The sequence below is a fragment of the Coregonus clupeaformis genome, chromosome 23 (assembly GCF_020615455.1).
Source record: "Coregonus clupeaformis isolate EN_2021a chromosome 23, ASM2061545v1, whole genome shotgun sequence".
Classification (NCBI taxonomy): Eukaryota; Metazoa; Chordata; class Actinopteri; order Salmoniformes; family Salmonidae; genus Coregonus; species Coregonus clupeaformis.
Window position 1 is genome coordinate 40128711 of NC_059214.1, and position 67747 is coordinate 40196457.

Sequence of the window (67747 nt, forward strand, 5' to 3'; positions counted from 1 at the left end):
CGCTATCCTCAGAACAGCCTCAATTGATCGGGGCATGTACAAGGTGTCGAAAGCATTCCACAGGGATGCTGGCCCATGTTGACTCCAATGCTTCCCATAGTTGTGTCAAGTTGGCTTGATGTCCTTTGGGTGGTGGCCCATTCTTGATACTCATGACAAACTGATATGCCTGGCACCTACTACCATACCCCGTTTAAAGGCTCTTAAATATTTTGTCTTGCCATTCACCCTCTGAATGGCACACATACACAATCCATGCCTCAATTGTCTCAAGGCTTAAAAATCGTTCTTTAACCTATCTCCTCCCCTTCATCTACACTGATTGAAATTGATTTAACTAGTAACATCAATAGTGGATCATAGCTTTCACCTGGATTCACCTGGTCAGTCTATGTCATGGAAAGAGCAGGTGTTCATAATGTTTTGTACACTCAGTGCATATTCATTGTTTAGCTGGAATGGAATGTTCATATCATATATATTTGACTGTGATATGGGGTTGTCTCACCTAGCAATCTTAGGATGAATGCACTTACTGTATGTCGCTCTGGATAAGAGCATCTGCTAAATTTCAAATGTAAATGTTTTACATACAGATCTCATATTACTGTATTGAATTATTTTATTTTATTTTATTTTTTATATTGAGGTAACTAGCAGTACTACTTATTTATCTGAAAGTGAAGCAGATATACACATATAGCATTTAGCAAAAAAAAACTTGATTATTTGTTTCTCTGAAATTAAACCATCAAAATTTCAAACAAATACATGTCTGACATTGAACAACCCCATGCCATGATTAGATAGTGAAAAAACATACCAATCTCTTTCAGAATTTCTTTAAACAATGAAAGCTAATTTACCAACATTTCTGAAAATGGATATATACCGTTTTGGATTGAAACTCTTCATGTGTGCTATCATCGAACAGAGGAGCAATGAGTTCTGTGTCGTGAACACTTGCGTCAATGCAACACTCAATAGTCATGCAGTGTCAAGCATATGCAAATGTTTTAATCATCGTACAGTGTGATTGCCCTGAAAATAACAGCAACAGCAAAAACAGGAATCTAGTGATGAAGAGGCCGTTTGAGAGAGATGGTGTCCCTCTTTAGACTCTTCAGACCCTGAGGCAGTCTCAGCGCTGCACATACAAAACAAGGTTCACCCTTGATGGGGAATATGAGCATAGGCTATCAGTTGGCTGCACTCTCTCTCTTTCCACCTCTCTCCTTTTTGGCATTTCTTTCTCTGCATCTCCCCCTCTATCACTCTCATGTGAGGTTTTAGCTTTATGTGTGGCATCTCTCTGGAGTTTCCTGTTGGAACAGTGGGAGCCATTAACACAGTTGAACAGGAAAGGTTCCTGTTGATGACTAGCAGTGATTAGAATCGGTTGGACTAATTATTTCAATGCAGGGGGCAGATCAATGCCGAGGGTCAAGTCATCTCAGAAGGTACACCCCTTTCTGTTTGTGCATTAATGTGTTTGCTTGAGTGTATGCTATTTTGTTTGTATGTCAGTCTGTGTGTGTGGCTGTGGGGTGATTGGGGGGATGATTGCTGTCTCAAAAGCTTTTGTGTGACGTATGTTGTTTTACTAGTGTGGTGGTGATTGGGAAAGCATCTGATTGTTGATTGCAAGTTTCCATGAGGGAACACAAGAACACCAAATATTCCTCCACAACGAATGTCATTTAAATAAAAAAACGGAGGAATGATAGTCACACACACAAAACACACACAAGGGTGTCCATCATGTCTCTGGGTTGGCTGTAGTTGGTCCCTCAGTCCAGATGAAAGTGCTGGCAAATCGATACAATGGCTTATTAACGGTATAAATCCAGCCCACCTGTCTGTGACGCTCGTCTCTAAAATGAACTGAAGAGTCCTTTCCAATATGGTTGATATAACATACAATCACCGCTCAGGGGACCTATAACAAAGACAAACATACAGTAAGGACCCTTTCTAAATGCAATAATCAATGAGTTGAGCTGAAGTGTAACTGCAAAAGCTCTTGTTTTTCATTTGAAGTTCCATCATAGAGCGCAGTGACTATAGGATTTCATAAGCGTTCACAACAATGTTTTATGCAACCGTAACTACTAATTAACACAAACTGAACTAACACAGAATGGAGATGTTATATATGATTGTTTCACATGTTCGAGGGTGGGGTCTGGGTCTCCTCCTTGAGTGTTCTGCGCTATTTTCCATCCATGGTCCACTGGACAGGTACTGCTTATCCACAGACTCTCTGGAATATTGTTTCCAGATTAATCCAGGAGAAACTCGACCCACCGACCCACACATTCAGCTTTCATGCTTACACAGGGAAACCGGGCCCCAGCAGTCACAGTAAGTCTCTGTAGTCAATCTAATGAAAAATTCACATTTATCAGTAAATGTACACAACACTGATAAATTGATGTAGCTTCAGTTAGGTGAGATTAGATGAGACAAATGAGATGATAATAAATGGAGACATTTCAACTCTGTGTCACTTCCTCAAGATCACAGAGTTAAAAGCTTGTTTACACACAAACAGTTAGGCCCTACATAATACATTTATTTGGTAACCTACTTCATGGTTTAGACTGACTGAACAATTGCATCATCAGGTCATCCAACAATAATTTCCTTTAATCAAGGGCACTGGGAAAAAATTGGACACCAATTGTATAACTTCCATTTTGATTTTATATTAAGTGACATCCTGTTTTTGATGAATTTCTTTTATTTAGTTTCCTATCTAAATGTATCTAAAAACCATTATCAAAATTGACTTACACAAGTTGTTATTGTCCGACAGGCGAGAGAGAGGGCACTTGCGCACTAAGACTCAGATGATGATCAAGGAGACCAGTGGGACGTTGATTGGTCACCTCTGCGTAGGAGATGATGCTTCTCCCATCAAAGTTATAGCCTATATAATTCTCTCGGTTGAGAAAGTCATTAGTGTTCAGTTCTGGGATCTGACGTTGCGATATAACAAGACTTACTCCTGCAGCACCAAATCACACACAGAGAAGCTATACCACAGAGAAGCTATACCCTCACCAAAGCGCATGAGAATCTGATAGCTCGAGATGAGCGCAACTTATCTACGACAACTTTGCCTCCTTCATTTGGTCTGGTGCCTTGGATATTGGAAGGTGACAGGTGAGAGAATATTATTTATATAATTTAAGTTAACATCAATATTTCAATATAACTTAGTTTAAACTAATCATATAATTGTAAGTCTTCTAAAAATGGTTCTCAACATTCAATTGACTTCTCTGTTGATTTAGCTATTAATTGATATTGTTGATAATAGTTGACAATTACATGCATTTTGTTAATGTAGATTAATAACATTATAAATATATATATATATACTTTGTAAACTGACAATTTTTATCTATCTTTAGAGGCTTATCCCAGCAAAGAGTGTGAACATGGAATTGCTTTGATGAAGGTATGGGACAAAGGCTGCATTTACACAGGCAGCCCGATTCAGATTTTTTCCCCTCTAACTGGTCTTTTAAACCAATCAGATCAGCTGAGAAAAAGATCTGATGTGAAAAGATCGAATGTGCCAATAAAAGGCAGTTGTGAAATTAGTTTTTAAAACAAATAGGTTATTGTGAAATTAGTTTTCAAACAAATAATTATAAATCGATTACCATTACATTCCCTTATTTGATACCAGAGTCAAAGGCTGTGTCAACATTTTGAAGGTGTACTAGACATAAAACAATCAATATGTGCCTTGAATGTGTATCACTCTGACTGCATTTAGACAGGCAGACCAATTAAGATCTTTTTTTCACTAATTGGTATTTTGATCAATCAACTCTGAAAAAGATGTGAAAAGATCTGTGATTGGTCAAAAGACCAATTAGTGGAAAAACATCAGAAATGGGCCTCCATGTCTATAAGCAGCCTTAAAGGCCACGCATTGTCAATCCGACGTCTGCATTGGCCGTGAAGCATTTATGGTGATACAGCCTCTACAGAAGTCAGGGCATTCATTATTTTTGCGCTTCGCGAAGCAGCGCAGAGCTGTTGAGTAGAGCTGTGAAGGAAGTTGTCAAGGAAGTGAGTTTGTGTTTATACAGGACCTCCCGCCCCCACCTACCGTCAACCAATCATGTCAATTTCGGAGCTATACGGAGCACACTGCATTGTTATAACATTTGGGAGGCGCACGGCCATGCGGTACGGATCTCAATTTGGCTATGTAATTGCGTCACACCCTCCATACGGAGCCTCCGACAACATTTTCGGATCAAGCTTAGGTTGGCTTTTAGTCTGTATCTTTGGCTGTCTTTACACAGGCAGTCCAATTCTGACCTTTTGCCACTAATTGGTCTTTTGACCAATCAGATCAGATATTTTTGCTAATATTTATTTTGTCAATAATTAGGCAAAAAATCAGAATTGGGCTACCTGTGTAAACACAGCCTCTGTGTGTCAGTCTCTCACCATTTAAACATCATGGGCTGCGTTTACACTGGCAGCCCAATTCTGTTATTTTGCCCAATTGGTCAAAATATAATTTATTTGCAAAAGATTAGAATTGGTCTTCCCCTTTGTAAATGCAGCCTCAGTCCTCTACTGCATTCATCAGAGAGTTCTGGTCACAAAAGGCATTAATGTTATCTGTTTTATTTGCACACCTCTGGAAAAATCCAATCTGTGACTGAATAGGTGGTCTGCAGGTAATTACATCCAAATTAAATGGTTTACTTGTGGTGGCTGGGGTAGGGTAGATGTGTTGAAGGGGTGGGGAACACAGAAGTGAGTCACACTGTAACTTGAATTAGACTGGTGGGGGATGAGAGGGACATGAGGGGCATAAGAACATTTATGACTTCAGCCTACTCTCATCAGCTGGACACACAGGTTACAGAGACATGATTATTACTTTGCAACAGGTATCGTATAGTACACAATGGATGTCATGTCCAACAGCTTTAAGGTTTTCTTGGGTTTAGTGATGTCTTACAGACTTGTTTTTGATCACTGACCATTGGTTTGTCTGCTGCAGGGTCCTGGGATCCAGACTGATGTGGGAGATATGATGTGGAGAGATCAGAATGAGGTAAGGCTAAGTAACTGCACAACTCAATCTTATCACAGATATTATATAATATCAGGATGCTTACTCTCCCCCTGTCCCTCTCCCCTCACAGCAGCAAGTTCAGAATGTATTCAAAAGAGTAAGTTCCTCAACAATATAAATGTTTTATTCCTACCCTATGCACATGTACATATAGACCTTATCCTTCAAAAAGGCAATACACTCTTTGGAACAGAGTGTTTACTTAGTATGTTCTCTTTTTGTCAGTTCCTGTTTCACTATTCAAAGGCTAACTCGGTAGGCTCTATACAGCATGCGGTAAGTAAAGGAAGACTCCTCAGTGTACAAATTGGTAACGTACAATGCATTCGGAAAGTATTCAGACCCCTTTACTTTTTCCACATTTTGTTACATTACAGCCTTATTCTAAAATTGATTATATTAATTTTTTTGCTCATCAATCTACACACAATACCCCATAATGACAAAGCGAAAACAGGTTTTTAGATTTTTTTGCAAATGTATATAAAAAAATATATATACATTATTTACATAAGTATTCAGACCCTTTACTATTAGACTCAAAATTGAGCTCAGGTGCATCCTGTTTCCATTGATCATCCTTGAGATGTTTCTACAACTTGATTGGAGTCCACCTGTGGTAAATTCAATTGATTGGACATGATTTGGAAAGGCACACACCTGTCTATATAAGGTCCCACAGAGCAAAAACCAAGCCATGAGGTCGAAGGAATTGTCTGTAGAGCTCCGAGACAGGATTGTGTAGAGGCAGAGATCTGGGGAAAGGTACCATTTCTCCAGCATTGAAAGTCCCCAAGAACACAGTGGCCTCCATCATTCTTAAATGGAAGAAGTTTGGAACCACCAAGACTCATCCTGGAGCTCCCCGCTTGGCCAAACTGAGCAATCGGGAGAGAAGGGCCTTGGTCAGGGAGGTGACCAAGAACCTGATAGTCACTCTGACAGAGCTCCAGAGTTCCTCTGTGGAGATGGGAGAACCTTCCAGAAGGACAACTATCTCTGCAGCACTCCACCAATCAGGCCTTTATGGTAGTGGCATGACGGAAGCCACTCCTCAGTAAAACTGAGTCTCCCGAGTGGCGCAGTGGTCTAAAGCTGTGCCACTAGAGATCCTGGTTCGAATCCAGGCTCTGTCGTAGCCGGCCGTGACCGGGAGACCCATGGGGCGGCGCACAATTGGCCCAGCGTCGTCCAGGGTAGGGGAGGGAATGGCCGGCAGGGATGTTGGTAGAGCATGGCGTTTGCAACGCCAGGGTTGTGGGTTCGATTCCCGCGGGGGGCCAGTATGAAAAAGAAAAAAAAAGATGTATGCACTCACTAACTGTAGGTCGCTCTGGATAAGAGCGTCTGCTAAATGACTAAAATGTAAATGTAAAAGGCACATAACAACCCGCTTGGAGTTTGCCAAAAGGCACCTAAAGGACTCTGACCATGAGAAACAAGATTCTCTGGTCTGATGAAATCAAGATTGAATTATTTGGCCTGAATGCCAAGCGTCACGTCTGGAGGAAACCTGGCACTATCCCTACGATGAAGCATGGTGGTGGCAGCATCATGCTGTGGGGATGTTTTTCAGCTGCAGGGACTGGGAGACTAGTCATGATCAAGGGAAAGATGAACGGTGCAAAGTACAGAGAGATCCTTGATGAAAACCTGCTCCAGAGCACTCAGGACCTCAGACTGGGGCGAAGGTTCACCTTCCAACAGGACAACAACCCTAAGCACACAGCCAAGACAACTTAGGAGTGGCTTCGGGACAAGTCTCTGAATGTCATTGAGTAGCCAGAGCCCGGACTTGAACCCGATCGATCATCTCTGAGAGACCTGGAAATAGCTGTGCAGCGATGTTCCCCATCCAACCTGACAGAGCTTGAGAGGATCTGCAGAGAAGAATGGGAGAAACTCACCAAATACAGGTGTGCCAAGCTTGTAGCGTCATTTCCAAGAAGACTCGAGGCTGTAATCGCTGCCAAAGGTGCTTCAACAAAGTACTGAATAAAGGGTCTGAATACTTATGTAAATGTAATATTTTTGTTTTTTATTTTTTATAAATTTGCAAACATTTCTAAAAACCTGTTTTTGCTTTGTCATTATGGGGTATTGTGTGTAGAATGATGAGGGGAAAAAACAATGTATTCAATTTTAGAATAAGACTAACGTAACGAAATGTGGAGGAAGTCAAGGGGTCTGAATACTTTCCGAATGCACTGTATCTTTAGATGATAATATTGCAACATTATGTAATTGCTTGATCTAATGTGATTGGTCTAACAGGCCTTTTCCCTCTCTAGTCCCATTCAGTGCACCCGTTGATGCGCCTGACACCAAAACTGAGGAGAAAGAAGCAGCTCCTGCTTTTGGTAAGAATCCTGTCCCTTTTCAACTCAAATGGTTAGCAGAGTCATGTCATTGAAGCTCAAGTTTAGGAAACTGAAAAAGCTCCTTTGAGACAGTGTTATTCCCTATCTTTCTATTAGCGATGCAGAGGACCACAGCCTGCCCACAGGGCAAAGACGTCAGTTCAACGTCTAGTTTTTATTTACATTTGGTGGCGTTATCAACTAAGGTGAAATCAACAAAACATTTCACTGGATTTAGGTTAAAAGTTGGGTGAAAAAAAGACCAAATTCCCTTACGTTGAGTACTTTGTGCAAATCCAATCAGTTTTCCCACATTGATTCAACGTCAAATTGTTTTGTTGAAATGACATGGAAACAACTTTGATTCAACCAGTTTTTGCCCAGTGGGTGTGGCCAGTCAGCAAGGCTCAATCAAGGTATAAATTCCATGTATTTTAGACATACAGTATATAGAACCTCAGGCCATATAGCATCCCCGGACTGGTGTTAGGACCATTACAACAACTACATCCTTTTAAAGCTAGGACAGAAAGGTAGACAAATCAAAGAATGTCACAAAAACTGTAACTGAGTCTTTCGTTCTTCCCTGTTACACAGAAGCTCCGGGATCTCCCTGAAGGTGTGATGTAAAAATCTGACTGTGGAATAACTGGAAGGCAGACACCAGCAAGCTGCATCCCCCTGAACATTGAGCACAAAATGGTGGACAGACAGAAGCAGCATTCTCTGGCAATGGACTTGATATTGAGAAATAAATGGAGATAAATGTGACTGCATTGCAGATTGTAGTGTCTTCCTGATTACTATTGGTGAATTTAAATGTTGTGATTTAAAATGAGGTGGCAGTTGCACAAATACAGGCATTAAGTACATTGCTATCTGTGAACAGTGAACATACACTAGAGTCAAATACACCAAAGGAGTCCTTTATGTGATGGTTACACAGATCACAGCGAACACTTTATTAAAAAACTGTCAACCGTGATTATGGCATGGGTGAATGGCTACTTACATTTAATTTAACAATTAGAATTGTATATATTTATATTGTCATATTATAAAACGCATATGCAAAATAAAAAATGACAATCTTCAACCAAAGGTTCTGTAGAAACACTGTTGAAGAGTCCGATCTGATTTAGGAGAATGATCACTTAACACGAGATCCTTCAACCGGGAAGGCATAGTACTCTGATGGAGCCTCTCTGCGGTAAGCCTAGGAAGAGGTGTGCATTTTAACGCATCACCACAGTAGAGAGCCATCCCCACTCCGTGATAGTGGAGCATTAGATTAATGTTATTTGGCAGTTAGGGGGCTAGTTCTCTTCTTCTGAGTCACTGTCTTTCCGTGTGGGGAGAGTGGATCGAATCGACGACATTAGCTTGTCTTCAATCTGCTTCTTGGGGTTTTCTTCCAGGTCTGTCTTGACAGCGCCAGATTCCGATAACCTCCACTCCAGCTCTGAGGATGATAGGATAAAGGATAGTTTAATATCTAAAAGGATTGACACCCATAAAATATTAACAAACAAAACTGAGGGTGTTATGTTAGGATGCTATTAGTTACATGAAATGAAATCTCTAACTTAGTATAAATAAACAAAAAGTCCTTCTTGAGAGTATAGCTAAGGAGATTGTCTATTACCTTCAACTTTGAGGTTCATGCCTCCGAAGACCAGAGGCCCGATGTACTGTGCTTTCATCTCTCCCTCGTGGTAGACAAAGATGGTGGGCAGGTTGCGGTCGGGGTAGTTGGGGATGCAGGTGGTGGAGATGGACTTGAGGAACTTGGTCTGGGGGAACTTCCTGGCCAGCTCTGATAGATGCTGGTTTATCAGGGTACACAGAGGTACTCTGGGAGGACAGCAGATTAGTGCAGGACATGTTAGCGAGAACAGATGTCACAATTAGTAAATTAGTTAAATCAGATACTTTGGCAGATAGGTCTATTCAGAGCACTGTGTAAAATCAGGCTTAGGCTAAATGAAAACCTTGTATCATGATTTTCAAATAAGGTCTTGGTTGTCAATGTTTTCATCAGATCTTGTCAAAAATCCAACATCACTTTTTGGGAGCATGAATCAGTGTGCTCAACTGCTATTGCAATCCTTAGAGAGAGAGAGGGTAGAGAATGGCAGAAGACTCACCCCTGTTTGTAGAGATGGAGCACGACCCAGATTCCCTCTCCAGCTTTGTTCACCTCCTTGATGTAGTCCTGCCCAGAGATCTCCACTACTTCACCGAAGCAATTCTTTATCTGGGTGGCTTTCCATTCCGCAAGCCTCTTCTGTCTAGTAAGAGGGAAATGCAGAGTGTGTAAAGAAAGGTAGGCTAATCAGAAAGACCCGTTTTAGGATACTGAAAAACACCTGCCCAATGGGGCAAACAATCACAGTACAGGCTCAACTTGCCCGATTGCTCAGCTCACATGCCCCAGGCAATAGGACAGCCGTTCATTCATATCAACCCCTGTTGTATGTACCATCTAAGTGATGCTTTAAAGAGATCACTGACCTGTACATCTCGATGGCGGCCTCGTCCTCTTCACTGAAGTCATCCTCGTTCTCATCCAGCTCGTCCAGAGTCATGCTCTCATAGGTTTTCACTGGTCACAAAACACCAGAGGCATCGCAATTCAGAAAAAGTACCATTTAAGCTATTAAAACAACTAACAGATGTTGCTCTTAAATGTTGGCCAAGAATCAGCCTTCCCAAACTATGTCCTGTTAGTTATGAATAACATATTTTTCCCCCCCTAGATCAGTTCAGTAGAAACTTAGTCCCATAGAGGTAGCCAACTATAACTAGCCATCTCTTACCAACAGATTCCTGCTGAAGAAGTATCTGCTTCTCTAGAGCTTCCTCCTCAACCTCATCCTGAGTTTTCTCCTTGGGAGGAAGGACCCCCTTCTTTCTCAGGATGTCATTCCACTCAGTATCTGCATTAGGGTCCTGAGAAATAAGAGATCGTGTTGGAGTTTTATTGTAACTTCACGGATTGCCATTCAGTACTACCACAGTTTTTTTTTTTTTTTAACCATCTATATAGCTGGCCTCTGGTATTACTGCTAGCGAACATTACCTAATGTTTAGCCATCTAGTTTGCTAACATTTAGCTCTCAAACTCTAGGCATTCTGCCTTCTCCCTACAGTTTTTAGTCATTAGCTTCGCCGCCGACTGGCTCATGTCAACTACAATCCCGACACTATGTTTTAACTTTTAGAAACGTAAATCATCACTGGCGATATGGCTTTCGAAACATTGCCCTTATCTTTCATCAGCGAGAAAAAAATCATTCAAATAAAAATTATTCACTTTTACTGTAGCAGTTTTGCACAGATCCATATAGCTAGCTATAGCTGCCTCCAGACGAAACTACACTTCCCGAGTTATGCTTACACACAGGTGGTCGAGCATGCTAGATCGCTAATTATCACAGGTGGTCGACCCTTGTCTTCCATAAACAAGCGCTGCAACATGGCCATGTGGGAACACTAACAAGGTGTGTATTCATGTAACCTTTAGTTTTTTGAAAATTACTTATTGCTGATATGAAACATAAGGTCTTTATGCTTCCAAAACCGTACCGCAAGCGACGCGTGTTAATGTTCAGATTGAGCGTTGGGGCTCTTAACAAAACGTCCCTGTACCTTCCTCCAATGATTTATGTATAATGGAACTGAGAGTCATGATCAAGGGCTAGATAACGTTATGTGCCAATCAAGGTGGCGTGCGAACAGATAATCCTATGACTCGAAACATCGGCTATGTCCTTTATTACTACGATCAGAAAGATGAGTTATAGCTAGAAAAATGTATATAAGTTTACAAACCTGCATTTTTTTAACCGTTCAAGACAGACGCTGAAAACACACCACTGCTCTTTCCCAGATACGGAAATAGAAGGACCTCACCCACATTTCTTCCGGAGTAAAACAAGATCTTTAATGTGACAAAACGTAAATACTTGTCAGATATCTCAAATATAAAAATATGTTAGAATCATTACAAAATAATGTTTTTTTCTGGGTACAAATCTATTCTATCAGCTGTTTTATATGTATTATTATTATAAAACTGGCTAGGGCAAGATATTCAAGGGACAATAATAAAGGTTGCACCAATATCCGGTTTGGGTCCTATATGTCCATATTAGGAGTGGGAACGCTACACTACATTCCATGTGTGGCAGCTGATTGAGACAACAGCTGCACCTGAAAATCACACTGCTGTGCTGTCAGTCTCTGGGTTGACCATAGATTTATGGGGATGGCATAGAGGTCCAAAACATCTCTGAACATTGTTGGCCTGTTTTTTGGTGTGTAGATGTGCTTCAATATAATATCCTTATACTGTATTTGTTTATTTTCAATGTAGTTATGAGTATAGAAAGTATAGGCTATGAATTTTTTTATAATATACTTAGGATAATTTTCTACTGTGCAAAGATATTTTGAAATCCTTTATTATGGGTATGGTCATAAATCTCTATGTCAGTATTGATCTTGTGACGCTCAATGACATTGCTGCTCTAAAATATGATTATTTTCTTAATTTCACTGTTAGTCTACACCTGTTGTTTACGAAGCATGTGACGAATAAAATGTGATTTGATTTGAATAGAGTATCTTATGATAGGGGCCTTTGACAACTCTGACCACGTGTGTGTTTATTCTAATCAAATCAACCATAGTTTAAAACAGACATCATCTATAAATTCTGTATTTGTTGATGTCCAGCATGCATGTTGCAACCTCTGTTTTACCACAGAAGTAGGCCATAGGGATGGGTATATACTTCCATATAGAACATTCTGTAAATTGTTATATTGTCTAGACTCTATGGGTCTACACAAAGCAAAGAGACCATGTTACCGACATGGCATTGATATATCATTAAATTAATATGTGGTATGATCAAAGACTATGACATTTAAAAAAATATAAGATAAAGAGAATGCAAAAAAACAATTCTGTCATTGTAAGCATAATGCAGATTTGATATAATAGATACTGTATATCATCTTCTGACATTTTTTTGCACACACCAGACAGCATATGGCACATGACTAAACCCCTTTACTATGGACAAACAATTTGTTTACAATCCAATTAAATTCCCAAATTTCGTTTTGTATGATGTTTCAATGAATAGGCTACTACTGCATAATAACTATTCACAAAGCAAAGAGCTAGTGAAATTAAACTTCCTCGCTTTCGCCGGAACTATGGGAAGGATGTTGGGAAGGAAAGGTTGGGTTAAATGCGGAAATAAGACGCTCGCTGTGTAGGCTATAGTTGCAACCGGGGTGAGAGAAAATATGAGCACAAAACGCCTGCTATCTCGGGCGGCGCTTGAGTTCAGTCATGGATGATTCTGAAAATCACCTCATTTTCTCCGGCGCGTGGAACTGCTGAAGAAGTGTGCATTCTACCAATAGCGCAACAAAAAGGACAATCGGCTTTGTTTTGTTTTCGTCCCATTCTCTTTGTCAATCTATTGTTTTGAAAGAATGTGGTTGAATCCAGAGGAAGTTTTGCTGAAAAATGCACTGAAGCTTTGGGTTACCGAAAAATCTAACGATTTCTTCATTTTGCAGCGCAGAAGAGGGCATGGGGATTCAGGGGGGAAATTTACAGGTAATACGCCCCCTCCCATCTTCATCTCACTGTCTGTCGTCTGATTTCAGCAGCTTTGGCAGCCTATATGGATACACCAGTCTACGGGATACACTTACAACACAGTAACAACTAATTTATAAACGATGTTGCAACTTGCCATAACCGGGGCTACAATGTATCACTTTAAATAGGCTCAGGATTTTTACACAGCACTACTTGGGAAACAAGTGTTTTCTCCATATTTGGGGTCGTCAACACATGTGCCATGAAGCCTTGGCGCAGTAACGGGCAACTTTTTAATATATAGTATTTAGACTGTTTATTTTGTTTCAGGTCTTCTTTGATTTCTTTAATTTCGATACAATGTTTGTCTGATGATGAACCATGATAAGGTGCCACTTGGTCTTGTTTTTGTTTAATCATCATACATAACTGAACACATCAAGGACAGGAGGATAGAGAGTAGACATCTCATAAAAGGAACAATATAAAAACTTCCTGGCAATTGGTTATGGTTTACAGTATTTGCTTGTTTGTGGCCATGGTGAATGGTCAGATGGGGGTGAAAGGTCAGAAGAAGCCCTAGTTGTAATGGGGTTGGCGCTTCTTACAAAACCACACCATAGTATGTTTTGTTATATGAAGAGAAAAACAAGTACAATATCAAGTGGAAGAAGAAATCCATGATTCGATTAAGATAAAACATAAAAGCATCTGCAACCTCTATCACTCTGTGTCACTAGCTAAAATAACTTCTGCTTCCTATTTCACAAAGAGCACTTTGCTACAAGGAAATTGTTATTTATTTATATATATATAGGGTTTATTTTCTCTCAACGAGCACACTGTACATGTCCATTGTCCACAGCCATACAAACTCATTGAACCATATAAGCAGAACAAAATACATGATTTACAGTAGTTTAAGTTGGGACTTACAATGTAAGCACAGTGAAGTAAGCGGTTTGGTGACAAATACGTTTGTATTGCCAGGGTGTCATGGTTCAGAGCAGCAGATGGGCAGAGCTTATAGATGTGGTGTGGTTGGAATGGGCAGTGCTCCAGGAGAGGGTTATTTGTCAGGAGTTCTGTTTGTCTTCCATCCCTCTCCTCTTTTGTGGCGGGCGGTTGGGTGGGGGTGGGAATGCCAAACACTAGATAGTGATCTCATACCGACCAGACTGTAGCCTATTGAACGTAGTAAGCCTTGTCTTGCCTGCTGTGTGCTGATTACACATTTGACTGGCCAAATCATTAACAGACTGTTCTTGCTAACGTAATTTTTTATTGTAGTTGAGGGGCGCCGTGTTGCTGTTAGGACTGTTTTTACTAGCGCTCCTTAAATGCTCCATTCTGTTGAAAGGCCAGAATTAAAACTAGACAAGAGGGACTAGTGTTTGTAGAGAAGCATGACGGTGAATAGCAGTGGAGTTAAAGAGGGACTATGATGATGAGTGTAGGCTCTGTTACCTCAGGGTATTAGTGAGCATATCTGATGACTGGTGGGGATTACTGGATGTGTAAATTCTCCCTAAACACTAGTTCCAGGGTTCATTTAGCCTTCTAAACGCCTAGTAGATACAAATTAGTTAGGTCTGGATGGAAATTAAAAGCTTGGGGTAGAGTAGTGCAGCTTCTTTTGAACGTCAACTGGGGTGTCACTGTCAACCATATTGGATGGGATGTTAGGGTCTCTCTCTTAAGTTTGTAGTTTTTAGGCCATGGCTTTGGGGCTTCATATGTGAGGATTTGTGGGGAGGGGGTTTCCAATACAATACTATTAGCCATTGGTTCTAGTGGACCAATATAGTGACAAAGAGAAGAACAATACTTGTGTTGAGTCTCTCAATAGCTTGTAAGCCTATGTTATGCTCTCACATAATGTGGCCATTATGAGACCGTTAGCGACCGTAAGTGATACCAGTTTATGTCCTATATCAAGTCTGGCATCCAGTGCCAATCTTCTTCTGCTTGGCACCTCACTGTGGAATGTCTGGGTCTGTTATAGACATGGTAATGACTTTAGCCTTCTGGCATTATGTGGAATAGGTACCTTTGTGTCCCATCTGCTTAAAGGCACAATCTGTAAAACTTCCTGCTGTTCAACAGTCATTCCACTAATGATAACCATTGATTTTTGTAGAATATAACTTATTAATGCCTTATGAGCTTAGTACAACTGTCTTACCCTATGAAAATGTGATTTCAGTTTAAATGGGTTGGTATAATGTGGCCTCTCTCTCCCATACAGTGGGGGAAAAAAGTATTTAGTCAGCCACCAATTGTGCAAGTTCTCCCACTTAAAAAGATGAGAGAGGCCTGTAATTTTCATCATAGGCACACGTCAACTATGACAGACAAAATGAAAAAATAAATTCCAGAAAATCACATTGTAGGATTTTTAATGATTTTTTTGCAAATTATGGTGGAAAATAAGTATTTGGTCAATAACAAAAGTTTCTCAATACTTTGTTATATACCCTTTGTTGCCAATGACACAGGTCAAACGTTTTCTGTAAGTCTTCACAAAGTTTTCACACACTGTTGCTGGTATTTTGGCCCATTCCTCCATGCAGATCTCCTCTAGAGCAGTGATGTTTTGGGGCTGTCGCTGGGCAACACGGACTTTCAACTCCCTCCAAAGATTTTCTATGGGGTTGAGATCTGGAGACTGGCTAGGCCACTCCAGGACCTTGAAATGCTTCTTAGGAAGCCACTCCTTCATTGCCCGGGCGGTGTGTTTGGGATCATTGTCATGCTGAAAGACCCAGCCACGTTTCATCTTCAATGCCCTTGCTGATGGAAGGAGGTTTTCACTCAAAATCTCACGAGACATGGCCCCATTCATTCTTTCCTTTACACGGATCAGTCGTCCTGGTCCCTTTACAGAAAAACAGCCCCAAAGCATGATGTTTCCACCCCCATGTTTCACAGTAGGTATGGTGTTCTTTGGATGCAACTCAGCATTCTTTGTCCTCCAAACACGACGAGTTGAGTTTTTACCAAAAAGTTCTATTTTGTTCATCTGACCATATGACATTCTCCCAATCCTCTTCTGGATCATCCAAATGCACTCTAGCAAACTTCAGAGGGGCCTGGACATGTACTGGCTTAAGCAGGGGGACACGTCTGGCACTGCAGGATTTGAGTCCCTGGCGGCGTAGTGTGTTACTGATGGTAGGCTTTGTTACTTTGGTCCCAGCTCTCTGTAGGTCATTCACTAGGTCCCCCCGTGTGGTTCTGGGACTTCTGCTCACCGTTCTTGTGATCATTTTGACCCCACGGGGTGAGATCTTGCGTGGAGCCCCAGATCGAGGGAGATTATCAGTGGTCTTGTATGTCTTCCATTTCCTAATAATTGCTCCCACAGTTGATTTCTTCAAACCAAGCTGCTTACCTATTGCAGATTCAGTCTTCCCAGCCTGGTGCAGGTCTACAATTTTGTTTCTGGTGTCCTTTGACAGCTCTTTGGTCTTGGCCAAAGTGGAGTTTGGAGTGTGACTGTTTGAGGTTGTGGACAGGTGTCTTTTATACTGATAACAAGTTCAAACAGGTGCCATTAATAAAGGTAACGAGTGGAGGACAGAGGAGCCTCTTAAAGAAGAAGTTACAGGTCTGTGAGAGCCAGAAATCTTGCTTGTTTGTAGGTGACCAAATACTTATTTTCCACCATAATTTGCAAATAAATTCATTAAAAATCCTACAATGTGATTTTCTGGAAAAAATATTCTCAATTTGTCTGTCATAGTTGACGTGTACCTATGATGAAAATTACAGGCCTCTCTCATCTTTTTAAGTGGGAGAACTTGCACAATTAGTGGCTGACTAAATACTTTTTTTCCCCACTGTATGTCAAAGAGCTCATTGACATGTATGTGTTGTCAGATGGTATTTCTCAGTAATTTCCGGTCTCTTTCTGCTCTGGTCTGTCCAGGTCTTCTAGTGGGAGCTCTGGACTCAGTGCTGGACTCCAACGCCCGGGTCACACCGTTCCGTATCCTGCTACAGGTGCCTGGGTCACAGGTCAGCTGGACCATAGCTTGTGGTAAGCTCTCTGACATTTCTCTCCTTTACTTTCTATCTCTCTGATTCTCATATTTGTCTGTCTCTCTCTCTAGCTCTCTCTCTCTTTGTATCTATCTCTCTGACAGGTGTTGTATGTGTGTGTGTCTATGTGTTGTTATACAGGTGCTGCTGTCGGAGAGATGAACAGACATTGGGACTGGCTGGTCCAGAACCTACTCCACTCTCTCTCAGTGTTTGAGAACAAGGAGGATGTCGCTAGCTTCGTCAAAGGGAAAGTCAAGGTACTGTACTATTAGAATAAAACCTAATATAGACCTGTGATACACTGTAAATACTTTGTAGGCCAACTGTCAAAAACCACTGTATTCAACCTAATCTGACTCTCAACTGTTGCTCTCTCTCCTCCTGACTTTCTTTTCTATTTCTGTGTTTCTTGCTCTCTTTTTATTTTCTCTTCCTCTTTTCTCTTTCTCTCGTTACCCATTTATTTATCCTCCTCCCCCAGGGTCTGATAGCGGAGGAGGTAAGGGGGAAACAGGCGGCTCAGGAGGAGGAGCCTGAGAAGTTCCGGGAGGCGCTGCTGAAGTTTGAGCTATGTTTCGGCCTGCCCTCCTCAGAGAAGCTGGTCACCACCTACTCTTGCTGCTGCTGGAAGGGGCGGGTCCCCCGGCAGGGCTGGCTCTACCTCAGCATCAACCACATGGCCTTCTACTCCTTCCTGTTGGGAAAGGAAGGTCAGTCCCCTTAAATGCTCCCCCTTTCATTAGCACACAGAATAGCCCCAAGTCTGACTGATTGTGAACTGGTTGTGAACTTTGAACTGTTGTCCGCTTCTCTCTCCCTCAGTGAAGTTTGTGATCCCGTGGGCGGAGGTGACGAGGCTGGAGCGGGTCTCCACGGGCCTCATGACAGACATGGTGCGTGTGACAACGCGACGGTGCCAGCGAGACTTCTCCATGTTCCTGAGCCTGGATGAGGCGTTCGGGGTCATTGGTCAGCTGGCTGACATTGCCCTGCGACGCCTGCTGGACAGCGAAGGCCTGGAGCTGGACCGAGTCCTCCAGCAGTCCTCCAACATCACCAAGAGGTCAGAGGGCAATGCAGAAAAAGTTAAATAAAGTTGTATCGTATTGTAGTGTAAAGGAGGGCAGGGTATTTTGTGTGGTTGTATCATTCGCTTTGTTCAGATTCAAATAATCTGAGAGGATTGTATTGGATCAGTTGCTTGCCTGATTAATCAGTTTGATAAACAGTAATTTAATAAGGTTATCTCATTCTTATCTGTTTTGGTCAAAAGAGACCTCATCAAGCGCTTCCTGAAAACCCCTGATATCTTAACTAATTTACTTCCCTCTAGTTTCTGACCATCCTCTATAACCATAGCATCATAGTGCAACTGATCTTCCTTTGAGCCGAGAGGGACGTTCAGTCATGTTCTTCAGACAGACATTATATGACGCTGATGAGCTCAGAAAGACTTGTAAATAGCTAGACTTTGCCCCTAGGTGTTTCAGCCGTAACAGGAATACAGCATATCGTGTTACAGTCTATGGGGAAAATAAACATATTTTTTTACAATGTTCCTTCCTTCTACTGCCTGTATTTTGGGTTCCGGCTGGTCTCAGAACAGTTGTGTAGTGATTGATGGGCCGTGTTCCACTACACAGCACTGTTTACCATACGCTATAAATCAATGTTTGTCTCAGTGTGACTGGAAGGCCCTTCAGCTCTATCCTGTGGGAAATTATACCTTCGCTTGGAGAGGTAGCTCATAAATACACCCCTTTTCTTCTGTCAGTCTTAGTTCTGTGTGTGCGTGTGTATGTGTACGTAGTGCATTCACCATAACATTAACCACCATAACTACCCCGTACCCCTGCACATTGACTCGGTACTGGTAACCCTTGTATATAGCCTCGTTATTGTTAATTTATTGCGTTACTATTTTTCCTTTAGTTTAATTAGCAAATAATAATTATTATAATATTTATTTTTCGCCCCAATTTTGTGATATCCAATTGCGATCTTGTCTCATCGCTGCAACTCCCCAACGGGCTCGGGAGAGGCGAAGGTCGAGTCATGTGTCCTCCGAAACATGACCTGCCAAACCGCGCTCCTTAACACCCACACGCTTAACGCGGAAGCCAGCTGCACCAATGTGTCGGAGGAAACACTGTTCAACTGACGACCGAAGTCAGCCTGCAGGCACCCGGCCCGCAACAAGAAGTCGCTAGGGCACGATGAACCAAGTAAAGCCCCCCCGGGCAAACCCTCCCCTAACCCAGACGATGCTGGGCCAATTGTGCGCCGCCCTATGGGACTTCCGGTCACAGCCGGATGTGACACAGCCTGGGATCGAACCCGGGTCTGTAGTGACGCCTCAAGCACTGCGATGCAGTGCCTTAGACCTCTGTGCCACTCGGGAGGCCCCAATTTCTTTCTTAATTACTTAAAAAATCAAAATCTGAATTATTGGTTAAGGGCTAGTAAGTAAGCATTTCATGGTAAGGTCTGCGCCTCTTGTATTTGGCGCATGTGACAAATAAGATTTGATTTGAAAACAGCGAGTTTCTATCGCCGTTTTTTAAATGTTTAAACTTTTGATGATGTCATTGAGTAGAACTAAATGTAGAAATACGCCATTTTCACATATGTAGATAATGAAAATGAGGTTGACAAGTGGTGGAATTGCCTTTTAGTGTTTCTTATCCTGTCTCTCAGTCAGAAATGTCTGGGTCACCAAAGGCAACAAGGCCATGAGGATTCACCCTCAATCTCTCTTTTACTCTCTCCCTCTCTCTATCCTGGAAGGGAATTCCTAGCTGTCACTCATTTACAACAGAACGTTTCACTGTTTGGGTCATACTCTACCTCTTCCCCCCTGCCAGCTAAGTATCTCTTTCTGAGTGTCCCTCCAACTCTTCCCCCTCAGGGTTCTGGAGGAGCAGGCGTTGAGGGCGTATGTCCTGGCTCTATTTCGGCTACCGCGGGGCGAACGTCTTCAGGAGGTGGCGCTGTGTTCAGTGTGGACGCCCCATGCCCGCTGTCACACGGCAGGAACGCTCTACACCACCGACAGCTACCTATGCTTCGCCAGCCGAGAGGAGGGCCAATGCAGCCTGCTTATCTCTCTCTCAGAGGTACCCCTAGTACCATACTGCAGTGCCTCCCTATTTGATTTATAGAAAGGTCTCACACAAAAAGCCCTCACAAGTTCCCCTAGCCTAGCTCTTACAGTTAATCCAGCCTTCCCAAAGGAGAGCCTTTATCAGTGTACAGTCGTGGTCAAAAGTATTGGTCTTCACAAAGTTTGCTGCTTCAGTGTTTTTAGATATTTTTGTCAGATGTTACTATGGTATACTGAAGTATAATTACAAGCATTCCATAAGTGTCAAAGGCTTTTATTGACAATTACATTAAGTTTATGCAAAGAGTCAATATTTGCAGTGTTGACCCTTCTTTTTCAAGACCTCTGCAATCCGCCCTGGCATGCTGTCAATTAACTTCTGGGCCACACCCTGACTGATGGCAGCCCATTCTTGCATAATCAATGCTTGGAGTTTGTCAGAATTTGTGGGTTTTTGTTTGTCCACCCACCTCTTGAGGATTGACCACAAGTTCTCAATGGCATTAAGGTCTGGGGAGTTTCCTGGCCATGGACCCAAAATGTCGATGTTTTGTTCCCCGAGCTACTTAGTTATCACTTTTGCCTTATGGCAAGGTGCTCCATCATGCTGGAAAAGGCATTGTTCGTCACCAAACTGTTCTTGGATGGTTGGAAGAAGTTGCTCTCGGAGGATGTGTTAGTACCATTCTTTATTCATGGCTGTGTTCTTAGGCAAAATTGTGAGTGAGCCCACTCCCTTGGCTGAGAAGCAACCCCACACGTGAATGGTCTCAGGATGCTTTACTGTTGGCATGACACAGGACTGATGGTAGCGCTCACCTTGTCTTCTCCGGACAAGGTGTTTTCCGGATGCCCCAAACAATCGGAAAGGGGATTCATCAGAGAAAATTACTGTACCCCAGTCCTCAGCAGTCCAATCCCTTTACCTTTTGCAGAATATCAGTCTGTCCCTGATGTTTTTCCTGGAGAGAAGTGGCTTCCTCTCTGCCCTTCTTGACACCAGGCCATCCTCCAAAAGTATTTGCCTCACTGTGCATGCAGATGCACTCACACCTGCCTGCTGCCATTCCTGAGCAAGCTCTGCACTGGTGGTGCCCCGATCCCGCAGCTGAATCAACTTTAGGAGACGGTCCTGACACTTGCTGGACTTTCTTGGGCGCCCTGAAGCCTTCTTCACAACAATTGAACCTCTCTCCTTGAAGTTCTTGATGATCCGGAAATTGTTGATTTAGGTGCAATCTTACTAGCAGCAATATCCTTGCCTGTGAAGCCCTTTTTGTGCAAAGCAATGATGACGGCACGTGTTTCCTTGCAGGTAACCATGCTTAACAGAGGAAGAACAATGATTTCAAGCACCACCCTCCTTTTAAAACTTCCAGTCTGTTATTCTAACTCAATGAGCATGACAGAGTGATCTCCATCCTTGTCCTCGTCTACACTCTCACCTGTGTTAACGAGAGAATCACTGACATGATGTCAGCTGGTCCTTTTGTGGCAGGGCTGAAATGCAGTGGAAATGTTTTTTTGGGAATAAGTTCATTTTCATGGCAAATAGGGACTTTGCAATTAATTGCAATTCTTCTGATCACTCTTCATAACATTCTGGAGTATGTGCAAATTGCCATCATAAAAATTGAGGCAGCAGACTTTGTGAAAATTAATATTTGTGTCATTCTCAAAACTTTTGACCACGACTGTAGTGCAGTGTATTTTGTGCTAGAGGTGGTGTATTTTGGAGGGGTGGTGTATTTTGGCTTCTCAAACAGACTATGTTGACGCTGCTTCTCTACTGGTTAAAGTGTAACGCTGGTGGAATGTAGCGACTGCTGTTTACACTGTACACGTGTTGTTGGAAGTGTTAGAGTTTACACCTTTAGCTTTACCATGGTTATCTACATTATATACCAGTCAGTCATATATCAAGCTATATATAGATGTATGTATGGCTCTGCTATACATAAAAGCTATTCATAGTTTATTACTGTGTTATTACTGTTTTACAAGTAAATAGCGCTACAGTAATTTCTTTGGCTGTTCACCTCTGACCCCTGTCTCCTCCTGTTTTATTGTCAGGTGATCTCCATAGAGAAGGCGGAGAGCACCAGCCTGCTGCCCAACCCAGTGATCGTCAGCGTGAGGAGTAAGAAGGCCTTCCAGCTGATGGAGCTGCAGGACAGAGACAGCCTGGTGGACAGCCTGACATCACGCCTCAGATCCCTGCAGTGGAAACACTCCATGTTCCGCAGCAAGAAATCTCTGGTATGCTACAGCTACACTACCAACCGCTAAATGTCTGTTGTCAATTACACACATCATATCTCATGGTGATGCCCAACAGGCCTAGTCCACGAAGTAGAATTACTTCATTGTGTATATTTGACTAATTCTGGTGTTTGGCTGCTCCAGACCTCTTCGTCTCCCTACTACACCTTCTACTATGACACCATGTACTGTGACGGGGAGGAGATCGAGGAGAGACCACTACGTCAAACAGTGAACACAGAGGCTCTGATGGCATGCTACCATCACTCTCAACCTGACCCCAACAACAGCACGGCTGTGAGTATGGAAACTAGCGCACCATTGGCTGTAGCCCTAATATGAATAGGGCCTCTATTATTATGGTGTTTAGATAGCAGATACAGTGGGGAAAAAAAGTATTTAGTCAGCCACCAATTGTGCAAGTTCTCCCACAAAAAGATGAGAGAGGCCTGTAATTTTCATCATAGGTACACGTCAACTATGACAGACAAATTGAGGGAAAAAAATCCAGAAAACCACATTGTAGGATTTCTAATGAATTTATTTGCAAATTATGGTGGAAAATAAGTATTTGGTCACCTACAAACAAGCAAGATTTCTGGCTCTCACAGACCTGTAACTTCTTCTTTAAGAGGCTCCTCTGTCCTCCACTCGTTACCTGTATTAATGGCACCTGTTTGAACTTGTTATCAGTATAAAAGACACCTGTCCACAACCTCAAACAGTCACACTCCAAACTCCACTATGGCCAAGACCAAAGAGCTGTCAAAGGACACCAGAAACAAAATTGTAGACCTGCACCAGGCTGGGAAGACTGAATCTGCAATAGGTAAGCAGCTTGGTTTGAAGAAATCAACTGTGGGAGCAATTATTAGGAAATGGAAGACATACAAGACCACTGATAATCTCCCTCGATCTGGGGCTCCACGCAAGATCTCACCCCGTGGGGTCAAAATGATCACAAGAACGGTGAGCAAAATCCCAGAACCACACGGGGGACCTAGTGAATGACCTGCAGAGAGCTGGGACCAAAGTAACAAAGCCTACCATCAGTAACACACTACGCCGCCAGGGACTCAAATCCTGCAGTGCCAGACGTGTCCCCCTGCTTAAGCCAGTACATGTCCAGGCCCGTCTGAAGTTTGCTAGAGTGCATTTGGATGATCCAGAAGAGGATTGGGAGAATGTCATATGGTCAGATGAAACCAAAATATAACTTTTTGGTAAAAACTCAACTCGTCGTGTTTGGAGGACAAAGAATGCTGAGTTGCATCCAAAGAACACCATACCTACTGTGAAGCATGGGGGTGGAAACATCATGCTTTGGGGCTGTTTTTCTGCAAACGGACCAGGACGACTGATGCGTGTAAAGGAAAGAATGAATGGGGCCATGTATTGTGAGATTTTGAGTGAAAACCTCCTTCCATCAGCAAGGGCATTGAAGATGAAACGTGGCTGGGTCTTTCAGCATGACAATGATCCCAAACACACCGCCCGGGCAACGAAGGAGTGGCTTCGTAAGAAGCATTTCAAGGTCCTGGAGTGGCCTAGCCAGTCTCCAGATCTCAACCCCATAGAAAATCTTTGGAGGGAGTTGAAAGTCTGTGTTGCCCAGCGACAGCCCCAAAACATCACTGCTCTAGAGGAGATCTGCATGGAGGAATGGGCCAAAATACCAGCAACAGTGTGTGAAAACCTTGTGAAGACTTACAGAAAACGTTTGACCTGTGCCATTGCCAACAAAGGGTATATAACAAAATATTGAGAAACTTTTGTTATTGACCAAATACTTATTTTCCACCATAATTTGCAAATAAATTCATTAAAAATCCTACAATGTGATTTTCTGGATTTTCTTTCCTCATTTTGTCTGTCATAGTTGACGTGTACCTATGATGAAAATTACAGGCCTCTCTCATCTTTTTAAGTGGGAGAACTTGCACAATTGGTGGCTAACTAAATACTTTTTTCCCCCACTGTACCATAATAATGGTGGCTGCAGCAATATGAGGACTACATTAGCCAATGTGTTTTCAGTCTAGGCTTGATGTTTAGCATTGCGAATTAGGACTGTTTTAGGGTTTAGCTTGGTTGCCAGTTTCTAGTTGAAGCAGGGTGATTCTTGAGCATTCTCTCCAGTGGATCTATATTAAATACAATTATTAGCTAATCACACCATTTTAGTATGTCATAAATTTGAGGATTCCATAGAAAATTTGGTGTATCTAAATCTAATTTAGTGTCTAAGCATTTCGCTGCACCTGCTATAACATCTGCTAAACCGTGTACATGACCAATAAACTTTGATTTATTTGATCCAAAGTGTATTGGTTTTAGTCAATTTAAATGAAGGTAAATAACATTGTGAGCAAAATGATTAATCATATCAGTTTAGTAAATTATTTTTAAAGGTTTGAGGATCTTAGATTTGAGCATTTATGGCCTCCATTTCAGAAAATACTAATTTACCTAAATTGTCTAATTGGTGTTACCATAATTCATGTTACTACTCCTACTGGTCGCACAATGTTATCATAATATAACAAAAATATTTAAAGTTATTAAGCTACCATATTCGTTGATTTAGGGTGGGAGGATGTACCCGCATACATAAAAAACAAATGCCACTGTAATTCAGGAATGACACAGCAACTCCTTTGTTGTTGTCATACCAAAAATGTAGTAGACTGAATCAGAAACAGACTGGAAACCAGGGTATGCTAAATGTGATATAGTGGCAGGTCTGGGATGAGGTTGTGACTCTGTACATCTCTTCTATTATTTACACATATTGATCTCTGTTCTCCCCCTGGCTGGCACCCTGGGTAACTTGACCTCCTAATACAGGCCACGGCTATTGTGGTTAATAGTGCTGAGAATGTGCTTACAGTACTATACTCGGTTTGCTGAAGGTTGTGTGTGTGTGTCCTGTAGACCATGGAGCAGGTGAAAGAGCGTCTGTGGGATGACCACTTCTCGGAGTACGGTCGAGGCGTCCACATGTTCCGCACAGAGAAGATCCAGAAGCTGGTTGCCATGGGGATACCAGAGTCGCTACGGGGAGAGCTATGGATGACCTTCTCTGGTGAGGGGCGGTGGAGTCTGAGGTCATTGGTTACTATAACAACAGGCCAAATACACTACATGACCAAAATCATGGGCATTAATATGGAGTTGGTCCACCCCTTTGCTGCTATAACAGCCTCCACTCTTCTGGGAAGGCTTTCCACTAGATGTTGGAACATTGCTGCGAGGACTTGCTTCCATTCAGCCACGAGCATTAGTGAGGTCGGGCACTGATGTTGGGCGATTATGCCTGGCTCGCAGTCGACGTTCCAATTCATCCCAAAGGTGTTCGATGGCGTAGAGGTCAGGGCTCTGTGCAGGCCAGTCAAGTTTTTCCACACCGATCTCGACAAACCATTTCTGTATGGACCTCGCATTGTCATGCTGAAACAGGAAAGGGCCTTCCCAAACTGTTGCCAAAAAGTTGGAAGCACAGAATTGTCTAGAATGTCATTGTATGCTGTAGCGTTAAGATTTCCCTTCACTGGAACTAAGGGGCCTAGCCCAAACCATTGAAAAACAGCCCCAGACCATTATTCCTCCTCCACCAAACTTTACAGTTGGCACTATGCATTCGGGCAGGTAGCGTTCTCCTGGAATCCGCCAAACCCAGATTCGTCCATCGGACCGCCAGATGGTGAAGCGTGATTCATCACTCCGGAGAACGCGTTTCCACTGCTCCAGAGTTCAATGGCTGCAAACTTTACACCACTCCAGCCGACGCTTGGCATTGTGCATGATGTTCTTAGGCTTGTGTGCGGCTGCTCGGCCATGGAAACCCATTTCATGAAGCTCCCGACGAACAGTTATTGTGCTGACGTTGCTTCCAGAGGTAGTTTGGAACTCGGTAGTGAGTGTTGCAACCGAGGACAGATGATTTTTACACGCTACGTACTTCAGCACTTGGCTGTCTCGTTCTATGAGCTTGTGTGGCCTACCACTTCGGGGCTGAGTTGTTGTTGCTCCTAGACGTTTCCACTTCACAATAACACTTACAGTTGACTGGGGCAGCTCTGACCTGCTGACTTGTTGGAAAGGTGGCATCCTATGACGGTGCCACGTTGAAAGTCACTGAGCTCTTCAGTAAGGCCATTCTACTGTCAATGGTTGTCTATGGAGATTGCATGGCTGTGTGCTCGATTTTATACACCTGTCAGCAACGGGTGTGGCTGAAATAGCCGAATCCACTCATTTGAAGGGTTGTCCAAATACTTTTGTATATATAGTGGATATTTAATGGTGGGGTTATGGTTAGGGTAGATATTTATATATCCCCAAAGGAGGGAGAGAGAGTGCTGTTTTGTGCTCTGCTCGACTGCCTACTTTTAGTTTCCTTCCTGTGTACTGTACCATGCCTAGCAATTCTAGTATGTGCCATTTTATATTTTAGAGTTTGTGGAGTGGCTTTTACCTTTTTTAGAATCAGAAGTCTCGATGCAACATTGTAGAGTCGATTCTCGGGGACCCTACTTTGCCATAACTGTTAGCATCAGAGTTAATGTAATATGGAATCCAGAGCAGCAGGATTTAGTGGGCATACAAATAACTCCAATGAAAACAAGCAATTAGGCCTGTGAGCACCCTGCACCAGAAACAGACAGGCAACCGATTGTGGCTTCACCACTCACTGGGATAGAACTGTTTTCTTTGGCCCCATATCAAACTGTCCTAGGTCCATGTTTACTCCCTCTCAATTGTCTGAAAGCATCCTTTCACATCCTAGAGGGGGAGTCAACAAAGGGAAAGAGCTAGTAAAAAATAAAAAAGCCTTGTCCCAAATCAATCTCAGTTAACCCAGAACTAAAGTCTTGCATAATTGGTCAGATGCTTGTAGTCTGTCCATGAGAGATTAGTCCCAAAGTAACCCCTACCTTTTTGGTGTTTGCAGATCTGAAGGAACCGGATAGGTGATTTATCCATTCCTTTTAGATCGAAAGGAAAGGGATAGGGGATGTTGTCTGACCAGGCCTTCATGTAAGTGGTTATATGCTGTTGCTGTGTAACACTGACACCATTCCCCTTGGAAACGCAGATGCCTCGTCAGAGTTGTCATCCCACCCAGACTACTACTCGGGGCTAGTGACGGAGTCTATGGGGCAAAGCAGTCTGGCCACGGAGGAGATCGAGAGAGACCTGCACCGCTCGCTGCCCGACCACCCTGCCTTCCAGAACGTCACGGGCATCGCGGCGCTGCGCCGCGTCCTCACCGCATATGCCCACCGCAACCCCAAGATTGGCTACTGCCAGGTAAGGTACCCACCACCATACAGTATGTCACAATGTGTGCACACGTGTACATTCTACTGTATAGTGTGTCCAGTGTCCATAACCATAACCATACAGTTACAGACAGTATAACTGACTGCCTGTCTGTCTTTCTAGTCAATGAATATCCTGGCATCTGTGCTGCTGCTGTACACTAAAGAGGAGGAGGCCTTCTCACTGCTAGTGGCTGTGTGTGAGAGGATGCTACCTGACTACTTCAACCGCAGAGTCATAGGTGAGAGGTCAAACTGACCTGTATAGGTTTACCACTGCTACTGCTATTGTTACTACAGTACTTTTACTACAGCGATGGTTTGTTTACTTCAGCTAGTACTGTACATTAGAGAAGTACTATCAAAGACACAGCAGAGAGACTCTATCAGTACACATACATTTTCCTGTAGTGCTGTTCTGGTGTTTAGGTGATTTGAATGTGGTTTCGTTGTGGCATGTTTATTCTGTCAGGCCAATGGAGCCAACAATAACCAAAGGCTTTCTTTAGCCACCATGAAGCGTGTGCTGAAACACAAGCTAATTTCCTCTGCTTTGTTTTGCTATTTATTTATGCCGCATATGAAATGCCTTGAAATGAAATGCCTTCAAAGTAATTTCCTCTTCCTTTACCTGTTCTGTCTGAATGAGTGTCTGGCCTGTTCTGCTTTGAAATGACAGTTGTTTACTTATTCGCCTTAGAAAATAGATTGTTAATCTCCAGGCAACTTCCTGGTTCAAATAGTCTTTAAAATAGAATTTATCTGGGATAATTCACAATGAGTATACATCATGAGTATGCACTCACAGTATATCCATACGACCAAAATCCATTTCCCTTTGTGGGATAAAAAATATATAGAATTTTATACTTCTATATGTGTGTTTATCTATAATATAGATTTTCACGTGTGTTTGCAGGTGCTCAGGTGGACCAGTCAGTGTTTGAGGAGCTGATCCGGGATCGTCTTCCCGAGCTGGCCGAGCACATTCCCGACCTCTCCCCCCTCTCTTCCATCTCCCTGTCCTGGTTTCTCACCCTGTTCCTCAGCGTGCTTCCCTTCCGCAGCGCTGTCTGTGTGGTAGACTGCTTCTTCTTTCACGGCATCAAAGCCATCTTCCAGCTGGGGCTAGCTGTGCTGGATGCTAACGCTACGGCGCTGTGTGCTAGTGCAGATGACGGCCAGGCCCTCATGATCCTCACTGGGTAATGCTAGACAAGATTGGCCAACCCTAATGTGTGGGATGTTTATAGTTAATCAGGCCTTTTATTTTCACTCTTGGCTCTGTCTGCAGTTTTCTGGACCAGGTGAAGTACGATGAAGATCCGTCTCCCCCTGCCACTCACCCTCTCTCGTCTCAGAGTGGGGAGGAGGAGGGCAGCCTGCCTGTAGAACAACATACCCTGATCACTGACCTCATTGCTGACTCCTATGAGGTAAGACAGCACTGCAATACTCCCTCCACACCACCAGAGGGTTGTGGTGACAGTGTGGAGCTGATGTTTGTTCTCGTTGTGTGTTCTGTCTTGTCAGAAATTTGGAGACCTGACGGTGAGACAAATAGAGAAGTTGCGATGCAGACACCGGATCCAGGTTCTCCAAGCACACGAGGACACCACCAAGGAGAATGCGGTGGTTCTCTCATTTCACATAAACGGTCACACGCATGCATGAAATACACCATGACCAAAGGTTGAAACCTTACACTTTTCCTCTCCAAAATGCTCTGACCCTTCCCCTCTCTCTCTGTGTATTTAGCTCAGGGTGGTGACCCCAGATGTCTCTCTCTCCCCTGAAAACCTGGCTGATGTCTACGACCTCTTCAGGGTACTTCAGCTCAATTCAACACACCTTCATTTATCTCCCCAGGACCGCTAAGAAAGCCATTGCCAGAATACAATAATAACATCCTCCACTTATAGTCCAACTGTACAACAATACTTCTGTTTCTGTTTGTCTTATAGACAGAGCACTTCATCAACCTGTACTGGGGCGATGGGGGCACCACAGTGGCCCTCCAGCACCATGACCCAGGCCGGCCCTATGTGGAGCAGTACAGAGTGGACCGGGCCCAGTTTAAGAGCCTGTACATGCTGCTGGTTCCCTGGCTTTGTGGCCTCCATACTGACACTGTGGCCCACCGGACCTTCACACTACTGGACCAGGACAGAGACTCACTCATCACCTTCAGAGAGTTCGCTGGGTGGCTGGGTATGTGAACGAGTGTTTGTGTGTGAGAGAGAAAGTAAGAGAGGGAGGGGGTGTGTATTTAAAAGAGGGAGAGTGAGTGAGTGTGCGTATGCCTGAAGAGAGACTTTGTGGGAAATATGAGTTTGTGTGCGTGACTGTGTGCCTGCAAGTGTATACAAATACCAAGAAAACATACACCATGCTATCTCACATCCAAGTCCCCTTGTAAGGCATATCATTCATGAACATTGGAAACCTGCCCACTATGCTTTTATGGGCATTTGGAATTCAGCCCACAAAGCTTTTATGGGAATCAATATCCAGCCAAGGCTTTTAGGAGATGTTGTGTACAGTACAGTGGAGGACTGAAGTAGAGGAAGATTAAGATTATGTAAATTCACCTCTTAAATTCACACACATCTGAAGGGCTCCCTCTGTGGTCCTCTATCATTCAGTATAAACACTAACCTATAATTTACTGACAGTATAAGCACTAACCTTTCATTATTGACACACATTGTGATTTAAGGCCAATGACAATTCTGTGTGTGTGTGTCTCTCTGTTTCAGATACGCTATACTGTGTGGAACTGAATGAGAAGGTCAGACTACTGTATCGTTTGCACATACCTCCAGGTGGGTCACATAGCTTTCCTATGGTGTTTTTGCTTCTTTCATGTACTTTAGTTGGACATGCAATTATCTTTAAATAACATGTGCACTTTGTGACAACTGCTGATGTAAAAAGGACTTTATAAAATAGATTTGATTGATGAATTAACTAGAGATTAACATTCTTCATAATGCGACTGTTTCCTGTAGCTCTGACTGAGAGTGAGGATGACCCGTCTCCACTGAAGAGCCCTCTGCTGTCAACTACCAGACCACTCCATGTAGAGCTGCCCAATGGTAAGTATTCACACACTGTTCTAGGTTCACATTTACAGCACATGTCTGTTTAGATTATCACATTGATGTAGCTCCTGATGTGTGTGTTCGTGTTGAAGGGGAGATAAGAGACTTTCAGGAGCAGTTGAAGCAGATGCTGAAAGACCTGGCTAAAGAGAAGGAGAAGGATGTGGAGCAACCTTTACCTCCAATGAACCAGGTACATACAATTAAAAAAGGAATTCAATTAGGAATCTATTAAACAAAGAGTAATTGAAAGGTACTAAGTAGGCCTCCCGAGTGGCGCAGCGGTCTAAGGCACTGCTTGAGGCGTCACTACAGACCCGGGTTCGATCCCAGGCTGTGTCACAACCGGCCATGACTGGGAGTCCCATAGGGCAGCACACAATTGGCCCAGCGTCGTCCGGGTTAGGGGAGGGTTTGGCCAGGGGGGCTTTACTTGGCTTATCGCGCTCTAGCGACTCCTTGTGGCAGGCCAGGCGCCTGCAGGCGGACTTCGGTAGTCCTTTGAATGGTGTTTCCTCCGACACATTGGTGCAGGCGGGTGTTAAGAAGCGCGGTTAGGCGGGTCATGCTTCAGAGGACGCATGACTCTAACTTCGCCTCTCCCGAGCCTGTTGGGGTGTTGCAGTAATGAGTCAAGATTGTAATTGGATCGCAATTGGATATCCCGAAATTGGGGAGAAAAAAGGGGCAATAAAAAAATTAATAAAGGTATAAACTTGTATTATTGTTTTCTACAGAGGGAGTTCATCCAGTTCTGTAAGACCCTCTACAGCATGTTCCATGGCAACCCAGACGAGAACGAGCTCTTCCAGGCCATCGCTACAGTGACCAGCCTGGTGCTGCAGATCGGCGAGGTCGACCACCGCAGCCGCTGCTCGGGGTCAGAGGTCAGCAGCGAGGGTGGGGCCGGAGACGAAGTAGAGGACGATCACAAGGAGGGGAGTCAAGAAGACCACCCTGTCTTCAGCACCAAAGAAGAAGAAGGAGGAGGAGGAGAGAGGAAGGAGGGGACCAGCAAGAGTTCAGGGTCTGAGAGTCAGAGCGAGTGGACGGTCAGCTACGCTCAGATCCTGGCCTCTCTCCTCACAGAACAGCAGTTGGTCAACTTCTTTGAGAAACCGATGGACCTGTCAGCAAAGGTAGCTGAGGCAAAAGTGAAACAGTACCATGAAAGGGCTGGTCTGCTTATGCTCCAGCAAGGGACCAGCTGATTTCAACATGACCAACAGAACATAGAACCTCGATGTGAGAACCACAGTGTAACCCAATACTGGGCTTCCAATCTAGTTTCTTGTCTAGCTGTCCAGGCACCTTTGTCCCCAATAAGTTGCCGGTGTCCGTGTCCTCCGTCTTACAAGGATGAGTGGGTACCAAGAGTCCGTATGTGCCTATATTGAGTTGTAGGTATGGAAAATGTATGCACTCACTAACTGTAAGTCGCTCTGGATAAAAGCGTCTGCTAAATGACTAAAATGTAAATGTAAATGTAGGTCTGTCGAGCACAAGGGAGAAGTAATGTAGATGTGTAGGTCTTCCTCTCCTGATGTAGCCGTGGAGAAATGTGGCCTTGTCTTTTGGGATCAACAACTGTTTAAAAGCAGGTTTACCAAAACCAGAGGCTGCCGAGACATGTATGATAATCAAGAAACTACATGATGTATCAGTCATAATCATATATACTACTGTGAGAATGTCCCATGCACTACATGACACACAGCACCATGAAAATGAATATTTTATTTTTTGTTGCTCAGTATTTATAGACAAGTTTTCATTCTGCTTCATCCGGTCTATGAAATGGGAACAAACTAATATGCCCAGTTTTAGTGAAATTTTATTTGACTTTACATTGGCTGCCTGGTTGGTGATACTTGTTTTGTTTGCCATATTGTCCAATCAGGTAGAGCAGACAAGTGTTCTTTTCTGACCAAATATTTTTTGCCTGTATGCCTGCAGTGTATCATTTTGGCAAGCTTTTTATATATAGCCCAAGGAGTCAAGGACATTTAACTGCCAAATGTTTGTCATACAATAATGGACATTGGAATCTTGCCTTTGTATGCGACACATTGAAAATATGCACCTAGATCTTTTGTCAAATCACATTCGTCACTGTTTACAGCAGGTATAAAAGGTGCAGCGAAATGCTTGTGCTAGCTCCCTCAACAATGCAGTACATTAATCAATAATGTTTGTTGTATTGATTGAATGCATTTTGTTATTTTAAGAACTCTTATTTTAGGTGTTCTAAAACTGGTTGGGCCTTATTATTCTACCAAGCATATTTCTTCATTCAAGCCTTAAGTGTAAGTGACCAGTATTATATTATAGACTAAAGTCCTACACACCTTCTCAAAATACTAGATACTAGACAAACGAAACTGCTGTGCCTCAGATTTAGTTGAATAAGTCTTCTATACAGAACTTGATTTTGCAATTTAAAATCAGTGGTTGCTGTAAATTGAGGTTTGGGTTATTCCAGAACCAGACTGACGCCTTCCAATTGACTACAGATGCACCTTTGATTTTGAAATGTTATTTGTAGTGCACACTCACAAGTTCACTTGACGTGCATTATCACAAATCGGGCCATTTATCACTTTAACTTATCAATTTAATATCTGCTGCAGAATATCAGACATGGATTGTTTGTAAATCATTAAAACCATTTTTGCATCCTTATCTTATTCAGTGTATTACAAAGACTGATTCACCAAGGAGATTGAAGACCCTCGAAAGCACATTGTGTAATGCAATGTGGCTGAAGTAAACATATGCTTTTATATCCAAACACTAATCAGACACTTGCTCTAGAAAGAAAATTAAATATAATTTAATGCAATTGCTCCATCAATAATCCCAGTTAGTGATTGCATAAACTCCTGATGAAGAAAAAATCCAAGACTGCAGTTTATTTTATTCATTTATTTCAACACCAGTGAATAATTAGTTCTCATCCACATTGACTGTCTGCAGACCTGTAGAGAGAAAATAAAACTATCAGAATCAGTGAAGTCTTCAACAGGCAAATGGGGAACAGCAGAGAACTAGCTCTGAGCTTTGGTTGGAGCATTTACAGGTCCTCTACTTTGTATACCCATTTGTATGCAGCTGATCTGAAAATAATTCTGCCACAATTTGTTATTTACGGTCACCTACCAGGGTATTTTGTACCCAGTGGGTGACCTACAAATATTGCTAATTTCAAATACACCAGATCGCCAACCTCAGAAATGCAAGTACACTTCTGGATACTATTCAGCAGTGAGCACAGCACACAGCCAAGCAAATGTTGGACTTACCTTTGTATGTTGTGACAGGGACGTATGTGACGAGGGTGTACAGTTTGTTGGGAGAGTCCTCGTCTTCATTGCGTTTCCTTGACAGGCGCACGCGCATACGGTATGGGACATTCCTGAAATAACATACAAATAATCAGTTAACGTGGAGAAATGTGCTCAGTTTTAGTGCATGGCATTGTGGAAAACGTTACACGCCGCAACTTGTATTAATTGCACCAACTCTACACCCATCGCCAAGCATAACACTTCGCTCTGAAGCCAGCACTGATGCTGGCTCAGTCAAAGTGTCTATCCGCCGGGCTAATTAGCCTCTACCCCTTGATATCAGGACAACACTGCATGAAGCAGATAGGACAGGGGCGAGTGAGTTTTTTTGGCTGAGAGAGAGGGGAAAAGAGTGATGCAATAGAGAGAGACTGGAAGAGATCCTGATGTTCAACTTTCCATTCAATTAGACGTAATGGACAGACAATGTGCATCACTGAAATCAACAATCAATTGTCATTAGCACAAATGTATCCCCAACATTCATGAAAATGAATGTGAGGCCCATGAACTACAGTTTCACTATGGCAGCCATTTTGGCCAGTGCAGTCCATTGTAGAGGAAGCACTGAATTTGACAAGGCTGCACAGGCGATTTGGAATTCAGCATAGTCCAGTTCATACTACGGTTAAGTGCATATCGTCCCAATACTTATTGCAGCCACAGCATTAACATGTGGTATACTGTACCCTCAACTCAGTGTCACACTCAGATTGGCTGAGATGACAGTTTAAAGTGTTAGTTTTGAAATGTAGCAGTCGATCAAGTTAAGCCCATAACCTTTTCTGTACCAGGGACCAGCAGGCTAAGGCCTCTGTCGCAAGAAACACGAGGGTTTGCTTACCTCACACCCTTGGTCCAAACAGCCTTGTTCAGGCGAGTGTCGATGCGTACGTCAGGGGTTCCCATCTCCTTCATGGCGAACTTGCGGATCTCCTTGAGAGCGCGAGGTGCCCTCCTCTTGAAGGACCTGACGGAACAGAGCAAGAAGCAACGTTAATTACATGCACATGATTATCAAAGAGGTTGATCAAAGCATCACATTTGTCAGAGCAAGCAATGTCTATTTTTCTAAGCAATATAACAAGGGAAGCCCTTGTGAAAATGACCCTTATTGTAGTTCTACACTACACAGCACCAGCTTCTTGTCCACCTATAATGACCTGGGAAGGAAAATGAGTAATTCACACTGGCGCCTCACGTTCTTTCCCATAAGCAACAGCACACTTCCAACATTTAGCATGTACAAAATCAAAACAATGTCAACTGCCTCTAATCATTTTACGTCCACCATTCCCTCAAATCCTCTTCAGTGGGATAGCCCATCAAATTACCTTAGACCAGCCATCAAAGCACCAAAGACATCTTGCAAGCATACAAACATACAGTACTTCATTCAAACCGTGTGTAGATAGCACACATCCATAACTCTACAGCAGCAGACTCAGTGCCATGCCCCCAGACAGTGTACTCACACGCCATGTATGCGCTTGTGGATGTTGACGGTGTACTCCCTGGTCACAACCTCGTTGATGGCAGAACGCCCCTTCTTTTTCTCACCGCCCTTCTTGTTTGGCGCCATCTAAGAAAAGACATCACATAAAACATTGACTAACCTTTTCCTCATAACCAGAGACAAGACATGCATTTCTCAAGTGTCCACTGCTTATTTGGTTAAAAGTAGAGTGGTCCCCTAACAAGTCAACACTGAGCTTAAAATGGAACTGACAGCATTTTAGCAACATGAAATCTTATTAAAATCTGTTCATATACACCCCAAGGAAGAATTCTTTTTTTAAAACATTATCTGACAAGCGAGAACTTAAGACATGGTCATTTTCATGTTTTCATTCATTCTTAAAATATTTGGGAATTACATATACTAAGGCGCTTGTGGAAATTCTATAGCAATATAGTTGGAAAGCAGCCATGCTTTTGGACAATTAATAGACACCACAGTAAATAAAACCTAAAAAACATCTGTCTAGTCCAGCGGCTGCGCGTTTGGAAAATGAATACACTATAGTAAATAAAATCTATAAAAAAACATGTCTCGTCCAGGACTGGAGTCTACGCAGAACGGTGCACCATAGCCAACCAGAGCTACAGTGGGCCTTTATACAAACAAGCCATTTGCCATACAGGCTTGGCATCATTCACTTTGAACTCGACTGTGTGTTTACCAGCAGTTACAAAAGCGTGACTTTAGATAATTAGAACACATTCGCCAAAAGCCACAAAATATCCCTCAATGGATTTCTGCAAATATTTCATTACCACGGGAGTCCTCTTACATTTGGGAACTTTACAGTCCTATTGATCAAACCATGAAAAGGTAGGCTTTCTCTCTCTCCCTCAGTTATGCACCTCAACAACTAATGCTAGCCAGAGCAAGATGAGCTAAAGCATAACGAACAAACATTAGACAAAACCTCAAACTTTGTCAGCTAGTTGGCCGTCAAAATTGCACTGATAAAGGATGGGGAATTGTAGCTTACTTGTCCTTCTGCAGGATGCCTGCAACCAAGCACCCAAGCTAAATGGCTAAAGTTGGCTAGTTTGCTACCTAGCTACTTCTAGGCACAAATTTGAACACCTCACTGAACATTTTACTTGCCCTAGCAGAGCTGGTTAGGCTGTTTACATGTTATCTAGAGCGTCCATGACTAACTATTACTTTTTTTTGCCTATGTTTAAGTTACACTGGTCATATTCAGCCGGTGTTGCGCGTCAGTTATTCTATGCTCTCTGGCACACTTGGAGGAGAGTGATAGCCAGAGTGAACTTGCGAACGCAAGAGATATGAAAACTGTTTAACAGTCGTTCACGTTCTTGCTAGCTAGCTAACCAAATGACACCTGCATCTACCTGTGGATAGCCAACGAAAAACGATGAGGGGAAAAAGTCAGTCACTCACCCACTCCTCCAATGACATGACATCCTAGCAGCTAGCGAAAGTTAGGCTCCGCGTTTTTAGCATCCTAAATATATACATTAGCCTATTAGGCACGTTATGACTGACTTGTGGTCATTGCCCTGCTAGTTTGATTGTATTGACATTACAGCCTTAGTTGCATTCTTCCGGTTTTGTCCAAAATATTTAGTCATTGAAACTGAAACAGGGCATTCTGAATGGAAGCAGCAAACAATTTACCAGGCCAGCTGTGATTTACAACCTGATAGCAATAATTTTTGTACTACTAATAAATGTATTGGTGAATTATATTAATCATTCGTTGACCTGCATAGTCTATTCTAGTTGGTTTTGTAGCATAAAGTGGGAATTTGAAATTTGACTGATATGATAGTTTGTTTCATATCTGCACAGTAGTTAAACCGCTGTCAGTTCCACTGCTTTCATTGACATGAACGTAAACAATTCCACGTGAAGTTTCATGGTAGGATTAATTAGGATACTGTAGAAAATACATTTCATGGGTTTACAATACCAGTAACTTTTGCCATCTAGATAAGTGTTGGTGGGGCATAAGTAATGTACACGTAATTGGGCATACGTCTGGTTGCTGACGCCAGGCAATACAGCTAGCTAGCTAATTATAACGGTATATATTTGGCTGGCTAGTTTAACTAACTACAGCGATTGGTTTCTGAATAACTTTACATTAGTAACAACGGGATGTTGTGAAACAGAAATTAGGGACCCCAGATAAGACCTAAACAAAGGACTAATGCGCTTTATAACCGAGACATTTATGACAATAGTTCCGTTCAGCTGGGGTTGTAGACGTGTGATTAGCAAACTGACTGTTTAGTGGCTACACGTTTCCATTTAAAAATTCACAATTGATCATTTAGGCATATTCCACCACGATTGCATCGTTTAGGGAGTTCAGTGTCTCATCTTGTAATTATGTCATGAAAATATTGGATTATATTAACACAAGGTCAGGATGAAGTTAGATAAATAACACACATTTGGTAAACCAGTACTTACTCTGCCCGAGAAATGTCGGAAAGGAAGTTGCAAAGACTTGTGGGTACTGAAAGGCAACGAAAAAAGGGTTCACATCCGGGTCGTTCTAAACGCAAGAAACAAATATGGTGGCTAAATTTACCAAAGATGATGGATATACTAACAAGATACACGTCTCTCTGCCCTAACAATGGGAGTCATTGTCCACAAAGCATCACGGCGGGCTGTCTAGCTCCCGCCTATCCTTTCTTTGGATTGGTGGATACATCTCATTATTGTAATCATTTCTTGAATATTCGATGAGGGTTGTTGACGTCAACCGCATGTATTTAATGGGGAGGCCTCATATGTGAATATGCATAGCCATCTCGAAACAACTACGATATAAAGTGTTTTTTTCTCTCAAAGTTGCCGGGATGTCACGTCTCCTACTTATATCAGTACACTTTTAACAACTAAAGCATTAAGAAACGTCTATTTGATCAAATAACCCTCACGTAGCAAATAAGCCATTCATATTTAAGCCGCGACCGGGAGACCCATGGCGGCGCACAATTGGCCCAGCGTTGTCTAGCAGAGGGAATGGCCGGGAGGGAGGTAGCTCAGTTGGTAGAGCATGGCGTTTGCAACGCCAGGGTTGTGGGTTCGATTCCCACGGGGCGCCAGTATGAAAAAAATAAAAATAATGAATGCACTAACTGTAAGTCGCTCTGGATAAGAGCGTCTGCTAAATGACGTAAATGTAATATTTTGGTTGACCAAATTCGACACTCTCATTGACCTCCATACAAAAACTCCTTGCTTTGTGGGGGGAAACAACTAAAAAACTCCACCGGATGGAGGGAGACAGATTTTCTGCCGAGTTGGGCCTATCTCTTCCTCTCTGTGTTTACTCCACAGGTTCACTCAGGCAAAGATGATCTATTATATTGACGAGATAGCCGAGTGACCGCTCTAACAATGGCAATACATGTCCTCAATGATTGAAGGCAGGCAAGATCAGGTGGGACCATTCTAGCCAATGATACGACAGGCACTAAGTAGTTTTTCTCCAAGTTGCTGGAATGCCACATGGACAGTGGCAATTTTAGCATGTAAATCTTGGTGGGGCAAACTCCCCCCAATTGTTTTTAATGCATGCCAGGAAAGCCACTACACAACACAAAACAATATATTAATTGCACCATAAAGGTGACAAACGGTGCCCACAAACTCTTAGGGCCAACATTAAGCTATCCCAACAGCAGAGTCCCAACACCTTACCACTGCTAAACCTGGCTATCAGTGGAGCCTTGTCTGGCAGCGAAACAGTTAATTCAGCCTCATTTACTACCTTTAAAAAAATCATAGCTGATATGGCTGACTTGCTTAAACAAATGTGGTTTCTACATTTAAATTTTAGTCATTTAGCAGATGCTCTTATCCAGAGCGACTTACAGTTAGTGAGTGCATACACTTTTCATACTGGCATTCTCTGGATTTATTGTGCTTTCAAGACAACCTGGGACTCAGAAAAAAACAAGGTTGAATCATGATGATGTCAGTGACCTTCAGGTCGGAGCGCTAGAAAGAGGCCCGAGTTCCGGACTTGCAATTCCGAGTTGGATGACTGTTCAAAACATATTTTCCCAGTCGGAGCTCATTTTTTTCAGAGTTCCCAGTAGTCTTGAACTCACTGAAGTCTGAGATTTCCCAGTTCCGAGTTTCCAGTTGTTTTGAGCGTGGTAGAAGTCATGTTGGATTGACAGCATGGCCAATGTTGAATGTTTATCCTTTTAATCTTGGAAAAGAGACCCTTAAACCCAGACTTGGACCACACATCCACTCCACTGAATAGCAGGCTAGTGATTGCTTTGCAATGCTTGCAGTTAGCCACTGATTCCTTCCAAACCACTCATTGTTGAATTTGCGATTTCCAACTTGTTGTGTAATGTTTACGTCCAATGGCCGATGAGCACCGATACGTTTTATCTATAATTTCTCTTCATTATTTATCTTCATATGACAAGGATTGAAAAGGATTTCCCAGTAGAAAGTTGACTTGATTCATGATGATGACTGCTAGCTTGCTGGCTAAGATTTTGAAAGTATGATGTTGACATGATCAGTCCAATCAAAGCTACTGTACATATAACGTGATTTGACGTCATTTTATCTGTGGCCTATGACCTTGAGCCTTTTTGGATGGGCAATTCTAATGTAACACGATGGCAGCACCCAAGGGGCTTACATTTTTTAGCTCTACACGTAAATTTTGTGGTGACGTAGTGTCCCCATGAGTGACAGAACACTGAGCCAATCACAGCGCAACTAGAGAACATTACCAACCCCTACACTCAGTATTTTTCTCTGGCTGCCCAACCACCACAAAAAGCACTGAGCTAGGCTGAAACACCTGCATTTTGGAGCTGCTTTACTCAAGAAAGCAAAACATAGTTTGTATGTGGCTTTATTAACGCAATACACATATTAATTTTAATGCCAAAAATAACAAAATAACATGCAAAACAGACAAAAAAACAAACAGGTGGGGCTCAAAATGACGGGTCGCCACTGCACATGCATCCGTTTATATCAGTACATTTGTAACAGCCTAAACATTACAAAACTTATATTCGATAAAATCAGCCTCACGTAATTCAACACTCTCTCATAGACCTCCATACAAAAAAGGTTTCTCTGTCACGGACGCCTCTTCCTCTCTCTTCGCTCAGGCCGTTAAAAAAAAGGTCAGTTCCGGTCTGCTTAACGGGGTGGCTCTCCCATAGAACCCAATGCGATAAAAGCTGGGTCTGGTATTCTTAGTTCATTGACTTGTCTATGAAGCAGAAAAATACAGACACGAATGTCTTTTTACCAGTGCTTTTTCCGAAACAATAAATAAATTATACCACATTTTAAACAAATGTTTTATCTGTAATTTGTATAGATTTTTGTTGTAGCCACGAAAAGTCTCGAGCAAGCGGAAATAAAAGAATAATCTTCTTTACTATATTTCCCATAATGCACGTTGTTACCGGCGTCGAGTCAAAGGTCAAAACTCAACGCTCCAATGTTGTGAACGAAGTGGAAACTGTTGGGAAAACAGCTGAGAAAAGCTAACTTACTTCATATTTAACCTTAGATAATAATTCGATTCATGCTTTTACGATCAGTAAGACTTATGTATTTTTTTAGTTGATCGAGGTCAATTTTGTTTAGCTGTATAACTTACTTTTACGATGACTTTGCTGACAAGCTAGCTAGTAAGCTAACTAGCGCGAGCTAATAGCATTTGCTAACTGTTAGCTTGCTGCCCATATCTGCACTCCTGTGGAGTTAGTGGAAATGTATCTAGCTTCTTTTTAAGTATGTAACTGAATAACGCAACATACGTGCAATTACAAAAGACTACGTGCAAGCACTGATTTATCATTTTGGTCACGTAGCTAAAAGCTAGCTATCAACAACATAGGTACGATGACACTTGCCCCGAAGGAGCTGTCCAACCTCTTGGGAATCATTTCCGAGGAAGCTTGCACCAACACTTTTGAAAGTCTATCAACCGCCTTTCATCATTACTTCGCGAAGGCCGAACATTTCCGAGTAGGATCGGTTTTGGTGATGCTGCTGCAACAGCCGGACCTTCTGCCAAGCTCTGCCCAGCGCCTGACAGCCCTCTACCTCCTCTGGGAGATGTACCGCACAGAGCCACTGGCCGCCAATCCCTTTGCCGCTGTCTTTGCTCACTTGCTGAACCCCTCACCAGTTGGGGAGGAGCAGGAGAAACAACTGTCTGGTGAGTGTCTGCTAAATGACAAAATATCAAATGTAATCCGTTTGGATAGTAAGAAGTATTGTCCAAAGTTTTCATCAGCAGTTTGTGTTGCTTTCATTATATTAACTCAAGTATATCCTGATCATATGACTGTTCATAGGCTTCCTGCCACCCATTACACAGCCCGAGAAGTTCTTCCTCTCCCAGCTAATGCTTGCGCCTCCAAGGGAACTCTTCAAGAAGACCCCCAGACAGGTGTCTTGCATGGATGTGGAGAACATGCCACAGTCCATAGACATTAGTGGGCTGCAGTTGGCATTGGCAGGTACAGTACCTGCATGTATGCACTTCTCATGTATCTTGTATGGAGGGTGGTTATAGAATCTCAAGAATGTTAGGCAACTCAAAAAGAGTTATGTATGATGGAGAATTGTGGATTTCAAAGTTAGGATTCCACCTATAGAGATTTGCCTGTGTTGAGACATAAAACCTCTCATATCATTACTGTAGTACAACAGACAGCTCTTTACACTTTACTATGCAGCAATTCTAACACTTCATTTGTAAACTCTTATTCCTCTCTCTCCCCTTGACACTGCAGAGCGCCAGTCAGAGCTACCCACCCAGAGTAAGGCCAGCTTTCCCAGCATCCTCAACGACCCGGACCCAGATTCTTCCAACTCTGGGTTCGACAGCTCAGTGGCCAATCAGATCACAGAGTCTCTGGTCACTGGGCCTCGACCTCCACTGGAGAGTAAGTGGAGCATTTCATCAATCAGTTTGTTATTAGTCTGTGTTATGTTTATGGACGACATAAGTTAGGTGAATGTTGACACAAAAACATACACTATACAGTTGAAGTCGGAAGTTTACATACACCTTAGCCAAATACATTTAAACTCAGTTTTTCACAACTCCTGACATATAATCCTAGTAGAAATTCCCTGTTTTAGGTCAGTTAGGATCACCACTTTATTTTAAGAATGTGAAATGTCAGAATAATAGTAGAGAGAATGATTTATTTCAGCTTTTATTTCTTTCATCACATTCCCAGTGGGTCAGAAGTTGACGTACACTCAATTAGTATTTGGTAGCATTGCCTTTAAATTGTTTAACTTGGGTCAAACGTTTTGTGTAGCCTTCCACAAGCTTCCCACAATAAGTTGGGTGAATTTTGGCCCATTCCTCCTGACAGAGCTGGTGTAACTGAGTCAGGTGTGTAGGCCTCCTTGCTCGCACACGCCTTTTCAGTTCTGCCCACAAATCTTCTATAGAATTGAGGTCAGGGCTTTGTGATGGCCACTCCAATACCTTGACTTTGTTGTCCTTAAGCCATTTTGCCACAACTTTGGAAGTATGCTTGGGGTCATTGTCCATTTGGAAGACCCATTTGCGACCAAGCTTAAACTTCCTGACTGATGTCTTGAGATGTTGGTTCAATATATCCACATAATTTTCCTTCCTCATGATGGCATCTATTTTGTGAAGTGCACCAGTCCCTCCTGCAGCAAAGCACCCCCACAGCATAATGCTGCCACCCCCGTGCTTCACGGTTGGGATGGTGTTCTTCGGCTTGCGAGGCACCCCCCTTTTCCTCCAAACATAACGATGGTCATTATGGCCAAACAGTTATATTTTTGTTTCATCAGACCAGAGGACATTTCTCCAAAAAGTACAATATTTGTCCCCGTGTGCAGTTGCAAACTGTAGTCTGGCTTTTTTATGGCGGTTTTGGAGCAGTGGCTTCTTCCTTGCTGAGCGGCCTTTCAGGTTATGTCGATGTAGGACTCGTTTTACTGTGGATATAGATACTTTTGTACCTGTTTCCTCCAGCATCTTCACAAGGTCATTTGCTGTTGTTCTGGGATTGATTTGCACTTTTCCCACCAAAGTACGTTCATCTCTAGGAGACAGAACGCGTCTCCTTCCTGAGCGGTATGATGGCTGCGAGGTCCCATGGTGTTTATACTTGCGTACTATTGTTTGTACAGATGAACGTGGTACCTTCAGCCATTTGGAAATTGCTCCCAAGGATGAACCAGACTTTTTTCTGAGGTCTTGGCTGATTTCTTTTGACTTTCCCATGATGTCAAGCAAAGAGGCACTGAGTTTGAAGGTAGGCCTTGAAATACATCCACAGGTACACCTCCAATTGACTCAACCGATTTCAATTAGCCTATCAGAAGCTTCTAAAGCCATGACATCATTTTCTGGAATTTCCCAAGCTGTTTAAAGGCACAGTCAACTTAGTGTATGTAAACTTCTGACCCACTGGAATTGTGATACAGTGAATTATAAGTGAAATAATCTGTCTGTAAACAATTGTTGGAAAAATTACTTGTCATGCACAAAGTAGATGTCCTAACCGACTTGCCAAAACTATAGTTTGTTAACAAGAAATTTGTGGAGTGGTTGAAAAACTAGTTTTAATGACTTCAACCTAAGTGTATGTAAACTTCCGACTTCAACTGTATATACAAAAGTATGTGGACAACCCTTCAAATTAGTGGATTTGGTTATTTCAGCCACACCCATTGCTGACAGGTGTATAAAATCAAGCATGTAGCCATGCAATCTCCATAGACAAACATTGGCAGTAGAATGGCCTTAATGAAGAGCTCAGTGACTTTCAACGTGGCAACGTCATAGGATGCCACCTTTCCAACAAATCAGTTCTTCAAATTTCTGCTCCGCTAGAGCTGCCCCAGTCAACTGTAAGTGCTGTTATTGTGAAGTGGAAACATCTAGGAGCAACAACTGCTCAGCCGTGAAGTGATAGGCCACACAAGCTCACAGAAAGGGACCACCGAGTGCTGAAGCGTGTCTGTCCTCGGTTGCAATACTCACTACCGAGTTCCAAACTGCCTCTGGACGCAACGTCAGCACAAGAACTGTTCGTCGGGAGCTTCATGAAATGTGTTTCCATGGCTGAGCAGCCACACACAAGCCTAAGATCACCATGTGCAATGTCAACCGTCAGCTGGAGTGGTGTAAAGCTCGCCGCCATTGGACTCTGGAGCAGTGGAAACGCGTTCTCTGGAGTGATGAATCACGCTTCACCATCTGGCAGTCCGACGGAACGAATCTGGGTTTGGCGGATGTCAGGAGAACGCTACCTCCCTGAATGCATAGTGCCAACTGTAAAGTTTGGTGCAGGAAGAATAATGGTCTGAGGCAGTTTTTCATGGTTCGGTCTAGGCCCCTTAGTTCCAGTGAAGGGAAATCTTAACGCTACATACAATGACATTCTAGACGATTCTGTGCTTCCAACTTTGTGGTAACGATTTGGGGAAGGCCCTTTCCTGTTTCAGCATGACATTGCCCCCGCTGTTATAGTAGCAAAGGGGGGGACCAACTCCATATTATTGCCCATGATTTTGGAATGAGAGGCTCGGCGAGCAGGTGTCCACATACTTCTGGTCACGTAGTGTATGTCTTTTCATTAGCCTGGTATTGTAATGACACAGGAATGATACTGAAGTATATACGATATCCCAAGTATCACGTAAGCCAAGCCACATATCCAGCCTGTAACGCCTCCCTGTGACCCTACCTCCCCCAAGGTCACTTCCGTCCAGAGTTCATCCGGCCGCCCCCTCCCCTGCACGTTTGTGAGGACGAGCTGGCGTGGCTAAACCCCACGGAGCCCGACCACAGTGTGCAGTGGGATCGCTCCATGTGTGTGAAGAACAGCACGGGCGTGGAGATCAAACGCATCATGGCCAAGGCCTTCAAGAGCCCACTGTCTGCCCAGCAGCAGTCACAGGTGAGTAGACAGGTACACTGTCTACTCAACTGTATCTTATATATTTCAAACATGACCTTCCCTTGGGAATTCCACCTGAATATCTCTCTAAATATTGCGGTCTCCCTACAGCTCCTGAGTGAGCTGGAGAGGGATCCTAAGCTGGTGTACCACATCGGTCTGACCCCGGCCAAGCTGCCTGACCTGGTGGAAAACAACCCTCTAGTGGCCATCGAGATGCTTCTAAAACTGATGCAGTCCAGCCAGATCACTGAGTACTTCTCCGTCCTGGTCAACATGGACATGTCCCTGCACTCCATGGAGGTGGTCAATAGGTGGGGGCTTTGGATATCATTTGATTTATATAATTAATTTGTCTACAATCAGTTTTAAAATGTGTTTATTTATGTGAGGTTATTCTTTGTGTGCACAGGCTAACCACTGCTGTGGACCTCCCTCCAGAGTTCATTCACCTGTACATCTCCAACTGTATCTCCACGTGTGAACAGATCAAAGACAAGTACATGCAGGTAAGGAGAACTGTGGAAGGGAAGGCCCATGACAGGAGGCTGTAGCTTAGTGTTTGACCTGTCAGTCACATATACAGTGCCTTCGGAAAGTATTCATACCCCTTGACTTTTTCCACATTTTGTTATGTTACAGCCTTATTCTAAAATTGATAAAATACTTTTTTTGCTCATCAATCTACACACAATACCCCATAATGACAAAGCGAAAACAGGTTTTTAGATTTTTTTGCAAATGTATTAAAAATATATATATATATACATTATTTACATAAGTATTCAGACACTTTACTATTAGACTCAAAATTGAGCTCAGGTGCATCCTGTTTCCATTGATCATCCTTGAGATGTTTCTACAACTTGATTGGAGTCCACCTGTGGTAAATTAAATTGATTGGACATGATTTGGAAAGGCATACACCTGTCTATATAAGGTCCCACAGTTGACAGTGCATGTCAAAGCAAAAACCAAGCCATGAGGTTGAAGGAATTGTACGTAGAGCTCCGAGAAACGATTGTGTCGAGGCACAGATCTGGGGAAGGGTACCAAAACATTTCTGCAGCATTGAAGGTCACCAAGAACACAGTGGCCTCCGTCATTCTTAAATGGAAGAAGTTTGGAACCACCTAGACTCTTCCTAGAGCTGGCTGCCCGGCCAAACTGAGCAATCGGGTGAGAAGGGCCTTGGTCAGGGAGGTGACCAAGAACCTGATGGTCACTCTGACAGAGCTCCAGAGTTCCTCTGTGTAGATGGGAGAACCTTCCAGAAGGACAACCATCTCTGCAGCACTCCACCAATCAGGCCTTTATGGTAGAGTGGCCAGACGGAAGCCACTCCTCAGTAAAAGGCACATCGCAGCCCGCTTGGAGTTTTCCAAAAGGCACCTAAAGACTCTCAGACCATGAGAAACAAGATTCTGTGGTCTGATGAAACCAAGATTGAACTCTTTTGCTTGAATGCCAAGCTTCACGTCTGGAGGAAACCCGGCACCATCCCTACGGTTACGCATGGTGGTGGTGGAAGCATCATGCTGTGGGGATGTTTTTCTGCAGCAGGTACTGGGAGACGAGTCAGGATCGAGGGAACGATGAACGGAGCAAGTACAGAGAGATCCTTGATGAAAACCTGCTCCAGCGCTATCAGGACCTCAGACTGGGGTGAAGGTTCACCTTCCAACAGGACAACGACCCTAAGCACACAGCCAAGACAACGCAGGAGTGGCTTCGGGAGAAGTCTGTGAATGTCCTTGAGTGGCCCTGCCAGATCCCGGACTTGAACCCGATCGAACATCTCTGGAGACCTGAAAATAGCTGTGCAGCAACGCTCCCCATCCAACCTGACAGAGCTTGAGAGGATCTGCACAGTCGAATGGGAGAAACTCCCCAAATACAGGTGTGCCAAACTTGTAGCATCATACCCAAGAAGACTCGAGGCTGTAATCGCTGCCAAAAGTGCTTCAACAAAGTACTGAGTAAAGGGTCTGAATACTTGTGTAAATGTGATATTTACGTTTTTTTATTTCTGATAAATTTGCAAACATTTCTAAATATCTGGTTTTGCTTTGTCATTATGGGGAATTGTGTATAGATTGATGAGGGGAAAAAACAATTTAATCCATTTAAAAATAAGGCTGTAAGGTAACAAAATGTGGGTCAAGTCTGAATGAATACATTCCAAGTGCACTGTAAATGCTTGTCTTACCAGAGGATGCATGCCACTTTCTTTCTGAAAGTTGTAACAGGAAGTGCATTTGTGGGTTCTCCGTGCTAAAGATGACTTTAAAAAAAAAACTAGTTAGTCAAGGCTCCACTGTGTTAGCCAGTGTTTCAGATGTGTATGTAAAACCTCTGTTTCCGTTTGCAGAACCGCCTGGTGCGCCTGGTGTGTGTGTTCCTGCAGTCTCTGATCCGGAATAAGATCATAAACGTGCAGGACCTGTTCATCGAGGTGCAGGCCTTTTGCATTGAGTTCAGCCGCATACGGGAGGCAGCCGGCCTCTTCCGCCTCCTCAAGACCCTGGATACAGGAGAAATCCCCCCTGAGGTCAAACCTGCCAAATAATGCTTTCATAGTACATAGAACCTGGCAGTAGCCTGACGTGCCAAATAACGCCCCCCAGGTATTAAGCCCACAGAGGCACAACCCGCTAAATAGCGCCCCAACCAAGAGATACTGACCAAGACTGTATAACCACCCAGACAATCCTCACAATCTCGCCTGGAGTCCGGCTTTGAACTCAGTTACTGTTTTTCCTCTCTCTTTTCTGGACAAAGATGGACATATTTTGAAACTGTTTCCCCCCCTCCAGAGATTGATTGCTTGTCGGTTTTGTTTCATTAAATGGATATGTAATGAACCATCTGGGTTGTTGGCTTGTATTTTCTACTGAACATGGTGAGACATACTGTACATGCAAATACAGGAATGTTGGATTCTGTTTTGAATGAGGGAACTAGATTTGATCACATTAATAGGTTCTCAATGCAGAACAACTATTTGTAAGGGAACTGCTCATACTTGATGTACAGGTGTAGTGCATGTGTATTACAATACGTGTGAACAAAACCAAGACACAACATTCGTTAAAAATATTTTATATAAAATATGTGTTTCCCTGATATCTTCACAAATGTTAGTCTGAAAGCAAAATGGTCACAATTTGAAATTAATAGCATCAAGTAAAGAAGTTTGTGTAAAAAAAGTTAAGTAAAAAAGAGCTAAATCTCATATCAAAATAAGATTTCCAGTATAACTCCAGTTACAGTATTATTTTATATCTGCTCTTCGCTATCAGCCCTGAGTTTTGAATTGCTGATTTCCAGACATAATAGCTACATTACTGAAATAGTCTTGAGCTAGTATCTTCTTTCACCTGATTCTGATTGTTGTGCTGATCACATCTTAATGTGATGTGTTCTGTGGGGTTGGGACCCCTATACCCTCTTCATGCCCCGGGCCATCAGGCAGGCAAACACTGTCATCACCATCTTAGGTTTCACCTCCACTAGGTCCTCAGGCAGGGCGTACACCCGCGCTCCGATTTTCCTGGCCATGGAGATGGCATACCTGACAACAGGCAGTATTTAGGGGACATCTTATCTGTTGGCTTGAATGTTTCATCTCTTTCATCAAGCTAGTACTCAAATGTTAATTTCATCACATGGTACGTACTTGGCGTTATTGAGCTTCTCTTCCTCAGTCAGGTCCTCCACCTTGATTAGGTCGTAGCGGATGGAGCCTGGCTGGATGGCATCAATCAGGTCCAGGACTGGCATACTGGTGGCTATGGACCCATCCTACAGAGGCACACACACTGAGCTATTGCTGTGGAGGATGCTTTACTTTTATTTATTCTACTTGGAAAAGTAAAATGAAGTCTAGTACTTCAAATAAGGTACCATGGTCAGGAAAATGTTAAACAGCAGAGGTACAGCTTACCTTGAATCCAGAGATGGTGCCTTTGCTAGCCTGTGTGAGTGTGTCATTGACCCAGGTGATGATGGTGTCGTCATTCACCTTCTGCCCGTCACCAAGCTCCTCCAGAATGTTCAGTGTGTACCTGAGAGAAAGAGATGGATCCTTCTAAATGTGGAATTATGGAGTAGGCATTGGGCCTGCATATGAGTTTTTGCTGATCACATGACCTGAACAGGGGAAAAAATATCTAAAGCACTTTTAACAATGTTCTGTTGCATTACCTCCTCATCAGCTGCCACAGCAGGGCCTGGGTGAGTTTTCGGTTGCCCTCGTTCAGGTCCTGTCCAGCAATGCCCACCAGGGAGAACTTGGCCTCATTCTTCCCCAGCTCCACTGCATAGTTACAGTTCTCCAACTGGCACAGACAAACACGTAATAAATCAATGAATAATCAATTGATCAGTTTAATCGTGATCGCACTGTGGGAGAACTCTAATTGTTCCTAGTCTCACCTTCTTCATGTTGCTGCCCAGTTTGGAGTAAGGGGGTTTGTTTACTCTGTCCCAATCCACTGGCACATTGATCTTCTCATAGAGTTGGAAGATGACCAAAGCATCATCTATGTCCCTGTAAAACATGCACACACACACACACACATTACATTAGTGTGGTTTCCAAATGATTGTAAATTGTTGGAAATGGTGTGTATAAGATGGAGTGACCTGTACTGTTCTTACACATAGAGGTGGTTGACACGAGGGTTGACCCCCAGGGAGTTCATCCAGTTCCTGAAGGTGCGCTCCTCTCTGGTCTCACCTGTAAGTGACAGATAACATTACACACTGGTTCAGGCCTTGTACTGTATATATGGTTTATATTATTTCATCAGGAAGTAGGGATGCTCAGGAACTAGATAGGTTATGGTTTGGGATGGTCCCAACACTGACCCTCGATTGAGCTCCAGTCAATGTCCTGGTTCTCTGGCTTCTTCAGGGCAGGATACTTGTTGAACAGGTTGGCAATGTACGCCAAGTTCAGCTTGGGGTTGCCACGGACCACGTCGGTTGCTGTGACGAACTGCCGGCAGCCAAGACGGTCAGCCTGCTCCAACATGCACTCTGCTCTCTTTATGTCCTCTTTCTCCTGCAGGGGGCGGTAGGGAGCGATCTATGATGTATCACTCATTGATAATTTGGTCAATTTAGCATGCACTTTTAACCAAAGTGGCTAGAAGAACAGCACTGTTGATCAGGTTGCCTAAAATGGAATGGATATGGATGATGTTTTCTAGGATGGGATGACCACGTACCCTTATCCCTGAAATGTCGATGGCAATCAGAGGGATTCCCTCTTCATCTCCCTTAGGAGCCACTTGGTTCAGGATGTTGTAGTAAGCCTTGGAATCCTATAATGCAAAACAAAACATTTATACAATCACAAATGCACTAAAAGATCCCGGACCGACATAGTCATATGACGATCCAGGACCGACACAGTCATATGACGATCCAGGACAGACACAGTCATATGACTGCTAACTGTAAGTCGCTCTGGATAAGAGCGTCTGCTAAATGACTAAAATGTAAATGTAAATATGACGATCCCGGACCGACACAGTCATATGACGATTCAGGACCGACATAGTCATATGACAATCCCAGACCGACACAGTCATATGACGATCCAGGACCGACACAGTCATATGACGATCCAGGACCGACACAGTCATATGACGATCAAGGACCGACACAGTCATATGACGATCCAGGACCGACACAGTCATATGACGATTCAGGACCGACACAGTCATATGACGATCCAGGACCGACACAGTCATATGACGATCCAGGACCGACACAGTCATATGACGATCCAGGACCGACACAGTCATATGATGATCCAGGACCGACACAGTCATATGATGATCCAGGACTGACACAGTCATATGATGATCCAGGACCGACATGGTGCGTATGACCCACCTTAATGTCAGAGCTGAAGTTGTTGATCTTGGAGCAGCCGGCCTCCTCCAGGTGGTAGTTGGCCCAGCGTAGCAGCAGCTCCTCTGGGGACAGCTTCATCAGGTCCTCCAGGCTCTCCCCATCCCTCAGCAGGGCTATCAGAGCTGCACACATCATTGAAATAACACACTCATAAACATACAGCTACAGAGATCAAGTGTTATAAAGTTATAAAACACACCAAAACATTGAAAGTCCATATTCAAATAAACATTTAACACACACACACACCTTCGTTTCTGCTGATCTCGATGTCAGCGAACAAGCCAATCTTGATGACCTGCCAGAGCAGGCCCAGGACCAGATGCTGCCTGCCTTCCTTCAGGTCCTCTGCTCCGATGTTTACCACGTGGCAGCCGATGGCCGACGCAGAGTTCAGAGCCAGGTTCAGATTCTCCTGTTAGAGTACACAAAAGAGTATAGATACCTGTGCATGACATACAGTATATACTGTATATAATGACAAAGAAATTAATGTGTCAATGGGTTATACAAAGCTGCAGTCCTCTGAGTCAGGTGATGTTGAACAGTCTGTAAAAGGTTACCTGGATGGTGAAGGGTGTGAGCTTCTTCTTGTTGATGGTTCTCTCATCGATGGTGTCCGGGACAGACTGATTGATCATCTTACTACCAGGTGAAGGAGAGATGCATAGGTTGATATCAATGGAATATTGCCGTAGGGATTGGTTTATAACATCAAAGTTGCACATGCTCTAAAGTAAGTCCATGAGAACAGTTAGAAAGTACCATAGAACGATCCCATCTCCGACAGCGGTGAACAGGTCGTTAGAGGTGGGATCCATAGGGAGGACATGCTTGCAGTCTGGGTCTTTCTCCAATGCCTTATTCACCCAGTTCACAAAAGCCACTTTCTCCTCCTCTGTCAGTGGAGAAATGTGTGGGCATGGGGGGGAATGCATAATATTATACATGTAGGAGTATTTGTATTTATGGAGAAATATTTGTATACATTGGCCAATCAGAGACGTATAGATGTGTGACTTCACAGACCAGGAAGTCTTGTTGTACTGATGGATTGTTCCACACATAGAGATAGATGTGGTTCTGTCTCATTTGAATGATAAGTGTTTCCTGTGTGATGTTTGGCTACAGATGTATCTAGACAGACTGAAGTAGATAGGTTGGGGGAATTCTCAGCCAGTGAAACAAGTAGGGGCAGTCACCTGAGTAGGAGTGCTGTGTGCCTGAGCTGGACTGCTCTGAGGTTCCTGCTACGGCATAGATGCCCTCCTTCTTGTTGATGGCTTTCTTGAAGGTCTTAGCCACCTCTATGCTCTTCAGTCCATGGACCACCTTAGTGAACGAGAAGAGATGATTCCATGTATCTTTGGTGTCATGTCAAGATGTCTCAAGCTATGGTCTGCTCTACTTTGACATTGTCTTTCTGTAACTGCCATTGATTTTGACCTATTGACCTCTGAACTTACATTGGCAAACTCGTCGAAGGTGACTTTGCCGTCATGTAGGTCTCCTGTCTTGGTGAGATCCTGGATGATCTCTCGGACTCTGTATCCTGGCAATGGCAGGTTGGCAGCTTTGAACAGGTCATTTAGCTCATCTGTGCCAATGTGGCCGTGAGAATCAACATCTGGAATAAGAAATATAGGTCAAAGGTCACATAGAATGTAGCCTTGTTGAATGCAAAAATAATCAGGGACCCAGGATAAGAGTGAGAGAGTGAAGTGAGTCTATAATGAATTGACTACTTTTCTGTTCCTCTCTTAGTATGGGGAATCAGGATTGGAGGGTGTTCAGGGTGTTTTCCTGTCAGGCTCTCACCGATCTTAGCAAAGGCTTCTCTCAGTTCCTCCAACTCATCCTGAGAGATCTGTGCTGGAGCAGACATCTTGTGGAATCTGAAACCACTTACACATAACTTCACCTTTTTTCACAAAACCATACAATACTGAACATACTCAACAGGGAGGAACTAAAAATAAATATTACATTTCTGCATGTTGTCACTGTGATAATTTCTAAAAAATGTGCTCTACCCAGTGGTTCTGGGCTCTGATGTCTATTTCATTCTGAAACATCCTGCTTCTAGCGAGCTACTTCCTTCCTACTTCTGCTAAGGTGGTGAGGTCATTCACATGATTCATATCTTTATTCATGTCTTTATATCTCATCTGCCTGAGTATACATTTCAGGTCCCAGTCTGAGTTGAGAGTGGAGTAGAGCTCTAGTGATAACAGACAGGAAGAATGGCTGCCATTTTACTGTGTGGTTTCAATGAGGCCGCTAAAGCTGTATACCACAGATACAGCGAGAGATATAAGGTTATGTTAGAGACAGAGACCTACTTTAAACTAGGTCTGCTCTGCTTGCCTCAGAGGTGTGAAGTTTGGAGATGAGTAACAAATGTTTCTCTTTTAATTGCCACCCACCGCATCAGAACAAATCAGCTTTGCTCCTAGAGATTGCATCTATGGTTTTCTAAACATATAGTATGGAGAAGGGTCTAGAGACCATTATTTGTCTATATTCAACAATGTAGCCACTGAGCACAGACGTCATTTCAAAGTCTAGTTTTGATTTGATTTCGGTTGAGTTTTGGTGAATTCAACGTGCAATCAACAAAAATGTCATTTTGTCATTGGATTTAGGTGAAAAGTTGGGTGAAAAACCCCCGCAATTCCCTTATGTCAATGACTTTTTGCAAATCCAATCAGTTTTCCATGTTGATTCAACATCATCACATTACATTTTTTGTTGAAATGACATGGAAACAAAGTTGATTCAACCAGTTTTTGCCCAGTGGGTATGTAGTAGCACAGTTCTGAATGCTCAAATAACTTAAAACAAGGAGATCCGGGTTTTGTTCCCTTTCTCACACTATAGCTATAGAGGTCAGAAGCAGAAATGAAACTGATGTCTTTTCACACCATGGCTCAAAATGACTAGATTTGTCACTTTGTAAGCATTTAATTTAAATCAGCACTGAGACACTCTCTGGATGGCACAGTGTGATGTTCACTAATCTAACTATAGGATATTACTGCCTTTTTAGGGCTGACATTTACCCAGACTTTACTTTTAGATGATGAAGTAAATCTGTCTTTTCATTTTGATCATGAGAGGTGTTATCTTTCATCAAGCAAATCCAGTTCCTTGATTTGAAATCCTTAAAACCCTCATCAGTCATCAAGGAGTACCTGTGGTCTCAGCCACTAAAATCATCAAGGGCCTTTATGGAAATAAAACTCTGAAATACCCACAAACATCAGTCATGGTACCGCTGATTTCACATGCAAATCTTGTTCTCTTTTAAACAGACAGCTTATTCATTATGTACTAAGAAAATAATGAAATGAAAAGGTACATTTGCATGGATTAGCTAGAGGAATAGAGATTTATTGGAACAATATTATGATGTGGACATTTATCAAAGCCAATCTGTCTGTCACTCAAATTATACATCAATCAATTGTGCTCACTCAGTTTCTCTCAATTGTTTTGTATGCAAAAGCCCATTCATTTAAAGCCCCATGCAGTCTTTGTAATTTAATTTTTAAATAATCACTGTATATCTAATAAATCACTGTGTGTGTTTATTTAATGAAAATAACTCCAAAATATATTTGTTATCATTTATTTCCCTGAGCCTCCTATGGCCCTTGAAATGCTCAGTCTGATCGTGCGGGCGTTAGGAAACAAATTTGAAGATATTCACATGCACAGCACTGATTGGCTGATAGGATGGTCTAGAGCCCACCACCTTACCCAGATGAACAGTCATTGGTCTATTATAATCATGATGTGGGCCAAAAGATCTGTACCAGCTGAACAGGCTGAAATTCCAGGCAGTCTTTTCAAAGAGCTCTTGCACAAAAAGGGCATTATCATAATTTTCACAATTTAAGAGTGTTATTTCGCCCTCATAGTTTGTAAATATCATTAAAAAAATGAAAATTAAGTTAACTGCACTGACCCTTTTAGTGTAGTGTGTTATTAATTATTCAAGCACTATTGAAAGACAACATACAGTAGATAGGTTGGGGGAATTCTCAGCCAGTGAAACAAGTAGGGGCAGTCACAATATACAAATGATATATTGTTCATAATTTCTAAATTACTACAGCGGTGGTGAGTTTAAGAGATTACAGATGTGTATGTGCCAGCAAATTCCACATGCTTAACATGTATACACATGTTATTGGATGAATAGTGATGATATGTTGGAAATTACTGTTAGCTTTCACGTTAGAATTTTCAGCAGTTGCAGCAAGGATAACCACAAACCAACTAACTTCCTGTTTAAACACTATGCAATGGTTTAGGCTACTCTTGCTCTCTGCCACAATGTTCAGCTGATACTGAAACTAAAGTCATGACATGGCAATGCTTCTCCTGTGAACATCAGAATACACTATAGGGCTATATAACAATTTTGTAATACTGTATCAATGTATTATGTAACAGTTTAACAGCATTCCTTGGATGATAAAGTAGCAAGAGGATACTTTATGATGATAAAGCAAGTTGTTAGGCTACTGTAAATCAATGCATACTACACATGCTGCCCTCAGATCCAGGAAAACACCATCTATTAACACACATGACCATCTGTGAACACTGTGGATCATCATCCTCATCATCCTCATCATCATCATTCATCTTCAACCTCATCAAAACCAACATGCAGTCACAGACCATTTCCCCAGTAGATTCAATGAAATACTGACACATGCAGAGGCACACACAGACACTGACACAGAGAGGCCCCTAGGTCAGGAGATTTAATTACCTTAGGGATGTGAGTTGACTGGAAGGTCTGTCTGTGTGGTCTGTCTCTGACTCACTCTCCTTACTTCAGTGTGTCTGCTGCTCTCACTGCTTGACAGGCAGGCAGTACCCTCTCTCTCCCTCCAAAGTCAACTGACAACGAATCATTTCAAATGTAGTAGGAAGGAAGTGACATGCAACCCAGGACAACTTCACTAAGAGTAATGAAAGACGTTTTGTCTTTCTATGGCAATCTGCTACCTGCCACAGGTCTATCAAGGTGGGAGCAAGTTGCCCCATATATATATATATATTTTTTTAAAGTGAAACTGCAAAATATTCCAGTAGCCTAAAACTGATCTTTCTGGTTCCTCCACATTGCTTAAGTGAAAGATAGACAATTTATGGCATTTATGGCAGTCGGGCAAGTTGAGCCTGCTCTGAGAATTTATTTGACTGATAACAACCTAAAACTGATCTTTCTCGTTCCTCCTCATTGTTTAAGTGAAAAACTGTCAAATTATGGCATTTATGGCAGTAGGGCAAGTTGAGCAACTCCAGCACCTGCAAAAAAGTACCTGGATGTGACACTCTGGCTCTAGGACTTTTGTATGTGAGCTAGAGTGTATGTTGTTTTGTTGGGGATTTGGGTGTTTTTCTATGTTGGTAGTTCTGTCGGGTGTATTTCTATGTTTGCAGGTCTGTGGGTTGTTTTTCTAGGTGTTGTATGTTGTAGTCAATGACTCCCAATCGGAGGTAACGAGTGTCAGCTGTCGGCTCGTTATCTCTGATTGGGAGCCATATTTAAACTGTCAGTTTTCACCTTTGTTTTGTGGGTTATTGTTCCAAGTTCAGTGTATTGTTACGTTAGGACTTCACTGTCGTCTTTTGTTGTTTTTACGTGGTTGCTTTATAAATAAAGTCATCATGTTCACTCCACGCGCTGCGTATTGGTCCGCTCCTTCCGACGATCGTGACAGAATAACCCACCATAAAGGAACCAAGCAGCGCGTCCAGGAACAAAGGGTCTGGACATGGAAGGAACTGGTGGAAGGTAAAGGGTCCTGGACTTGGGAGGAGATCCTAGATGGTATGGATCGCCGACCATGGAACGAGACGGTGGAGAGGCGACGGCGAGAGGAGCAACGGCATCAGCAGGGCCATCATCGTCGGAAGGACGAGAGGCAACCCCAAGAAATTTTTGGGGGGCACATGGCTTGGGCGACGGAGCAGCAGGAGGCTGCCACAAGGCAGAGTCAGAGGGCTGCCAGGTTAAGGGGGCTGACGGAGGCAGAGAAGGGACGGATTCAGTGGGCTACCAGGTCAAGGGGGCAACTGGGTAAAGCAGGGAAGGAAAGTGTTGAGGCACGGCGTGAGGTACTGGGGTGTGTAACCAGTTCGGTCCGGCCCGTTCCTAGTCCCGTGGTGCAGCCAGTAGTGTGTGTTCCCGTGCACGGTACGGCCTGTTCCGGTCCCTCGCACTAAGGATACGGTGCGCGTCGCCAGCCCAGCCCGGCCTGTTCCTACTCCTCGCACCAGGGATACGGTGCGCTTCGCCAACCCGGCCCGGCCTGTTCCGGCCACTCGCACCAGGGATACGGTGCGCGTCGCCAGCCCAGCCCGGCCTGTTCCTACTCCTCGCACCAGGGATACGGTGCGCGTCGCCAGCCCAGCCCGGCCTGTTCCTACTCCACGCACCAGGGATACGGTGCGCCGCCAGCCCGGCCCGGCCTGTTCCGGCCACTCGCACCAGGGATACGGTGCGCGTCGCCAGCCCCCGCCCGGCCTGTTCCTGCTCTCCGCACTAGGCGTTATGGGAGTCCCCAGGGTCCAGCATGCCCTGTTCCGGCTCCCCGCACTAGGCGTTATGGGAGTCCCCAGGGTCCAGCATGCCCTGTTCCGGCTCCCCGCACTAGGCGTTATGGGAGTCCCCAGGGTCCAGCATGCCCTGTTCCGGCTCCCCGCACTAGGCGTCATGTGCGTTCCCAGGGTCCAGCAAGCCCTGTTGCTTCTCTCCGCACTAGCCCTGAGATGCGTGTCCTCAGCCCGGTACCTCCTGTTCCGGCACCACGCACCAGGCCTACGATGCGCCTCAGACGGCCAGAGTCTGCCGTCTGCCCAACGGGGCCTGAACTGTCCGTCTGCCCAACGCCGTCTGAACTGTCCGTCTGCCCAACGCCGTCTGAACTGCCCGTCTGCCCAACGGGGCCTGAACTGTCCGTCTGCCCAACGCCGTCTGAACTGCCCGTCTGCCCAACGCCGTCAGAGCCTTCCGCCAGACAGGATCAGCCAGAGCCTTCTGCCAGACAGGATCAGCCAGAGCCTTCTGCCAGACAGGATCAGCCAGAGCCTTCTGCCAGACAGGATCAGCCAGAGCCTTCTGCCAGACAGGATCAGCCAGAGCCTTCCGCCAGACAGGATCAGCCAGAGCCTTCCGCCAGACAGGATCAGCCAGAGCCTTCCGCCAGCCAGGATCCGCCAGAGCCGTCCAGCCAGGATCCGCCTGAGCCAGCCAGCCAGGATCTGCCCCTCAGTCCGGTGCTGCCCTTTAGTCAGGTGCTGCCCCTTAGCCCGGTGCTGCCCCTTGGTCCGGTGCTGCCCCTTAGTCCGGTGCTGCCACTTAGTCCGGTGCTGCCCCTTAGTCAGGTGCTGTCCCTTAGACCGGTACTGCCTACTAAGCAGTTTGTGACTGTGGTGGGGTGGGGATCACGACCGGGGCCAGAGCCACCACCGTGGACAGACGCCCACCCAGACCCTCCCCTAGAGCGTATGCTGGTGCGCCCGGAGTGCGCACCTTTAGGGGAGTACTGTGACACTCTGGCTCTAGGACTTTTGTATGTGAGCTAGAGTGTATGTTGTTTTGTTGGGGATTTGGGTGTTTTTCTATGTTGGTAGTTCTGTCGGGTGTATTTCTATGTTTGCAGGTCTGTGGGTTGTTTTTCTAGGTGTTGTATGTTGTAGTCAATGACTCCCAATCGGAGGTAACGAGTGTCAGCTGTCGGCTCGTTATCTCTGATTGGGAGCCATATTTAAACTGTCAGTTTTCACCTTTGTTTTGTGGGTTATTGTTCCAAGTTCAGTGTATTGTTACGTTAGGACTTCACTGTCGTCTTTTGTTGTTTTTACGTGGTTGCTTTATAAATAAAGTCATCATGTTCACTCCACGCGCTGCGTATTGGTCCGCTCCTTCCGACGATCGTGACACTGGATGTGCATATGTTCTTCCGCTTTTGTCAGGCAAGTTGAGCTGAGAATGTATTTTACTGATAACTGATTTTTCACACTTCATATAACATTGTCATACATACCTTTTCTGCCATATTTGCATTGGCATACTCTAGTGTAGTAGACAATCGTGCACCCATAGAGATCCCATTAAATGACCATTCTAATTCCTAATTGAATTCTATACACGCACCCAATTTGAACCTAGCTGACTCAGACTCTTCATTTGTTTGACGGTTGCTATGGCGGTTGCCAAGGACATTGCTGAATCGCGACTCTCCACAACTAACAGAGAGGCCAGGGAAATCTCAGCGGTAAATTTGCCTAAAAAAATAGACATTATGATGTAGCTAACCTAGCTAACAAACTAAATGCGAAATTAAGAATGTGATGTTTATATTGAACGTGTTTCAAATGTCATTATTTGGTAGATTCATGGCTACTGGTTGCTATTATTCTAAGACTGGTTATTTGTTGTTGGTTAGCTTAGCTCTGCTTTCTTAACAACTAACGTTAGGCTTGCCAGTTTTACTCCCTCTGATTAGCCTGCAGCCTCCTCATGATGATTGGTGTCATTGTCAGACATTTATGCAACTGTAAATGTATACAGTAAACTTAGCTACTGTACTTTTTGCCAGGAAATAGAAGCTTCACCGTGGAGTCACTATGTCATCAGAACATGCAAGGCTTCTTCTACGGAGGCCTTTGCCCCCTAAAAAGATTCCCCCCATTGTGAAACCACTTCCTTCGCCTATACTTTCAGGTAAACTACAGGGATTAATATACAGGGGTTGAATACAGGGGTTGCCCTATTGCCTGGGGCAAGTCAACTGAGCAGTCCCGCAAATTGAGCCTGCTCTGAGGTTGCCCAATTGAGTGATAAAAAAAGTCATTAAAACGGATAGCTTAAAACGGATCTTTCTGCCTAGTTAACAATTCTAGGGAGAGGGAACGTTTTTGTAATGTTACCCCTAATGTTCCCCTAATGTTTGAGTGTCCAGTTTTCTGTTAGTTAGGGGAACAACATTCTATCTATGTTAGCAAAAAACTTTGGAGAACCTTTTTAGAATGTTTTGGTGTTAAAGTCAGGAGAACATTCCCTTAATGTCAAACAGAACTTATCTAGAACGTGGTTACAATGTTCTCAGAATATACACTGAACAAAAATATAAAAGCAACATGCAACAATTTAAGATTTTACTGAGTTAAGAGTTCATATAAGTCAATTGAAATAAATTAATTAGGCCCTAATCTATGGATTTCACATGATTGGGAATACAGATATGCATCTGTTGGTCACAGATACTTTGGATGGGCCTCAGGATCTTGTCACGGTATCTCTGTGCATTTTAGAGTGGCCTTTTATTGTCCCCAGCCCAAGGTGCATCTGTGTAATAATCATTGTGTTTAATCAGCTTCTTGGTATGCCACACCTGTCAGGTGGATGGATTATCTTGGCAAAGGACAAATGCTCACGAACAGGGACGTAAACAAATTTGTGCACAACATTTGAGAGAAATAAGATTTTTGTGCGTATGGAACATTTCTGGGATCTTTTATTTCAGCTTATGAAACGTGACCAACACTTTACATGTTGCGTTTATATTTTTGTTCAGAATACAACATTAATGTTCTAGATGCGTTTTAAGAACATTAATGTGTCCAGTTTTCTGGGGGTTAGGAGAATATTCCATCAACGTCCCACCAAACATACACAGGACATGGATGCCATGTTCTCACAATATTAATGTTCTAGACACTTTTTATTTTATGTATTCTTTTGTATTTGACTCCCTTTATCTCCTCAATTACGATCTTGTCTCATCGCTGCAACTCCCCAACAGCTCGGGAGGAGAAGGTCGAGTCATGCGTCCTCCGAAACATAACCCGCCAAACCGCGCTTCTTAACAACTGCCCGCTTAACCCGGAAGCCAGCCGCACCAATGTGTCGGCGGAAACACATTTCACCTGACGACAGAGGTCAGCCTGCAGGCGCCCGGCCCACCACAAGGAGTCGCTAGAGCGCGATGAGCCAAGTAAAGCCCCCCCGGCCAATTGTGCACCGCCCTATGGGTCGCCCTATGGGTCTCTTGGTCACGGCCAGTTGTGACACAGCCTGAGATCGAACCCAGGCCTGTAGTGACACCTGTAGTGATACCTCGCGAAGCAACAGCTGCTGTCTATATCCCCTCATGATTGCGCATTTGTAAAATAAACACAGACCGGACAAGTAGATGCGCAATGGATTATGGTCATTGTAGTTAATTACCACTTTTTCTGAGCTAAATTATGTAGAATATTGGCCTGTTACTCCGTACTACATCACACAGTCAAGGCTGGATCTGATTTATCTCTAGAGAGACTGTGCAATGTGCGCATTGAGCTCACAGAATAAAAATGAATTAAATGGAATTCAAATCATTGAATCGTTGTTAGTCAATTAGTTGTTTAAAAAATTAAAAATAACAGAAATGTTGGTTAATCGCTCAGCACTATCTACGTTTGATGCAACTGTTAAAGTGTCATGGGAAGCTTGCATTTGTTTCTTCCAGGTACAATCATAGACTCATTGCCCTCAACAGCGAGAAGGGATCTGAAGGACAGTGCCTCCGAGCGGAGTGAGTCAAGCTGCCACGTGCTTCCTCTTTGGGACTATGACCCTGCAGCCTTCAGGGCGGCTCCCACTCCCCTGACCTCGGTCCCATCCATGCTAATACCTAAAATAATTGAGGGCTTCCCCTGTAAACCCCCACGCACCCTTCACAAAATCCCCCTCCTCGACCTCCTCAAGACAGACCCCAGATACATCCCCTCTCCCCCTAGCTTTAGCTTCAATGATTTTCTGCTGTACCCTAATGGCGGCTGTGAGGCTCAGTCACTAGAGGGCCTGAAGAAAGTGGCCCTGTCTCGCTGCAACTACAGGAAGCTGGTTGGGCTTTTCCTGATGGAGCTGCACAAAGGGCAGCAGACTGAGGTGTCCAAGCAGCTGATGTCCACTGAGAAATTGCCAGAGGCCAAGACCAGGATCCCACAGAAGCAAATCATATGCGGTACATACTGTATATAATATGTTAAAGATTACCTACCATTGTAGTAGGCTAGAATCCAGATTGTGGTGTGTTCATTATGCACCAGTACTAGTGTTTTATTTAGTGAGTATTGTGTGACAAGGATGCTTGCTTGTGTAAGTTACAGTGGTGTACTGTTTCTTCATGCGTAGTGTATGTGTTGTTAGTATTTGTTGTGTGTTATCTGATAAGAGCTGGCAGCATTGATCCGTATGGAGGTGCAAGCTCAGATGATGTGTCGGCGGAGCTGTGTGGGAGATGGGACCTGCAGGTCTGAGCAGAAGTCTGTGGAGATCTGGGTACCCCCAGGGGAAAGACAAGCTGTTCAGAAGCAGGAAAATGTATACCCAGGCAAGAACATGTTTGCCTTCTCACTTACTATAACAAAACCAACACTATTGAGTTGTTTGTACAAAGCCAAGCTCAGTTTTTCTTGTAGCAAATAAATCAACATTTTCTTTGAGCAGGAACGGAGGTGATCCTGAACTCTGTGACAACCAAGAACTTCCAGGGCTCTCGGCGGACCCACTCCCCATTCAGGCACTGTGGAGAGGCCATCAGCCCATCTGAGCTGGCCATACTGGACTGTCTGACGGAGGGGGGCAAGGCACTCACCCTGAAGGTGCTGTGTGTTGTTTACTGTGTGTGTGTTTGTGTGGGTGTGTGTCAAATTCTACAAGTCTGTTCTTTGCCAATTATTTATGTATCCTTTTCTTATTATTTTATCATTTATTCCTTATGTATTGAAAACCTTTGTTCTCAGACTCTTTGCAGCATTATTGAGAGAGACAGAAACACAGCCATCCCTTGTTCGAACTAACATTAAAAGGAAATGAAATTTAGCATAACAGAAAGTAGAAGAGGAATATGTGAGCTAGAGCTTCTCTTTTTCTCTGAACCTTGACTGAGGGATTTACTGTGTGTTTTCTCAGGCCCACTTCATTGCCCTGCTTCCTGATCTGACTCCTCTGGCCCAGAGCCTGCTCTACCTCAACCTGTCCTTCAATGACTTCACTATCTTCCCAGTGGAGGTGAGATGCTTTATGAACTGAGGCAAACGATGAGCATGTCTTACCAATATAATGGGGTTATTTTAGAGCAGTGATCATCAACTAGATATTTGACTAAAACGAATAATTTCAAACCTTGCTTACGTTTGGATACGGTCACATACAGTATATCTCTCTATTATGTGTGGGAATACTTTGGAACAGATTTCCTAAATTAAAATCACCCCCCAAAAAAATGCTCAGAAAAGTTGGGGGCTAAATAAAATCACCTGCGGCCCAAATTAGGCACGCTGGCCGCCAGTTGGGGAACCCTGTTTTAGAGCCTATTTATCTGAAAAGGGAGTTCTGAAAGCATGTTGCAAAATGTCACTGCAATTCCATGGCATGACAACTTCCAAATATCTCTTCCCCTCTCTCTCTCTCTAAACAGGTGTATGAGCTCACACAGTTGGAGGTGCTGAAGATGAGAGACAACCCCATAGAGGAGATTCCTACCGGCATCCACAGACTCACCAGGCTCAAAACCTTTGTCATCTCCTTCTGCAAGATCACCTCCCTGCCGCCGGAGTAAGCCACAAGGGGGCGCTACAGTGTTGGGAACCTGTTATACACAGTGTTATAAACTGACCCTGCTGTTAGAAGTCTCTGTCGGTGTCCCAGATCTGAGTCCTGTGCTGTTGGTCCTACCTACAGGCTGTACCAGCTGCCCACCCTGCAGTTTCTAGATGTATCCTACAACCTCCTCTCATCCCTAACTAATGAAATCAGAAAACTCAGGTACAGTCCAGAGTAGGCAGTAAGCCTGCAAAGACCATGATATGGAGCTTTTTCCAAGGTCTTACATTGTATGGGGGTAACTCACCCGCCACCACCACCTTTGTATAGTACCCACCTTGTGTTATTGTTTAAATGTAACAGAACACCTCTGTCTGCAGGACTCTGGAGTACCTGAATGTGGAGGGGAACCAGCTGCCTGGTCTGCCCTGTGGGGCCCTGCGCCTCTCCCTCACCCAGCTCAGGATCTCCAACAACTACATGCACCCCTACTTCTGGAAGAGCTGCAGCCAAAACTCCCCCCAGGAGCTGCAACACTCAGCCACTATGACACTCTCTCTCACAGACACCTGTCTGCGCTATGCCAGCCTACCCCCTGAGGCACAGATGGCCCTTAGCAGGTAGCCTATTTACACAACCCTGATCAGATTCAACTAAATAGAAACACAGTATAAAAGATAAACTCCATGTTTTGTTTTTTTTAGGTAAAAGAGTTGACTGTTTCATTGATAGTGTGTGTGTTTTTATGTGTCCCCAGGGTGGGTGTGTGTGACTGCTGTAGGGGTCCTATGTACGGACCTGGACTCAAGGTGATCCGGCCCTGCTACAACATCTTCGGACTACACAGGGTGCCCTTCATCTTCAATGCCTGCACCCCAGCATGCCACTGGAACTTCAAGAACCAGACCAAGAGTCTATCCAGTGTTCTGTATGGAGAAGACACAACTCACAATAGTGAACAAGTAACAAGACTATGAAGGAACCAATACTGAGGCTACTGTATCTTGGCCTGAATAGCCAAAGACCTCTGGACATCTATCTCATCAGGACTACTAATCTTGTGCCAAATTGTAACCTTACCATTACTGATGTAACTGTCTTTATATAGCCTTGAGTAGTTGTCTGCAAAACATGTATTTTGCATAGCAAGTGCATGTGAATACTCCCATAATTATGGCACTTTTAATGTCTACATTTTCCATTGACCTCAAATAAAAATAAAGTATTTCTGAATACTAGTTGTGTTCAACTATTTCAGTCATCAAGTAGTGTGTATCGCTTTAAGTCTGACTTCTTATGTAAACAAACAAAATATGGACCGTGCACCTCAACAGACAGCTTGACAAATTGAGGTTTGAAGGAGTGAGACGATTTTTGTAACTTTTTTTTTATTAGTAGTGTAATGGCTTAAAAAAAACATTTGTCCAGGTGGTGGCGGCAATACAACATCAGTTGTGGTACCCTATAAAACCATTCATTGAATCAGATGGCTCATTCATCACAAAACCCACTGATAATGCCAACTACTTTAATACTTTTTTCATTGGCAAGATTAGCAAACATAGGCATGACATGCCAGCAACAAACGCTGACACTACACATCCAACGATATGACCAAATTATGAAAGACAAGCATTGTAATTTTGAATTCCGTAAAGTGAGTGTGGAAGAGGTGAAATAATGATTGTTGTCTATCAACAATGACAAGCCACCGGGGTCTGACAACTTGTATGGAAAATTACTGAGGATAATTGCGGACGATATTGCCCCTCCTATTTGCCATATCTTCAATTTAAGCCTACTAGAAAGTGTGTGCCCTCAGGCCTGGAGGGAAGCAAAAGTAATTCCCCTACCTAAGAATAGTAAAGCCCCCTTTACTGGCTCAAATAGCCAACCAATCAGCCTGTTACCAACCCTTAGTAAACTTTTTGAAAGAATTGTGTTTGACCAGATACAATGCTATTTTACAGTAAACAAATTGACAACAGACTTTCAGCACGCTTATAGGGAAGGATATTCAACAAGCACAGCACTTACACAAATGACTGATGATTGGCTGAGAGAAATTGATGATAAAAAGATTGTGGGGGTTGTTTTGTTAGACTTCAGTGCGGCTTTTGACATTATCGATCATAGTCTGCTGCTGGAAAAACGTATGTGTTATGGCTTTACACCCCCTGCTATATTGTGGATAAAGAGTTACCTGTCTAACAGAACACAGAGGGTGTTCTTTAATGGAAGCCAATCCAACATAATCCAGGTAGAATCAGGAACAACTCAGGGCAGCTGTCTAGGCCCCTTACTTTTTTCAATCTTTACTAACAACATGCCACTGGCTTTGAGTAAAGCCAGTGTGTCTATGTATGCGGATGACACAACACTATACACATCAGCTACTGCAGCGACAGAAATGACTGCAACACTTAACAAAGAGCTGCAGTTAGTTTCAGAATGGGTGGCAAGGAATAAGTTAGTCCTAATATTTCAAAAACTAAAAGCATTGTATTTTGGACAAAGCATTCACTAAACCCTAAATCTCAACTAAATCTTGTAAAGAATAATGTGGAAATTTAGCAAGTTGAGGTGACTAAACTGCTTGGAGTAACCCTGGATTGTAAATTGTCATGGTCAAAACATATTGATACAACAGTAGCTAAGATGGGGAGAAGTCTGTCCATAATAAAGTGTTGTTCTACCTTCTTAACAGCACTATCAACAAGGCAGGTCCTACAGGCCCTAGTTTTGTCGCACCTGGACTACTGTTCAGTTGTGTGGTCAGGTGCCACAAAGAGGGACTTAGGAAAATTGCAATTGGCTCAGAACAGGACAGCAAGGCTGGCCCTTATATATACACAGAGAGCTAACAGTAAAAATATGCATGTAAATCTCTTCTGGTTCAAAGTGGAGGAGAGATTGATTTCATCACTACTTGTATTTGGGAGAGGTATTGACATGTTGAATGCACCGAGCTGTCTGTTTGAACTACTGGCACACAGCTCAGACACCCATGCATACCCCACAAGACATGCCACCAGAGGTCTCTTCACAGTCCCCAAGTCCAGAACAGACTATGGAAGGCGCACAGTACTACATAGAGCCATGACTACATGGAACTCTATTCCACATCATGTAATTCATGCAAGCAGTAAAATTAGATTTAAAAAAACAGATACAAATACACCTTATGGAACAGCGGGGACTGTGAAGCAACACAAACATAGGCACAGACACATGCATCCAAACACTATAACATTCGCACTATACACACACATACACATGGATTTTGTGTTGTAGATATGTGGTAGTAGAGTAGTGGCTTGAGGGCACACACTTAATGTGTTGTGAAATCTGTTGTGAATGTATGGTAATGTTCTTAAAATTGTATAACTGCCTTAATTTTGCTGGACCCCAGGAAGAGTAGCTGCTGCCTTGCTGCCCTCTAACGTACAGTA

The 67747-nt window shown here is 43.5% G+C and overlaps 7 protein-coding genes and 1 non-coding gene across 13 annotated transcripts; 4 read left to right on the plus strand and 4 right to left on the minus strand.

Annotated features, from left to right (window-relative positions):
• The first annotated feature begins 2981 nt into the window (after nt 1-2981).
• On the plus strand, nt 2982-8631 carry LOC121536962 (neuromedin-U-like). 2 transcript variants are annotated; one of them, XM_041844636.2, is made up of 7 exons: nt 2982-3168; nt 3420-3466; nt 5042-5095; nt 5187-5213; nt 5342-5392; nt 7408-7476; nt 8074-8631. In XM_041844636.2, the coding sequence occupies exons 1-7, from the start codon at nt 3096-3098 to the stop codon at nt 8104-8106; spliced, it is 354 nt and encodes a 117-aa protein (XP_041700570.1). In that variant the 5' UTR covers nt 2982-3095; the 3' UTR covers nt 8107-8631. The 2 variants fall into 2 exon arrangements, with proteins under 2 accessions (XP_041700570.1, XP_041700569.1); XM_041844635.1 differs by lacking the exon at nt 8074-8631 and having other exon boundaries at nt 7408-7696.
• Nucleotides 8387-11415, minus strand: LOC121536961 (phosducin-like protein 3). Its single transcript, XM_041844633.1, has 6 exons — nt 11311-11415; nt 10296-10428; nt 9991-10081; nt 9624-9767; nt 9122-9330; nt 8387-8938 (listed from the first exon to the last, which is right to left on the minus strand). The coding sequence occupies exons 1-6, from the start codon at nt 11314-11316 to the stop codon at nt 8793-8795; spliced, it is 729 nt and encodes a 242-aa protein (XP_041700567.1). The 5' UTR covers nt 11317-11415; the 3' UTR covers nt 8387-8792.
• A 1341-nt stretch (nt 11416-12756) lies between these two features.
• On the plus strand, nt 12757-33623 carry LOC121536959 (TBC1 domain family member 8-like). 2 transcript variants are annotated; one of them, XM_045206701.1, is made up of 20 exons: nt 12757-13116; nt 17033-17143; nt 17287-17405; nt 17630-17858; nt 17971-18211; nt 20057-20264; nt 22325-22510; nt 22658-22810; nt 25448-25598; nt 27612-27826; nt 27962-28079; nt 28757-29042; nt 29132-29273; nt 29371-29469; nt 29596-29664; nt 29802-30048; nt 30597-30662; nt 30849-30935; nt 31007-31134; nt 31679-33623. In XM_045206701.1, exons 1-20 carry the CDS (start codon nt 12990-12992, stop codon nt 32150-32152), a joined length of 3456 nt encoding a protein of 1151 aa, XP_045062636.1. In that variant the 5' UTR covers nt 12757-12989; the 3' UTR covers nt 32153-33623. The 2 variants fall into 2 exon arrangements, with proteins under 2 accessions (XP_045062636.1, XP_041700565.2); XM_041844631.2 differs by having other exon boundaries at nt 31034-31134.
• A 228-nt stretch (nt 33624-33851) lies between these two features.
• On the minus strand, nt 33852-35893 carry LOC121536960 (60S ribosomal protein L31). The gene is made up of 4 exons (XM_041844632.2): nt 35764-35893; nt 35133-35258; nt 34244-34356; nt 33852-33919 (listed from the first exon to the last, which is right to left on the minus strand). The coding sequence occupies exons 1-4, from the start codon at nt 35868-35870 to the stop codon at nt 33888-33890; spliced, it is 378 nt and encodes a 125-aa protein (XP_041700566.1). The 5' UTR covers nt 35871-35893; the 3' UTR covers nt 33852-33887.
• Nucleotides 34740-34875, minus strand: LOC121537134. Its single transcript, XR_005994991.1, has one exon. It is a non-coding gene; the product is annotated as a small nucleolar RNA SNORA5 (small nucleolar RNA).
• A 5335-nt stretch (nt 35894-41228) lies between the features above and the next one.
• On the plus strand, nt 41229-48539 carry LOC121536312 (CCR4-NOT transcription complex subunit 11-like). Of its 2 annotated transcripts, none has more exons than XM_041843584.2 (7): nt 41229-42000; nt 42140-42304; nt 42581-42733; nt 45543-45757; nt 45857-46059; nt 46158-46254; nt 48117-48539. In XM_041843584.2, the coding sequence occupies exons 1-7, from the start codon at nt 41682-41684 to the stop codon at nt 48312-48314; spliced, it is 1350 nt and encodes a 449-aa protein (XP_041699518.1). In that variant the 5' UTR covers nt 41229-41681; the 3' UTR covers nt 48315-48539. The 2 variants fall into 2 exon arrangements, with proteins under 2 accessions (XP_041699518.1, XP_041699519.1); XM_041843585.2 differs by having other exon boundaries at nt 45543-45745.
• Nucleotides 48540-48831: 292 nt separating this feature from the next.
• On the minus strand, nt 48832-56600 carry LOC121536957 (plastin-2-like). 3 transcript variants are annotated; one of them, XM_041844629.1, is made up of 16 exons: nt 56460-56600; nt 53492-53577; nt 53140-53300; nt 52876-53005; nt 52439-52571; nt 52237-52318; nt 51923-52088; nt 51653-51795; nt 50980-51075; nt 50618-50813; nt 50408-50486; nt 50183-50297; nt 49952-50085; nt 49692-49812; nt 49425-49549; nt 48832-49319 (listed from the first exon to the last, which is right to left on the minus strand). In XM_041844629.1, the coding sequence occupies exons 2-16, from the start codon at nt 53556-53558 to the stop codon at nt 49187-49189; spliced, it is 1881 nt and encodes a 626-aa protein (XP_041700563.1). In that variant the 5' UTR covers nt 53559-53577; nt 56460-56600; the 3' UTR covers nt 48832-49186. The 3 variants fall into 3 exon arrangements, with proteins under 3 accessions (XP_041700563.1, XP_041700564.1, XP_041700562.1); XM_041844630.1 differs by having other exon boundaries at nt 53492-53588; XM_041844628.2 differs by having other exon boundaries at nt 53492-53568; nt 56460-56599.
• Nucleotides 56601-59919: 3319 nt separating this feature from the next.
• On the plus strand, nt 59920-65496 carry LOC121536147 (leucine-rich repeat-containing protein 63-like). The gene is made up of 10 exons (XM_041843431.2): nt 59920-59976; nt 60301-60425; nt 62215-62712; nt 62923-63081; nt 63198-63352; nt 63663-63761; nt 64171-64307; nt 64434-64517; nt 64676-64915; nt 65053-65496. The coding sequence occupies exons 2-10, from the start codon at nt 60329-60331 to the stop codon at nt 65270-65272; spliced, it is 1689 nt and encodes a 562-aa protein (XP_041699365.2). The 5' UTR covers nt 59920-59976; nt 60301-60328; the 3' UTR covers nt 65273-65496.
• The last annotated feature ends 2251 nt before the right edge of the window (nt 65497-67747 follow it).

Excerpts from the sequence above, each read along its gene's own strand:
- LOC121536962 (XM_041844635.1), top strand. The coding sequence starts at position 3,096 with ATGAGCGCAACTTATCTACGACAACTTTGCCTCCTTCATTTGGTCTGG. Across the intron at positions 5,096-5,186 it reads TGTGGAGAGATCAGAATGAG|CAGCAAGTTCAGAATGTATT; the intron begins GTAAGGCTAAGT and ends CTCCCCTCACAG. Across the intron at positions 5,214-5,341 it reads TTCAGAATGTATTCAAAAGA|TTCCTGTTTCACTATTCAAA; the intron begins GTAAGTTCCTCA and ends TCTTTTTGTCAG.
- LOC121536961 (XM_041844633.1), bottom strand. Across the intron at positions 9,768-9,990 it reads GCCGCCATCGAGATGTACAG|ACAGAAGAGGCTTGCGGAAT; the intron begins GTCAGTGATCTC and ends CCCTCTTACTAG. Across the intron at positions 9,331-9,623 it reads CTCCATCTCTACAAACAGGG|AGTACCTCTGTGTACCCTGA; the intron begins GTGAGTCTTCTG and ends CTGTCCTCCCAG.
- LOC121536959 (XM_045206701.1), top strand. The coding sequence starts at position 12,990 with ATGTGGTTGAATCCAGAGGAAGTTTTGCTGAAAAATGCACTGAAGCTT. Across the intron at positions 17,406-17,629 it reads TCGTCAAAGGGAAAGTCAAG|GGTCTGATAGCGGAGGAGGT; the intron begins GTACTGTACTAT and ends CTCCTCCCCCAG. Across the intron at positions 22,811-25,447 it reads ACCCCAACAACAGCACGGCT|ACCATGGAGCAGGTGAAAGA; the intron begins GTGAGTATGGAA and ends TGTGTCCTGTAG.
- LOC121536960 (XM_041844632.2), bottom strand. The coding sequence starts at position 35,870 with ATGGCGCCAAACAAGAAGGGCGGTGAGAAAAAGAAGGGGCGTTCTGCC. Across the intron at positions 35,259-35,763 it reads CACAAGCGCATACATGGCGT|GTCCTTCAAGAGGAGGGCAC; the intron begins GTGAGTACACTG and ends CTGTTCCGTCAG. Across the intron at positions 34,357-35,132 it reads GTTTGGACCAAGGGTGTGAG|GAATGTCCCATACCGTATGC; the intron begins GTAAGCAAACCC and ends ATGTTATTTCAG.
- LOC121536312 (XM_041843584.2), top strand. The coding sequence starts at position 41,682 with ATGACACTTGCCCCGAAGGAGCTGTCCAACCTCTTGGGAATCATTTCC. Across the intron at positions 42,305-42,580 it reads GCTGCAGTTGGCATTGGCAG|AGCGCCAGTCAGAGCTACCC; the intron begins GTACAGTACCTG and ends TTGACACTGCAG. Across the intron at positions 45,758-45,856 it reads AGTCACAGGTGAGTAGACAG|CTCCTGAGTGAGCTGGAGAG; the intron begins GTACACTGTCTA and ends GTCTCCCTACAG.
- LOC121536957 (XM_041844629.1), bottom strand. The coding sequence starts at position 53,558 with ATGTCTGCTCCAGCACAGATCTCTCAGGATGAGTTGGAGGAACTGAGA. Across the intron at positions 53,301-53,491 it reads AGAAGCCTTTGCTAAGATCG|ATGTTGATTCTCACGGCCAC; the intron begins GTGAGAGCCTGA and ends TTCTTATTCCAG. Across the intron at positions 49,320-49,424 it reads GAGAAGCTCAATAACGCCAA|GTATGCCATCTCCATGGCCA; the intron begins GTACGTACCATG and ends GCCTGTTGTCAG.
- LOC121536147 (XM_041843431.2), top strand. The coding sequence starts at position 60,329 with ATGTCATCAGAACATGCAAGGCTTCTTCTACGGAGGCCTTTGCCCCCT. Across the intron at positions 64,308-64,433 it reads ATCACCTCCCTGCCGCCGGA|GCTGTACCAGCTGCCCACCC; the intron begins GTAAGCCACAAG and ends TCCTACCTACAG. Across the intron at positions 64,518-64,675 it reads AATGAAATCAGAAAACTCAG|GACTCTGGAGTACCTGAATG; the intron begins GTACAGTCCAGA and ends CTCTGTCTGCAG.